Consider the following 72,089-nt stretch of genomic DNA (forward strand, 5'->3'; position numbering starts at 1 on the left):
AACACATGAAGGCCAGCTCTACAGCAGGTTCTTAGGGCACAGACACTCATCCCTCCTTCCGTTTAGTTATCCCATAGAGCGCACCCTAATGGCCTCACCATTGATTCCTTCCAGACTTCAGCCATCATTTAAAAAAAGAATCTGGGTTGGCCTCAGACAAGGGTTCATATAAGAAGTTGAAAAGGATGTTAAAAGTCCCAGTGGGGGAAGAAACAGGTACAGAGAGACTGGTTAAAGGATCTGAGGCTTTTCATCCATGAAGAGATAGAAAGAAAAAAAAAGAAAGAAGGAGCAAGATGGGAAAGGTGGAAACATGGAAGGGATATAGCCCTGTCCGTGCGGCCTCTGAGCTCATCTTGGGCCAGTGTTGAAGAGAATTAATAGAAGCCTTGGGCTCAGAGAGACCCCAACTAATTATTAAAGCTGCTCAACTTGAAGGACTCAGCAAATGAACACACTCCTAAAATTCTCTTTCTGCAAGACTTTCACACACAGCCAAGTGAGTCTGATTGTAACAGCTAAGCACAGGCAGCCCTCTCTAGAGCTTGTTATCATTTTCTCTGGGTACTTATAACATCTTTATTACATCTCTAGTATATTCCAGAGGTCTGGAGGAATGATCATCCTCATGGCAGGAGGAAAAGTCAATGGGAGAAACTAGACGGAGCATTAATTAGGTTCCAATCTTTATTCCTGAGTCCTAAAAAAGTCAGTGCAGAAAGCAGCTTGTGAATCTGGGCCAGAAAGGAGAGTTAGTTTTCCCTTTATTGTATATGTCTATTAGGCTCACCTCTGAACAGTTGAGTTACAATTGAAGATAATGTACTCCACTGAGGTCCACCACCACTCCATGTGCCTTACTGCCCCACCCAGGTGGCCATAGTTAAGCACTAATGAGTATACTGGATATCATTTTCCTTTCTTCATCAAAAGAACACTAGTCCCAGGGTCCCCTTGGTGTCTTTCCCAAGCACTGCTGTTGATAGTGCCACAGCAACAGACAAGGCTTTGGGGGCAGGGAGGTATGTTTAAGCTCAAAGACTAGCTACCAAGTATTTCTAGCCAAGAATAAATTCCTCGAGGCACTAGGCTGGGTGTGGTAGTACATGCCATTACTTCCAGCACTCAGAAGGCACAAGTAGGCAAATCTCTGCTTGAGGCCAGCCTGGTCTATATAATAAGTTCTAGGCCAGTCAGAGCTACATAGTCAAACAGACAGTGAGATGCTCTCTAAAAATAATAAAGCAGCAAATGAAATAACACAGAGCTTAGATTGTTGTATAGCCAAAAGTTTTCAAAAATATGTTGCTGTTTTTACATGTATGTATGATACGTGTACAGTATGCATATGCATGTGAGGGCTTGGGGAAAGGGCATCCATGTGTCATGGAAAGCATGCAGAGGTCAGGAAACAACTTTGAGTGTCGGACCGCATCTTCCACCTTGTCTGAGGACGTTCATTTGCTCACAGCTGTATATGTCAGGCTAGCTGGCTCACAAGGTTCTGGGGCTCTCCTTATTGCCCATCTTGCTGTTGACTCTTGAAGATCACAGACCTGCACAATGGCGTGTGGAATGACTTGGGTGCTGGGGATCTGGAGTTCTGCCCTCACACTGGAGCTGCTGTGGTGATCCACTGAGCTATCTCGCCCAGCCCCAAATATTCATGTTATAGAAATCTGAAGAAGGTACTTTGTGCAATTTTTTTTTTTTTGGTTTTTCGAGACAGGGTTTCTCTGTGTAGCCCTGGCTGTCCTGGAACTCACTTTGTAGACCAGGCTGGCCTCGAACTCAGAAATCCGCCTGCCTCTGCCTCCCAAGTGCTGGGATTAAAGGCATGCGCCACCATGCCCGGCTGTGCAATTTTTAATTGGATGGTTAAGTTTATATATTTTCAAGTGCTGTAATTTAAAGAACATTGTAATTGCTTCTGTTTTTAAATGGCTGCTATAATTCCTTGCACAAATGTATACAATGGAATGAAAACATCATGGTATTGGGTAAGACACCATCATTCTGCTTTCAGAAACAAATACCTCTCTATCTTTCAGAATTGAACATTTTCTTTCCTTGTGAACCATTTTTTTTTTACCCAAGACCTTTATCTTAATGTTGTACTATTTTGACCAAAACCACTTTTTAACACCCTATTTCACTCACCTGCAATTAAAATGCACCTAAACTTTCAGTTTTATTTCCTTTGACCAGAAATATCTAAGTATTAAAAGTAATCTTTGCAAAGAGAATACTTTTTAGAAGCAGTACACTACAAATGAAAACAGTAACACCTTCCACTTAGTAAGAACAAATGCAAAATCACACCCCAGTGCAAGGATTAATGAGATGGCGAACTTTACTCATTAATTCACGTATCTGCCAATGAGGAATTATTTATTGCTCGCATAAAACAGATCAAGATAAATTCTATTTCTTTTGTATGTGTATATAAACACACACACACATTATTCTACAGCATCAAAATTCAGTTCTTTGAATTTCTGATGCCATGTGGCAAAATTCATGTAATAATCTGTAATCAAAAATACTTTTGCTTTTCTGTTGCCTGACAAGTTGGTAGTGCTCTTCTGCATTTTTAAAGTAATGCACTGGAAAGTCTGAGTAGCAGAGCCTTATTCTCCAGTTATTTTGAATAATTTACTTTCCGGGTTTCTGGGAAGCACACCAAGACACATTCACTCTGACTTCTCAAATGATTCTTAATTATGCTGTAACACACACATTTAGGGGCACCTTTAAAAAAAAACTATCTCTTTAGAAATGGCAGGAATAAAAACACATGTTTTTTCTAAAACTGATTAAACATTTGATAAAACAATGGTTTCTGATGAAATACTTCCATCTTAATTTTTGCTTTAAGTGTATTTTTTCTACTTTAGAGCTGTAGATTTTACTTGATTATGGAAAATGTCTTTCAAAAATGCTCATCAATGGAGGCAACATTCACTATCAAATGGCTAAGGTGCAAGTTCTGTCAGAGAAAAGTTGGCTTTATTTTTCTACTCAAAAAAAAAACTATTTTTATTCTACAAAACATTGTCAAATTGATCACTAAAAATACAAATCAAGGTGATGCAGATAGAGCTGTTGCATATTTAAATGTGTTACAGAGCAAGATGATCAACATGCTCTGACATAAAGCAAAATTGTGCCCGGCAAGTTTATGTCAACTTGACACACACTAGCCTCATTCAGGAAGAGGAAACCTCACAGATTGGGAAGAGGTTCAGGAAGAGGAAACCTCACAGATTGGCCTGTAGGCAAGCCTGTGGGACATTTTCTTGATTGATGATTGATGGGAGGGAGGAGTTCACTGAAGGAGGTGCCACCCTGGGCTGGCTGAGTAAGCCATGGAGAGCAGACCAGTAAGCAGCATTGCTCCACGGCCTCTGAATTGGTTCCTCCCTCCAGCTTCCGCTGTCACTTCCTGCCCTGACTTCCCTCAGTGATAAGCTGATACCAGAAAATGTTACATGAAATAAACCCTTCACTTCCCGATTTACATCTTGGTGTTTTATCAGAGCAAAACCCTAACAAAGACAAACGTGTTATGATTTAAATATGCAATGTCCTTTAAGGGCTTGATTTCAAAGGTCATTAAGCCTGTTGGACAAGGGGCCTGACTAGCAGAGGTTGTGCCCTGGGTTTACAGGTTATAGCTGGACCCTGGCTTTTTGCTCCTGGCCATGTGCACCTGTCACCATGGGCTCCAACATGCTGTCTTCACTATGATAGACTGCAACTTCTCAAACCATGAGCCAGAATATCTCATCCCTCTTCTAAGTCTTTGCTTGTCAGGTTTAGGTCTTAATGGCATGAAGGTAACTAGCACTCAAGGCAGATAACATCTCCAGCACACTGGATGAAGTTCTTGAATGCTGTTGGCTGGTTTTGAAGAGTAATCATGGAAGAACTCATGTCAAAATCAAGAATACCACTAAGAATGAAAATGTTCTCTCAGGCTGCTAATCGGCATCACAGCACAGAAGATTTTTTCCAATTATAAAGCAATATTAAATACTTTATATGATAATATATGAGAAGAAATGATTATACTTGAATAAACATTTCATGTCATAATTTGGGCAATGGTTTTGACAACTTTATCAAACATTATGCATCAAGTCTGAAAGAGTCCTCATGAAAGTGTCTTTATCTTTGGATTTATCCACTTGATATCTCCAGAAAGCATTGTAATTCCATTTAAAATAGTCAGCAAAAGAGACCTGGTGACATCCTACTGCAGTTCCAACCACTTGGGAAGCTGAGACAGGGTTATTGTTTGAGCCCAGGAGTTCAAGGTCAGCCTAGGCAACAAAGCAAGGTCTGGTCTCAGAATGCATGCATGAGTGAGTTTATAAACTAATGAACAAAACCCAGCAGAGCCAGTCTGTGATATCCTACCTATTTCTTGTTAATTTTCTTCCTAGTCAAATATTCAAAATCTATCCTATGTATTACTGTCTATCCATGAGCAATAGAAAATGACTGTATTCAACCCTTTGCAGAAGTCATTTTCCCCCTACTTGATGTCTCCTGCCTTTTTTCTTTTTTCTTTTCTTTTTCTCTTTCTTTTTCTTTTTCTTTCTGTTTTTCTTTTTCCTTTTCTTTTTCTTTCCCTTTCCCTTTCCCTTTCCCTTTCCCTTTCCCTTTTCCTTTTCCTTTTCCTTTTCCTTTTCCTTTTCCTTTTCCTTTTCCTTTTCCTTTTCTTTTTATTTTTCTTTTTTTGTCATCCCGGCTGCTGCTACAGTCTCCCCACAACCTCCCCAGAAAGCAAGACAATCAGAATCACTTGGGGTCTGCGGGGGAGGTGGGGAAGAAGAAGTCTGAAGTAAATATTGTTCCTATTCACTTCATTCCACTTTCCATACTTCTAAAATCTGAAAATCCCTAAGAGCCCAAAGACCCAATTTCTTGCTCATTAACACTGTAATCATCTTTAACAGGAACAGGAGAAGGAAAGGCCGGAGCCTCTGTTCACGACTAATGAGAAGAAACCTTCTGTTCACTTCATCTGTGATTCGGTGTCATGTTAAGGGCCATGTGTCGTATTAAGATCTGAGATAGATGAAACCTCTCTCTTTAAAAAGAAATAGTGGTTTTGTTTTGTTTTGTTTTTAAGTTTATTATGAGCCCAGAGTCATTTTCTGTAGATCAATTTTAGGAAAAGAATAGAGAAGAGTTTAAAACAAATTACCTTAAAGCCAGCCATAAGTCTCCACGAGAAGCTGCCACGTACCCCAGTCCGAACTTCAAGAATCTCTTCTGCTCATACATAGCCTCACCCAAACCAATCCACCACCCTTTTTCTCCTTAAGTCACAGGATTTCAGTGCTTGGAGGGGGATTACTGAACGTTTCCAAAGAGGGCTGGGGAGACACAGATGGTCCAGCAGGCAGGCTGTGGGATTAGCATAGAGGAGCTTGTTTCCAGCCTGAAGTTAGTGCTACTGCAAGTAGTTCCACTGTCAAATGCAAAGCTTTGGTAAGTGGCCTGGTCCTTTGTTAGTAAAACAGGTTCGTGGCTACTCTCTATACCCACAGGATTAGCAGTGCAAACCACCTTTCCTGAATGAAGCAGGGAGCAAGAACAGAGGTGGTAAGGGTCATAGGAGGAAGGAGGCACCCGTCATCTGAAGATAGAGTCTGCCATTTAACTCCACTCTCCTAGTGTACAGCAGTTTCCATTTTCCCACGCAGACATCCGTGTGCAGTGCTTCCATCTTTGTAAGCACTGATAACTAATCAACCACACTGGGAACAAACTAAAGAGGTCAATAGGGTCTATCTGGTCCTTAGTTGTTGGTTGCCCATCTGCACCCCAGTACAATATGGTAATACTTTTTTGTTTCTGGTGAGAGAACAAAGTCTTTAATCAAAAAACTGGGGCTCCTGTTTGACTCCAAGTGGCCTTCAGATTCATCCGGCCTTCAAATGCTCAACTTCGCCACCGCAGGTATTAACCATTAACAGGCCCATGGCTGCTCCTGGCATGATTCCCGTAAGTTTATAGTGGAGTGCAGGGTCAATCACCCATCATTTTCACCCTTATGGAAACTGAATGAGCTGTCCTCAGTAACCCCTGTGGAACACCACTGATTTTTCTCAGAACTGTAAATATCATGTATTCCAACCTCTGTTTTTACAACTGCCAGTAACTGTTGCTTGCAGGGCTAAGAGCACTTTAGTTAGTAAATGAAAGCCCTGATGCTCCGGGTTTGTTCTAGAACCTTCTTCAGAGCCATGTTCTGTGGGGCTCCGGGAACTGTCACTTAAAAGAAGCATCTGCTATCCCAGGTTTCAGTTTTTCTTATAATTTATCCCTTAGCCTACAACAAACCTTGTGTTCTTTTACTAAATAGAGACTGATACATTATTTCAAAATCATGTCTCCAAATTCTTTAGTTTTCCCCACTTCAAGAAATAAAACTTGCTTTTCTACCTTGTAGAGTATGTCATAAGGCTATATTTAGTAGCTGGTTTACCTGAACAGAATATAATAGTAGTTGGTTTGGGGATTTTTGTTTGTTGGCTAGCTTGCTTTCTTTTCTAGTTCCCTTCTTGTTCTTTTCTGGTCTCACACTATAAAGGAAGGATGGCCTAGAACTCACTATGCAAAATGTGCTGGCCTCAAACTGATGGCAACCCTCTAGCCTTAGACTCCTTCGTTTCTGTGATTATAGGTGTAAGCCACCATTCCAGCACAACACAGCGGTGAGGTTTGAGACTAGATCATATGTACCTGGGCTTGTTCCTAGATATGTACACACACACACACACATACACACACACACATTGTAGATAAAAGCCAAGGTTTGGTGGATTTGAGGCAAGCTACTCTACCAACTGAATTATATTCCCAAGCCTCTCTTGATATATTCTTTATGAAGGCAGAAGTTATGGGGACATCTCAGTTCTGAAGAGAGACCAATGAACAGAGGGGCTGAGGTGCCCAGCCAACAGCCAAGGATGTGGGCACGGCTTTCTAACCCCAGCAAGAATATCAAATGGCTCTAGGCCTGTTTGACATCCTGACTGCAAAGGTGTATAATAACCACCAGCCGCACTACTCCAGAATTCCTGACCCATAGAACCTGTGGGATAAGAAAAAATATGGTTTCAATATGCAAAACGTGGTTTCAATCTCTTTAGGAGCAATTGGTAATTAAGATGGATAGAAATAAAATAACAGAAAAATGCTACCGATTGTCCCATCTCATGATCTTTTCATAATTTAGTAAGTCTTAATTTAGTAAGGCAATAAAACAGAGTGTATCCCCCATACCCATTATGCCCCTCCAAGCAGAGTGTATCTCCCATACCCGTGATGCTCCTCCAAGCAGTGTGTATCTCCCATATCTGTGATGCCCCTCCAAGTAGAGTGTATCCCCCATAGCTGCAATGCCCCTCCAAGCAAAGGGAGGTTGTTGAGTGAGGAAAATTAGGATTCCTCATAAGTAAAAAGATAATCAAATAATAGGAGACCTTCCCATGTATTCAGAGGCATTAATCTCTGGGTATGTATACAGGTGCCAGTATCTCACCTGGAATGTGCATTAATTTCAAATTAAACTCAACACCCTCCCACTTGATGAGATACCTCTTGACATGCACAATTAGGAATGAGGATCTTCCAGAAAGCAAGAAAGCATCTTCTGTCCCCCATATTGAGGAGGACACGCTCCCAGAGTGTGGATGGTAAGATTCTCTGTTCTACCCAACCCCTAACTCTCTCTCTCTCTCTCTCTCTCTCTCTCTCTCTCTCTCTCTCTCTCTCTCTCTTTCTCTCTGTGGCTTTTATTTCAGAATTATGTTCTTTACCCTCTGGTGAGGTGTCTCAGTATTTATACCCCACCAGCTGATTTTGAAACTCTTGCATAAATCAAGGTGACTTTTCAGTCCCACGATGGCTGAATGAGGAATGCAGCAGGAGTTTCTCAACAGCCAAGACTTCAGTCAAACATTCAATGCCGAGGCTGCAGCTGGAGAGCCAATGCCCACGCCCTTGGCTATTGGTTGAGAACCTCAGATCCTCTAGTCATAGGTCTCTGTTCAGAACTGAGATGTCCCCATACACCTGCCCTTCCTAAAGAATATATCAAAGAGGGTTTGACCATAAAATTCAGTTATAGAGTAGCTCGCGTTGCATGTGCCAACCATAGATTCTATCTACAGCAGCGCATGGAGCATGGGTCCCTAATTTCCAGTTTTCAGAATCACTTGAGACTTCCAAAAGGCTTTGATGATGGCAACTCATCACCCACAGGGGGCTGGGTGACTGCATGCCTGCACACTAATGGCTTAAACGCCTATCTCAGAATTGGATCCTCTTACAAACGTGAGTCTTTTGTCTGTGTGGAGGTGCCAACCCTTCCCAGAGTGGGTCTTGCTGGTAAGGGAGTGTGAGAACATGCATCTTGAGGTGAGAATGTGCGTCTCCAGGTGTGTGGGAACGCCCTAAGGAGAAATGGAGGATTTGCATTTACTTCTCCGTTGTGACCAGGGCAATGCTGCTAACACCATCTTAATGAGCCCCTACCTCTTCCTTAATCTCTTAAAGCCCTCAAGAGAGAAAATTTTCGAAAGGCAAATCTGCTTCTCCCTTCTGACTCTTGGCCTGCCTGACCTGAGGGATCGTGGGAACACAAAACGTAGTATGAATCGACAGAGGTGTTAAAAAAGACCAACTGACCCTACAATGATGAGCCAAAGCACAGTTACCTTATAGCTTGCATATTTATTGAACAAATCCTACTAAAATAGCTAAAATACATTGGGTACTTATGAGAGGACCACGTTACAAAAGCCTGCATTTTCGGCAGCGCACACTGCAATTCTACATAATGCCACAAATGCACAATACTGTTTCCTTGCTTTATTTACATAGCTGATATACCTACCCTAACAGAGGTGGGGGTAGCGAGAATGCACAAGAAACTCAAGCCAGAGGGGAAGCGAGAGAAAGAGCGAAGAGGGACAGTGCATGCGTCATTGGTGTTTAACAGTCAGAAGCGCAAACAGTTCAGAACAAGGCCTGCCCTGTCAAAGGAAGAGCCAAAGACATTATATAAAAATTAAGGTGGGCTTTCAGTCTGGCTAACACAACAACATTCTGTGAGGAGATGGCATTGTCAGATTTTATTTTTGTTTATCCATTTCATTGGGAGCAAGGACAAAAATGTAAAATCTACACCTTGCTTATCAAAACCACCCCAAAAAGGTGTTTTGCCTTTCATCATCATCATCACCACCACCACCACCACCACCACCAACAGCATCGTCATCACTATTGTAATCATCATCTTCATCATCACTATTTTGTAAAGACATTTTTCCAATTTCAACTTTGGGAAAGGGATAATTTTCAAATTCCTACTCAAATGCCAGCACTTTGGATTTTTTTCCCACATGGCACTTATTAAAAGAGTGGACTTTTATCCCCCCTCCCCCAATATCTAGTCAAACAAAAAGAATCCAAAGAGATAACCTCAGAACGCCTGGAAAAAAATTATTGCTTTTCTTTTTCTAAGTCAGGCAGGTGAGGCTGCAGAAAGGAAGAGATCTGGTAGGTCAATTACAGTTTTGTGATTGCTCCCGCTACCGTGACTGCACATCCACCAGGGCCAGTCACGAGAGGACAGCCTCTCACACTCTTGGTAGCATCCACTCAACCTACAACACTGAAGAAGAAAGCCACACTCAAGACACAAGGAAAACAAGTCAGTCCAGTCTAGAGAAGAACATTCCAGGAAACAAAGTACCAACACCTTCTTAGAACATGGAAATAAAAAACAACTCCACCAGAGCTACCTCGCCAAGGAGCATGTTGAAAGTCCAAAATAGCACCATTCATCAGTGTCTCAGGCCCTGTGGCAGCGTCTCAGTCACTTACCACAAGGAAACAATGAGTTTCAAACTACTTCTATACATCAAAAGAGTACATGGGTAAAATATAGATATACAGACAATTGATGAACATAAACTACTAGGCTTGTTACATCTAAATGAAGAAAAAAAAACTGTGGGGGGGACTCTCAGCCTCTGCAAGAAGCAGTCGGGAGCTGTGTGATGAAAGGCAGGAGTGGACCAGTCATTTGAGCGCAGTAGGAGTTTTGAGTTGTGGAAGACATTGTTGTAGCGAACCAGGCCTGAAGGCCCACCTGTAGGGGGTTGTAAACGTGGATTCACAGTGTGAAATTCTGAGCGTTTTCACTTGAGTCAGAATGATTAAAAACTGGTTTGATGAAACCTATTTGTCCACTGTAAATTCTCTAAAGCCAGGCTTAGAGTCCCATAGTTTCTTCTTATAGTTGATGATTTACACAGAAAAAAAAAACCCATATATGATACCAAGACCTCATCAAAACCCCATACACCATATGCAATACAAATGGAGGTGGGACGATTAAAAAGGGTGGAGGTAACTGGTAGCTGGAGAGGTGAATTCACGGCTGCCTGGTGGAGTCAGCGAGGCAGCACCAGTCTCCTCCATCTTCTTGCGGTTCACTTCCTTAGGCACAGGAAGTCTTCCCTGCAGGAGAAGACAAACAGAAAGACAGACAGAGAAAACAGACACACACACAAACATATACTTAGTCACACTTTTAAAACCATCTTTAACAGTTTTTGCTTCTCTACTGTTTTCTTGTCCTGGAACTTTTTCTATTGCGCAAACAGTTTATATATTAACAGTATTCTCCTGAACGTAAAGTCTTATTTTATGTGTATGAGTGTCTGCCTGCATGCCCATGTGTGTACAACATGTGGGCCTCGTGTCCATGGAGCACAGAAGAGGGCATTGGATCCCTGGAACTGTAATTCCAGATGGTTGTGAACCACCATGTGAGTGCTAGGAGCTGAACCCAGGTCCTCTGCAAGAACAGAAAGTGTTCTTAACCTTCTTAACCACTGAGCCATCTCTCTAAACCCATATAAGTGTGTGTGTGTGTGTGTGTGTGTGTGTGTGTGTATTTTTAATTTTCAATGGGTGATGAGATGGAGGGTTGACAGTATATTTTATATTACACAATAAGAATACCTTAATATATAGCACAATACTTAAATCTTTTCAATGTAAGCCTTACTCTAAAAGCAATTGGCACACTTCATCCAAGTGCTGACGGTCAGGACTGAAACGGTGCCCAAGATGGAAGTGTTTGAGAGATACACGGTATAAAAGGATCCCAGATAGCAGCTACAGGAAAGAGGAGGAGAGTGAGAAACCACATCCAGAGGCTCCCAAGACTTTGTAAGTCCCTCCTTACTCAGCGGATGGCTGACTATAACGAGGAGCCCGACAGGAGAGAAGCATACTGTGCTGCTCCTGCTGGCACACACGAGGCTGGCAGCGAGGTGCAGCCTCCCTCAGAACCCAGCAGCAAGAGGGCAGGCAGGTCAGTGGGGCCCTCTGACCAACTGACATACACGTCTTAATTCATTAGAAGCGGAAGAAAGATTGCATGTCCCATTCACACACACACAGTGAAGACAAAGCTCTCTCTAAATCAAACCATTAATTTTTGGCATTTTCTTTGTTGTTTTGAGTATTTACGTTCCGGCCAGTGGCGTTGACCATATGGAAGTACTTGGTGACTTGATGAAAGTACTGTGCAGTTGTGAAAACCATGTCGGTCTTGAAATTTTAGTATCCAGTACACAAAGTAAAAATTACATTTAAAAAAATCCACTGATATTTTTCAAGTTATGTTCCCCCAACCCCTCCCCAGTCTGACCAGTTAGTGTGGCATACTGATGTGTGTTGGTTTTTGAGACTCAGTCCCACTAACTCTTGGCATCCAGGAAAAAAAACACACTACAAAACAAAATAAAACAAAACAAAACCAAAAATAAACCCTGGAGTATTTCCGTTATGAACTTAGCTCTTCTATTTTTATTTAATTCATTGTCTTCCTCCTGTGGTCCCAAACACTCACACACTTCAGCACTCCTTATTGTTCAGTACTCCTCTATGCCTGCACATGCTGCTGGCATTTAAGTCTACAAAGAGAAGCCGAAACAAAAATAGTCCCTACCCAATCTGCCTTTAACTATCATCTATGGGAAGTAGCAAAGTAACGGACAACAGATCATACCAGCAGGTCATGCAGAGATATGCTATTGAAAGACCCTGAGGGCCAAAAAACTGAACCCCCTTCAATGAGACAAACTCCCAGAGAGATATGGCTCTCTGCACCTCCTTATTGGAGCCTGAATTTACTAGATCACAATCTTCGTCCCTGACACTTACTGTTTGGTTTTAAAGAACTGTTTGTCTCTAATACACTTCCTGTCCTCAGAAGTGTGGCTTTACAGTCATTGAGGAGACGCAGTTACCATTCTCCACCACCGACAGGTAATGATCCTTGTGCGACAGAGACCTGAGTAATCTAGAAGTCTGAGGATGGATGGCAAGCCGAGGTGCTCGTGGCCCCAGCAAGCCTGCTCTGCCAGAAGCCACATCCAGATGGATACTGCTGATGACTGCTAGTCCAGCCCGATGCTAAGTAATGTGCTTTGTACTAAGTAATCTGAGATTATCTTTCATGCAAGTATGCAAAGTTATGCTTTTCCAGAAGTGTCCTTCTGGAAAAAGGACAATTATATTATGTTTAAAAGACTACTTCATGTTTAGAGAAGATATAACAAGATGGCTGACAGCCTGCCCCTCTTACTGTGTCCACCATGGCGCATGCTATAGTGTAGGCAAGAAATGCAGGGAAGGACTGCTGTCTTCACACCTCACTGAGGATCCTCATCTGGGCTCGCCCACCTGCTTGATATTGCCAGTATGGAGGAGGGCTGTGGGGAGGCCTGACTGAGGTATGAATTAACTACACTGTTTCTTCTCGCCCTCAGCTACCTCAGGAGAATTATGCCCTAGCTTTGCTCAGAAAAGAATATCTAGGGACAAAAATACACATGTATGTGTATAAATAATTGTAAGGGGTGAGGCATGTCGCCCAAGGCAGAATATGTACCTAGCATGCATTCTATCTCCGGAACCATCAAAGTAATAATGTAACAATAAATAATAGTAGTAATAGTAATAATGAGAAGGAGGAAGAGGAAAAGGAGGAGGAGGGGTGAGTTGGTGATAAAGGGTTACACCGTTTCTCAGCTGTGTGCTGGTGCTGCAATTGTGGGCTGTGGTTGAGTGTCTACCCCAGTTCTTTTTCACCCCAGCTCTATACAACTAGCACAGACTATGTTCCATCAGGTCCCACAGAATTTTCGTCCATCTGCATCTCTGCCAAAAGTTTCAACTTGACCTTCAGAAATTCTCTGCAAAACTTAAAAAAAAAAAAAAAGTACTCAGGCTTGTTTTCTTTCCATGCGAGCTGGCAGAGGACAGGACTACAATTTCTGAAAATTCTGTCAATAACGGGAATTCTGTCATTTAGTGTTAATAAGGTCTTCTCCTACAGGAAATTGGCAGCAATGCTATACCTGGGTAGTACCACTGTCCAATGACATAAGACTTTAAAATATTATTATTTTTCTGTGCACGGATGTTTTGCTTACATGTGTGTATTGGAACCACAAGCATGCAGTGCCAGGAGGCCAGAAGAGGGTGTTGGATACCCGGGAACTGTAGTAACAGACATTCGTGAGCCATTGTGTGGGTGCTGGGAATCAAACCCTCATCCTCTGGAGGAGAATCAGAGGCCTAAAGCACAGAGCTACCTCCCTAGCTCCATAAAATTGCTAAATGGGAACTGCTAAATCTCAATGGATTCTGTCTTTATTGAGAAGCCAGCAGGTCATTGCTAAGAGGCACAATCAGCCTACTTAAGGTCAAGTTGACACCTTGTTGTTCAAAGTGGCTCCAGGAAAACGGGTGATTTAGCTTGTTTGTTTGTTTCAAGAACAGTACTAATTTTTAAAAAATTCCTCAAGACAGAGAAGTTTGGCCCAACAAAATGTCACACCAAAACCATTTTGATATAGACTGTTTCTGGTTAATAACCAGAAGAAAGACAATCTAACAGTCTGTGATGATTTCCCATTTTGCTTTGTGGGTTGTCTCTGATGAGCAGGTACTATCAGCAGCCATCACTTCAAGACCTCATCACCCACTCTTAACCTTGCTTCCTGGTTGTGGTTTTGGATTTATCACTGATATCTACATTGAAATTTGCCTGACCAGGATTGAGATAAATTTAAGATCCGTAAAACATACATTTGACTGATTCAATGATGCCTAAATGAACATTTGCATCTGAATCCAGGTCACAAAAAGAAGGTAACGGGAAGGTTAACTGATTTCTGGCTATGCAAGTGGTTTGTTTGGTGTTTTGAGATAGGATCTCACTATGTAGTCCAGGCTAGCCTCAAATTTTCAATAGTCTTCCTGCCTCGGCTTTTTGGGGTGCTGGGATTATAGGTATACATGATTTCCAATATCATCATAGTTTCATATTAGTGGATTATTATGGGATATACAATGAATATTGAGATGAAACTGAAATAAGCCCAATTTTCTTCCTTGTGTGTGCTTATGCTTCAAACTTGAAAACAGTGTTTACAAACGGCAGCTCAGGCTCGCTCTCACCTTAATAAGACCTCCCTCCATTTCCTTGTATGGAAACGGTTCTTGGCTGACCCAGACCAAGAGTTCCGGGTAGTAAACCTGTGGAGACACAAAAGCACACACATTTAAATCCCACACAAGATCCCACCCTGAAAACATAGAGCCTCCTCTCTCATAGCTCAGTTCTCTAATTATTAACTCTCAGTTCTCTGAGCTCTCTTCCTCACGCCCCGCCCCCCAGCCCCCACCTCCTGCTTAGAGTCCCAGGAAACTCATTAGACCTTTTCTAAACATGCACTGCACCCAGGAGAACTTCAGCTTCAACTTCGCTCTTCCAAGATGGGGTCCAGCAGGGCAGAGATATCAATCAATGTTATCTTTAGCCAGCAAATTGGCAGCTTAATGGCATGTCTGGCAGGGTGCACTAAGTCACCTTGGAGAGCTTTGAAAGCATCGTGCATTCCATGAGTACCCTTGCAAACCTCATTGCTGATGACATCAGTGTTTAGGTAGTCATCAACACTGTTAGGAATTAGCCTTCTATTATCAGAAGGTTAAGGAACCACCAACACAGAACAAAGAAGGAGGGCGGAGATGTCTTATATCCTCCCCAGCTCCACACAGCCCCTCCCTCACACCACACTGCAGCTAGCTCCCCAAAGCAGCCGGGATCTGAGAGAGGGGCAGGGTGCTGAGCAGCTGGGCAATGAATGATTCAGATAATAAGAGCTGATGGATTCTGAGGGTGGGAGGAGGTAGAAGGAGGGAGGCAAGCTGAGTAAGTCTTCTTTAAATATACAAAGGATTATTAGCATAAGGTGGTTGACCAGCTGTTCTCTATTTCCAGAAAGCAAGACGGGGAGGGGAGGCCTGAAACTAGAAACCACAGATTTAGGTCAGCTATAAGAAAGATCTTGGCACAGGGATTGTAAAATTACTAAAAGAATTTAGAGTGGAAAACTGTGAAATCTTCTTTTTAAAAATTTAGAAACAGAATCCAACAGCCATCTGTCAGAGCTAATTCACATTTGATCCAGGGAGGGAAGATGAGACTCCTTCCAGATCTGAGTTTTGAAAGAAGCCTCCTATACAGGAATCATTAAGAAGCACCTCTCATTAACAGGTTAACAAAGAGACTCTCGCGTCACTTTCAGCCTTGGAAGCACTAACTGTTGAATTCATGGCTGATATTTTGTATGACTGCACCAATCTAGTCGGTTAGTGGGTCCGAATCAGGAAGCGTGTATGGCTCTCGTGTTCATTACTTTGGATAACCTAGTGTTTTGGCTGGCCCATCAGTTATGCTCAGAGCACACCACAGCTCACCGAGTAACTGCATACACTATTTAATCTATTTTGACAGGTGGCCTATGAATAGGAATATTTTAATTACACAGAAGAGAGAAGTAAAACGCAGAAAGGTCAGGATGATTTGCCCAAAGCGACACATTTGCGGTCAGGACTGCAACTCAAATTACATTCCTTGATCTAAACTCTTCTTCCCACTGTGACTCTGGTTGTAGATTATTCCCTAAAGCAAACTATCTATTCTCTACCATCCCTCTCTCAGAACAGGCCTGGTCCAGAGCTACCACCCACTTTGGGCTCTTAAAAGAAGTGGAAGCATTTCCTCCCCTTGGAGTGTGGCTGCTTTCTGAGCCTGAGCATCCATCACATCACCCCTCCTTCCTTTCACAGATTTTTGATTTTCACGGTGATTGATCACATTTCAACACTATCACCACAATTTTTAAAAAAACAAATAGTGAAAAATGGTTTCCCAAGGAACCAAAGACAAAGTCAAGAAGTGACATTTGTGGTTGTGTGCTTCTCTGGGGACATTCCATTTTAATAAAGTCACATCACTTCAGCATTTAGCATATCAGAGCACGTATCAACTACGAACCAACAAAACCAACATTTAGTACAATATTCAGAAGTGCGGGCAGCATAGGACTGTTATCAGTAAGTTCTGGGAAGGAAGACAGCTACTATTAGATGCAAAGCCAGGAACAGAGAGTGATGGGCAAATTCAAGGGTGATGTGCTCCAAGGGGCTGCCCTGTGCCCACTGTGGCTCCCAGAGTCTCAACAGCACAGTGTCACAGGCTACTGTACTCTTGGCTTACTAACTAGCAAGGGGTACTGAGAGCTAGCCATGACTCGTGATTGTGACTAAGACCTGCAGATGCTGCTGAGAGCCAGACAATAGGACGGTACTATGAATCCACCTGGAGTCCCCAGCACATGCTGACTGCAAAGTTTCTCTCTCTCCTTGGTACCAAATGGTTTGTGCTGCAAAACTCAACACATGGCTCTCACCACACTCATCACCCTGGATTACAGTTCATGTTTTTTTCATGAAAAGTAAAGTCATTCTCTTTTTCACACTTTATTGAGTTCTTACTTTGGGTGACAGTGGTGGTTTATATTTCACAAACCCAAACATTCTGGGTAACTTGCACGAAAACACCCTAAAATAGTTTTATTCTTTCAAAATCGTCGTCCATATAGAATAATAAAAACTAATCTCAGTCAAATCCTCCTAGAATACTACTCTCTTAGACTCCAAGTAGGGACAGCGGGGACACATGTAAAGGAAGAATTTAGCATTTTTGATTTGATTTTGCCTGACATTGTGTTCATTTCTCATTAATGTACTTTTCCCACAAAGCTACGGCTACGTCACTGATGAGTAATTGGGAACAGGAACATATGAAGAACTCAACCAAACACATGTACATCTAGGACATACATTCAATTATGGCTTATGATGAAAATCAACTATTTCTTATTCTCTAAAGTATTTGATATCCCAGCACAATGTACATCTTAAAGACTAAAGGCTCTCTTTCTTTCCTTTCTTCCTTTTCTTCCTCTTCTTCTCTTTGAAGACATATTTTACTTTGTCAAGGCCACAGTAAAAATAACTTTAATTTTTAAGCTTATACAGTAATCAGCTTGATAGCAATTTGGTATTTGATATAAACTGTAACTAAAACTAGTATTCCAAATTAGAAAACTAAAGTGTGTGTGTGTGTGTGTGTGTGTGTGTGTGTGTGTTTTGAAGGGAAGGAATCAAAAAAGAGTCTTTCATGTTTCAAAAGAAAAGGAAAAAAAAAAAAAAAAAGAAAAAAAGCAACCTAAAGCCTTGCCTAAATTGTTTCAAGCTTTTCATTTCAAGTGTGCTGGGTGTTTGTTGTGTTGATTTGTTTTTACATTTGTTTTGTTACATTTGTCTTTCAGTAGTCTTGTGATCCACGTTTAGGAGCAATGGAGAAGTCCTTTGTTCTATTTCCTACCCATTCCCTTTATTCCACAACAGAATTGGATTTGTATGTATCACCAGCTGGAAATTTAGAAGCTTCTAAATGTTCCCTGTTTGTTAACTGCTTTTCTCAACATTTCGTTCAGAGAACTGTTCAGAGATAATGGCCAACAAAGGCTCCAATTATATCTTTACTCTGAGCAAATATATTTCACATAGATAAATGCCTCTTACTTAGTTGTTTGGCAAACCTTCGCAACAATCTGAAGTAAAGACTGCCACATGGCTTAGCTGTGAGTGACTATAATTGTAAAAAATTCTTTTCCCTTGGAGGAGTCTATTGTGTTTCAAGAATGTATATACATGTCCTGTCCTATGTGTGACTTAAAAAAGATAGATACTCACCTCTGCCATTAAGAAAGCAGACTAACAGGGCAGCAGGTGTCCATAATTAATTCTTTCTATAGCAAAGGGGTATATTTCATAATCTCCCTGCCAATTAAACAGTGTGTGCCTGTATATGCACATGTTCTACTATGCCTAATTAGCCAGAAATTGTGAAACCCAGTCCTGTAACTCAAAGAGAATGCATGTGCATATGCATACACTTAATTTTGGTAAATATCCCCTGAAGTATCACAATTATGATTCTTCCTCAGAAGCCACTGAGTCCCAAGTGCTGCTGGTCACCGGAGCGAAGAACGTAAGCTGAAACTAAAACCAGGAGCAAAGACCACTTTCTCTAAGCAGCACTGTACCAAAGGCTAGATGGTGCAAAAGATGAGGTACAGTGCTGGCTCTCAGAGGCCTGCAGAACCCAGACAAAGCTCCATCAAGGGAAAGCACATGGGGAGAAATGCATCGCCATTGGAAGATGCAAAGGAAAACATGAAGAACACTGGCCACCAGAATGACGGATATACTCCTTGCAAATTTCAGAAAGCATAATAAAGGTGTTAGTGCCTAAGTTGGCAAACACTCTAGGTTGAGAAGTAAATGAAACACACACACACACACGCTATTAGAACAATGAGTAATTAGAGGGAATGCATTATGAGTCTGCCTGTCAAGAAGCAATGGCTGGCCTCTTTATCTCTGCTGACGCCCCCGGGCTCCCCATAGGCTTGACAAGTAAGCCCCTAACATGAAGAAAGTAAGGTGGGGAAGATGCTTGCACCTTACAAGAAAGAAGACAGGGATAGCTCCCACCTTGGTCAGACCCAATGGTATCAGCTTGACTTTAGGTGTTCCTGTGATGGGCCCAGATAATGTTCACAGCCGACTCATATTCTGTAGCAGATTATGTGACCATCTGACATGTGCTGGACCATCCAAAGACTGGTAATTCTCTGCTGGATCAGTCGGACTGCTGAAACAAGCTGTGTGGCCTTTCATAGTGAAATCCTCTGAACTCTTTCTGCTCATTGTAAAGCCGCCATGAGAGGCCGCTGATGACAACGTGGGAACGTGACAGCTGTAGAAGTTTAATTCTAGACTTCCACTAGGCAGAGAAAGGAAATGAAAATCTCCTTGCTGGCAACAAAATGAAAGTGTTTACATGTGAAATTAGTCATCAGCACAAAGCTTCCACCGCCACTCTGTGCCACAATGTAACAGTCTGTTTGTTTCTACCGACTTGTGTTTTTTTGTTTTTTTTTTTTTTTTTTAGATTCAGTTTTCTAAGAATAACAGCAAAGACTTTCAAAGGTAGCAACAAACCAAGGCAGGAACAAGACCCAGAAGGCTAACAACCGTGTCTGCTTTCTTTCTCACCACTGTTAAACCCACTCATCCCGTGAGTTTCCTAGGTTTTGATGGTATATGCTTCAAGTCTATGTGCAGCAGCTGCCTGCTGGCTTAACAGAGCAGAGCAGTCCTGACGCCCTGATGTCACTAGCAAACATTTCTTATGTTGCACAAACTCCTCTTCCCATCCCCACCTCATCTTTCCCAATAGGAAGAAGCTTAGCACAATCCAACACACTTAAAAGACTACAGAAACCCAAAACAGAGGGCAGGCATCGAGGGATTACCACATTTCTGCCAAGACACCTCCCCGTGACCGGAGGTTAGTCTGGAATCGGAGCCAAGTGCGGTCTAAACTCAAGGAAGTAAGCTCAGTGCTTCAGATCTGGACTTTAATGGGTGACTTTTCAGTAATGAAGACAAAACAGAGTCTAAACAGCTGATAACAGCTCAAAGCAAACCACGAGGAAAAGCACAAGACTAAAGCTTTGGAACAGCTCAGAGTGTCTGAGAAGAGCCTTTCCAAATGAAGAGCCAAAAGCTTTTTAAATTCTGAGATTATGTAGTTATGGCTGAACAATGAGAATTGTGTGGTGAGATGCCCCAGCAAGCAAGGCTCGCTGCTGAGTCTGATGACTCCCATCTTCCAACCTGCACAACTAACCTACGACACACGTGCACACATCCAGGCATGTGTGCACATATGCACACGCTAATTAATTAATTAAACAAAAGTAATTAAAATCGTTTCAAAGCAGAGGCCACAGTGCATTTGCCTTTTCAGTAAAAAAAAAAAAAAAAAGAGCGAACGAGAAAGAGAGAATAAAAAGAAGAAAATGGAGCCTTTGCTAAGCTATAGCCAAAAAGCTTTTGAGGCTCGACAGCAGAGCATAAGTGTCTCTTTACCCCCACGACTCCAACAAAAATGTTAATAAAATCTTTTACCTCCTTGGATTAGAAACAATAAATACTTATTTAACACATCTGAGTCCTAAGTCTGGACTACCTCGTCCCACTAGATGAATTTATTTTCATTTGTCAGCAAGAAAGGAGAACCATTACATCTTGTGATCCGACTTTGAAGGTCCATCAAAAGGAAAAGGGAGAACACTGGGGTATTAGTCTGTCTTACACCCAGCGGATCAAACTGCAACTGAACCTTAGGGCGGCACTGTCTACCACAGAAAAGGCAACACTGCCGCTGCCCCCTTCCCCATCCCGCACACCCAGTGGCTAGTCCCAAGACTAGCAGGAAACACCAGACGTAACTTTTCTTATTACTTTAAATTTTATAAGCTATTACTTTAAAACAAATCCAACAAATAAAGGAACCAGCCCCAAAGTTTCTATAGCCTTGATGATAATTGTGTCAATAACTCCGGGTACGGCAACCATCAGGTTTCAATCCTCAACTATTAGAAGTCTGACTTCTCATCAGCAGGGACGCTATTTCCACCATCTTTGTACCAAAACATTACTATGCTACCCATTAATAACTTAAAAAAACTTTACCAAATGGAAAAATAATAGCTTATAACTATATTTCTTTTGCTAAGGTCTTTAATCAAATGTTACTAAGGTACTTAATAATCTAGACGGGGAATCTGAATTTCCCTGGTCTGGGTGGATAAAAGGACAGACTGCTGCTCTGAAGGTCTGGAAACATTCTGGAGCATTTATCTAGGTGACGTGTGTAAAAGACCTAAGAACAGGCTTTCCAGAAAACCTGCATGGCCTCCACAGCGTTCATTCCAAAAGCAAGGATTCGCTCTTCTCCTCGGTGGACTCTCTTCTGCTGGCAGCCTGGGCTACCTTGGCATTGGGCAAAAGCCATTTCACTGGTCAGTGCTGCAGAGCTCTGTCCTGTCGGGTAGACTGAGGTGTCTTCACAGCATCCTAACAGACCTCCAGGTTTGGAGAGAAAGAGCTTTCTCCACAAGAAGACACAGCACAATAAAATCTGCTCTTTGCACATAAAGGAACAGTATCTACAGATCCGTGTGTACATCCTATAGGGGCCCAGGTCGAAAGAGGCCACTAAGCAGATTCTCATAGCCTGTCCTCTAGACAAACTAGCACACGCCTAAAAGGACGCAAGAAACAGAATAAGCTCAGAACGGATGGGCTACAGCTCTCAACACTGCCTGGATTTCAATGACACTCAGTGAAGCAAGGTCTGAAGGCTGAAGGCATCTTTCTGTTGAGGAGTCCTGGGAGGCAGAGGTCCAGAGGAAGACCTCCACTCCAAGTGGAAAGAGTGTAACACTTCCAAGAAAGAAACACTGCTTCCAGGGGTGTGAAGGCGCCTGTGAAAGGAACCCCGAGTTGGAAGGTAAAGCGCCCGACAAGGGTCCCACTTGCATTCTAACCAGCAGGAAAATCCCATTTTAAAATCACACCATCTTTCTAAACCCTGACTTTACCCACCAGCTCTCTATTTTACTCCCCATCCCAAGTCTTTATTCCACTATAAACCAAACATCAAAACTACTCTTCCACGAGAAGAGCATGAAAAACATGTGAGGGTTGTGGGAACCCAGAGACAGATTATATAAATCCAGGGGCCCACACTTCCATGTAGAAAGGCATCATAGAATTCTTCATAACATTCTGGTGTTTCTATTTGCCTCCCTTTTCCCTTGCTGAAGATGAGTCCGGGGCCTTGTGGGTGCTAAACATTCATTCTACCATTATGCTACACAACCCCGTCTATATGTGTGTTTTTTAAAAAGCTGAAGGCATGTGCACTTATTTATGGAGTTAGTGGTACTGGGGAGGGAGCCCAGTACCTTATGCATGCCTGGCCAGCATTTCACCACAGTTTCACCCCAGCACCAGGCACTAATCAATAATTTATTCCTCACCATTTTATTGTAAGGATGTGAGGAACTGACACACAGTAAATATTTGTGCCAGGGCCAAGCACATAAGTGGGTGCTCCTGGGACCACCCTCCTCCCACATACCATATGTAGATGCAAACACTGAGGGAAAGTTGGTATCTGTTCCAGGGTCACACAGCCAATGGAGAAGGCAGATGTCCCATGTTCACAGACCCGCCTGTCAGTACTGACACTGTGTGCCTCTCTCAGGAACCACCTGGAGTGACTTCTTGAAGCCCTTTTGAGAGTTGGGGCTCGCTCTCAACCCCAAGGGTGCTGGCACCCACTCTGAGTGCCCTGAAGTTGAATTTTAGATTTCGGAAACCCACTGTCAAAAGTAATTTTCTCAATTTATTTGTTGTTTCTAAAACCCATTTCCAGTATAAACAGTGGCTCCTTCAAATAGAACTTACCTTAAAGGGGGAGGGGAAGCAGTCTCAGAGGACATAGGACTTGTTTCACGGTGCTCAAGTGCTAACACTGATGCTGTGGAAGTCTATTCTGTGAGCAGAGACTTTAACATGGCTAACTTAAAATTTTGGATATTCCTGAACCTAACCTAAGAAACACTGGCAGACTCAATTTTCTTCTCTCTCTATCTCTGTCTCTCTCTTTTCCCCTCTCCCTCTCTCTCCCCTCCCCCAACCACTCCCCTTCTCCTTCTCTCTGTCTCCCTCTCCCCTACTCCTCTGCCATGTGTCTCAAATTTTCCCTGGAAGGAAACATTCAACACAATATGAATGTAACTGCAATTGCTGCAGCAAACGGTGCAGACATTTGCTGAGAAATCGCAGTTTCACTATGACCCCCAAATGAACTCTCCAGCAGCTCCTCCCCCGATGGCCTATGAAGGCTGTTCTCCTTCTGCACATCGCTCTCTCTCATCAAAGGCATCTGGAATCTCCTTCGCTATAGCTTTGCTTTTCAAATTTCTAGTCAACTTTAAAACAAACTGCTAAGTTAAGAGAATTTAGCAATGATCTGTGCAGACGAACCATGCATTGCATAAAATATAATGTGATCTTGACTAAAAAGAAAGAAAATAACGCCAGTCAGAGCAGAGAGGTAGTGAGCGAGCTACGAGAATCAGAAATTCAGAAGGAAAATAGATTTAACATGGATTAATTTGGAAACTTTCATTGAATGTAGTAGAAATCCAGACAGTTCTAAAGACAGGCTAATGGAAAGATGGAGAAATTTAGCAAGCCAATTACTAGGTCTTCATGGAAGAAAGACACCAAACAGCATGAAATAAAGTGTGTCCTATTTCATCTTCAGACCACACCGAAGTCTCTATTCAACTATAATCAAAGTTATAGGATAAGAACAGCCAGTAAATTTAGCACAAATTTATACTGCAAGTAAGTTGCTTCTATGAGGTCAAGGAATAAACTTAATTGAACCTTTGATTGAATTGATTGTGACAGTATAGACAACCAAGCCTCATATAATACAACTAAAGTTAAAAAGAAAAAACAAAAACAGTCCTCAGGAAAAGGGGTTTAGGAAGAGACTTAGTAATGATTAAATGAAAAGATGTGGAGATCTGGCTCCCAGACCATGGTAACAAGATGTGAATAATTTAAGATTCTGTTATCAAGAACTGAGCAAGCTGTCAGGCCAAGGCACTGGGTAATGTGTAGTTAGAGCCAACTCATCAAGAGATCACAAGTCAGAGACTTGGTCTGGTTCTAACCATTTGGGCTTTGGAAAAATCAAATCTAGACAATCAAAAACTGAAAGTATAAGAACAAGAGGGATTAGAGGAGCTATAAACGGACAATCTGAGTCTGTGTTTACTAACTGGTTAAATTCAATTGTCCAATCAATTCGTGAAAAAAAAATGTACAAAGTTCTTACTTTCTGTGAAGTAGTAGGTATTTGGTGGGCACTTGGTAATCTTTTTAAAACTAGAAAGCACATTTTTATCAAGAAGTAATGTCCCATTGATTTGAACTAAGATCACCAAAGAAGCAAACACAATTTTCCAAAATGCTTTAAGGGGTGCGGATGCTAAGGAAATGTTTCCGTGGGAAAAAGGACTTGACACAAGAATGAAGGCCATAGTGTGTATCCCCAGTACCATATAAAATCTGGGTGTGGTAGTGTGTGTCTGTCACCTCAGTGCTGGGTGGAGACAGGTGGATCCAAGGACTGGCTGCTCAGGCTCTCAGAAATCACAAGTCCCAGCTTTAACAAGGAATCTTGACATAAAATACAAGATGGGTGAACAATGGAAGAAGAAAGTGGATGTCAACCTGAAGCCTCTATGTTTGCATGCAAGGATGTACACACACACACACACACACACACCTATAAATCACAAGCTACAAAATCAAAGAAAGTCTCTTCAGGAAAGCAGTGAGCTGGTTAGTATAATTCATTTCTCACTGTCTTAATCATAGAACACCTGAAACCCTCTGATACTGCAGGACTGTGAGTCTGAAACCCTCTGATGCTGCAAGCATGGCTGGATACCTTGTACAGTGTCCACTGTTTTGGCTGGTTTAACTGGGTGCCTACAATGCACTGGGGTGAATGTCCCACTATATGCTGCCAGCTGCACACATGCTAATATGCTACACTTAGCAAGTGCCTGACAAACTCTCAGACTTTGGTCCCAATGAGCCTTAGGTTAACTTTACTAGGATAACTTAGTAAAGGATATGAAACTCTCCTGTGGAGCAAGTACTGAGTACTTAGTATCAAATACTTATCAGGGCCATGTTTGCAACCCCCTTAGTCAGTATGTTCTATGCATCTAACTACTAAATGTGGTCTTTCCTTTGTGGGCCAGAATGTCCAAGAAGCAGTGTCTTCACATCCTAGCTCTTTCCTGTCCAAAGACGGTTTCCTGTATTCGACACCAACTTTATCCAATAAAAGTGTCCTCAAAATGCCTGGGCCTGTATTGAACAAAACAACTTTTGTAAAATTCTCCCTGTTTGGCCTGTAGTATTTTTCCCTGCTGGAACTGTATCAACTCTAGTTCCACCAGGAAGGCTGTTACCTGCCCCAGTAATCAAAGGACAGCTGTGTGTGATGGCGATCTGAGTGCAGGAGCTGAAGGCTGGAGCTGGTCAGGCACAGCAGTGCCTCTGTGCACACTCTGAAACTCCTCTGTCTTTACTCCCTATCAGTGTGGCTTGGAGTCACTATTTTCACTGGCAGCAGCTATTTGGCAATTCTACCCCCCCACCCCCCTTTTTTTCCAATCAGTGTCTCTAACTACCAATTTCAGCCAAAAAGGATCAAACAGGCCTTCCTTTCTTCAGCCACCCTCCCTTATATTGTTTCCATCATCTCGAATTCAAGTGATTCTTGTATTGTCCTCCACGAAAATAAGGACGGACACTGGGCCACCGAGCATCAGGGCTTTTAAATGCTTCTGTCTCTCTGCTTACAACACCCCGAGGGCAAACAGGCAGCAATGATTGTGTTCTTAGAGATTTCATCACCTTGTGAAGCCAATGAAGCCTCTTCTCCACCACCATGAGCACATCCATTAGAGTACCAAGAGGCGATCCCTGCTGGCTGCTGGAGACACACCACTACGAACTGAGAGCATGATGGTACTCCACAGCCAGAACCCCAGATGAGGTCTAGGGCTCTCTCTGGAAATGGCAAACTGAGCTAATGTGTGAGCACTTCTGCTTAAAGAGGTGTCAGAGAAGAGAGCACAGAATTTAAGAGTTGTGCTTCTAGGATGGTTAGATCTGACTTAGTTGTTCCCCTCACCTCAATAACACTGTGGAATGTTCATGATAGAGGCTTTGCTTCAACGAAAGCATCATCTGGCTAGACCCATCTCACTTTCTGGACCACAGGATTAACGATCTGAGATACTATGATTCTGCACAGGGCCAGGCTGTTCAAGGTTATAAATTCTGAAATAGGCCACCTGGTTCTGGACAGAAATGACAGGCTGTCACGTATCCACGACCACCGACTCATTTATTTATTCAGAAAGCATCAGAACATTTATTGATCGCTGGGGATGTGCCAGATCCTAGTTAGACATGAGTGGGGAGAGCAACCTGGCTTATAGATGGATGCAGGCTCTATTCCAAGGTCCCATTAGAACATGTTAATGAAGGTTGGGGTTTGTTTCTGTGCTGTGTAATGGCAATGCCAAATTGGTTTGCTAGCTATTCGGAAGTTCTGAGTGATGAAACTTTCCCATCTTTGAATTCACCACCCTCCTCACAGAGGAAAGAGAGGGGGGCAAGACATCACAGCCTTACTGCTACCAAGAAACACGGGCTTATATGGTCAGTCAGTACCAAGGTTAGGACCCTAGTGGGTCAGGAAAACATGTATGTATGGTAATGGTACTGGTCTGATACATTGACAAGGTCCACGGGGTTATTCCCACCAGGGGTCGTCATTCTCAGACTGAAAACACCTTTATTTTGTCAGGACTGCATTCCTTACAGACCAAGAAAGCAAAGGCACAGAAGAAAGGGACCCTGGCACACACATCAAGAATAACAAGTGACCTAGACTAACTCCTTTCATTGCTACAAATAATGGATTACAGTTCCTGGCAAGCTGGTTTCACCTCAGAAATTAAATTTAGGAAGATCTAAAACCATGAGCTGAAAACATGAAACATATTTGGGGAAAAAAAAAGATGGAGGACAGATAAACAGTTTCAGGCCAACGCTTACCTATGTTGCCCTCACTGAAAGGCTCAGGGATGAGCCAGACTCACCTAGAGAGGCTATGCCAATCCTGACACTGCACGTGGACCTCCCAGAGTGAGACTGAAAAAGTCCCTCTTGGGCAGACTTGGCTTTCCCCAACTTTTGTGAATCGTGTGAGGAGATTTCTCTCTGCTACTCACGACTATGGACAACATGAACAAGTCAGGGCGCAAACAGTCTTATCAGTTTGAAGTATGTCTAGTTAGTCAGGAAGACCTGAGAGAGACAGGTAGCTGCATCCCTATGGCATGTGGTCAGCATGAACCTGCACCTTGTCTGCTTGAGGAGAGGGAGCACGGTGTCTCCTTTCAGGCATCTGGCAGAGCAGGAAGCACTTCTGTCTCTGTGGACAATCCTGGGGGATTTGCCACAGAAAACAGCTGCTGCTGCCTTGAGAAATGTGACAGGCAGGCTCCCTCTCCCTTTCCAAGTCCCTGGCCTGGGTCTCCCTCTCCCCACCATGTAACCCTCCATCCAAGGATAGGAGGGGAGCTGTGAAGACAGCTGTACTTCTAACCAGAGACTATGGGCTAGGGAACCAACCCACTCTGCTCAGTCAGAAGGCGAAGAACCTGAGCTAGTCTGGTAACCTGAGCTAGAACACTCGGCCATCTGGAAGACACCCACACCATGGCTTCTTGTTGCTTAGCAAATCAAGCTCTTGACTTCCAGGTCTGACTCTTGAGACTCACCCTTGATAGCACAGAGCCTCTTAACGGGAATCAAATGCTTTTTGAAAGTATACATGTCTGATATATCCTTTTCACCTGGAATTCCCTTCTGCTGCCCCTAAATATCCTTAATTCTTCGTGCACCCAATGCTCAGTGAAGACAAGTTTCAAGACCTAGGAATAGAAAATGTAGTAAGGCATATTACTCCCTATCAAGGAGAAACGCTTCACTTATAGGGTTTAGGCTTTGTGCTAACACCAGTCAGCTGAGCATATCTTCCTGAAATGCTGTGTTGGGGCTTCTTACACTATACTCAGGCTGACTGATGCAGTCAGCCGTGGGTAGTTAAGAGGTGGCACGCATGCTCTAAACCTGCCAGTTCTAGCTCTAGATCAATTTCTATTTCATTAACGAGAAAGCCTTCCAACAGTACCACCCATCTCCAACCTCAGTATCCCCTTGTGAATCTTACATATAGTTCTGGATTGTGGAGGTTTGCAGTGTTACATTTGCTGTGCGTGTTAGTCTTCCATCGACAACTAAAATACGCATGTGCTGAGGTCAGGGTCCAGGTGTGTGCCTTCTGCAATGTAAGTAAGCATGATTACTTGAAAATGATGTGCAGTTGGGAGGTGAAGGACATCTATTCCCACAGCTAACTCTTCTTATTCTTGTGTGTTCAGCATGCTGCCTTTCTGTCCTTGGGGCCAAAGGCTCAGATTATACTCAAAAGAAGTGAGTGTTAAAGTTGCGAGGCTGGCAGTGAAGCGCCTCTTGGATTCAGGAGGGGATTTTTTTTACAGCTGTAGGATAAGCTGCTGAGAGCTTAGAGGGCCACAGATGGATCAGACCCAGAGTGCAGGCGCCTCATTGCCCACTCGGGGCGTGGCTCTGAGCCCTGGGGACCCCAGCAGTCCAGGCTACTCTCTTTTGGAAATTGCCACACTTTATGGTTTGACCACAGAATTTCTTGCCCCTTTAACAAATAAATGGCCAGCAATTTCATTGTGTAAATTGAAGTTACAGCCACATCAGGTTCAGGGCACTTGACCAGGAGAGGTTAATGATACAAATTATGTCTACTTCACCAAAACTAATCACTACTCATTAGTGCTAAATTTTAAAAACATCCGACTTAATAGACATAAGTGTGTACACACAAAATACCTACTAAGCTCCTGCCTCCTAGTTACTATTCTCTAAGCATGATCTATGAAGTAGACAAATCCTTTGTAGGTCTATAATCAGTTGAGTGACAGGAAAAAGGTTATGAACTGCTAACAAATGATGTCATCAGGTTGGTTCCTATCATATCGTTGCAACTAACGAGCAAATTGATACTGAGAACTTAGTGGAAAGAAATTTAAATGTGTAAGTCCCAAACTAGCAGGGCTGACAATATTTACCATGTACCGGTCACAAGCATTGTAGTCTTTTTAAGCTAATGAGAGAAAATATTATTAAAGCTTTCTCAAAGATAAAAATGTCCCTAAATAACTATTTTGGATAAATTTAACCCCAATGCTAACGTATTTTCTAATTCAAGCCAGAAGAGCAGTTTAAAGTTGGAATCTTGCAGCGGATCATCTGACAAGATAACACAGTCCAAGCACACTTGAAATCGTGTCCCCTTTGTATATCTGGATTGAAATTGCTGATAAGATTGCTTTATCCCTCGCCTTTTCTTGCACAGCACAAGAATTATACAGATAAGGCAAGCAAATCCACTTCTATGTCACCGCAGCAACATTTGAATTACCAAGATGAATCAGATGAAATCAAAGGGTTTTTTTTTTAAAGCATAATTATTCGGATAAGTGTTTCACTCTTCCATTTCACTGAGGCTGTGAGGATCTAGTCTTAGATGACTTTGCACCCATCAAGCACGAATGAGACAGCATGGGGTCTAGGACCTAGCAGCCCCTGCACCAACTCTAGCGCCACCTTCAGTTCGCCCAAGGCATCGGCATGCACTTGAGTGTTTTAAGTGACCAGGTACATAAATATTTAACTGTTCAAAATTCTTAACTGGGCATTATTCATTCAAATACTTTGCAAAGTATTTGTATTTTACAAGTGCATTTTCTGATTTTAGAAGAATTTCTTCTTCAGATTTAAAACGAGGTGAATTCCTTTCGTATATTTATGATAATCTGACCTATATCTAACTTTTTAAGAAGTGCATAGTGGTAAAATAGAACACACTTTGAATAGCTATTTATTCCAAGATTATTTTACTCAGGTATCATCTCCAACCTATCTATATAGCTCAAGAGGAAGCTGGACTGGAGCTAAATCCCGATAGACTGATTATCTCTCCTGTCCTCATTCCCCAAACAATCCCCACTTCTCCCCTTCAAAGGCACAGGAAGGCTTGGTGAAACACAAGATGGTACCATATAAAATTACCCTCCAAGGCAGCACCAAAAGTCACCTCAGCAACTAGTCAATTGGCATTCCAAACCCATTGACAAGGGCTGCCAGCAAGAGCAACCCTTTCCGTCCTGACATTTTCCCTTAAACCAGGGATGATTATGTGTAGGGGGTATTGAGGGAGCTTGCCCATTCACAGCACGTACAGAAAGCACAGTGCCATGAAAGGTACCACAGAGCCAACTGGTCTTTTGTAAAGTATCAGCCATAGAGAACTAAAATGGCCCCAGTTCCTAGATCCCTGTAAAAACATTCCAAGCCTGTGCTTCTATTGCTGGGAGTGCATGGCAGACACACACTGGGAGGTAGGCCTCCTACCTGGACAGTAACTATGGCAGTGGAGTAAAAATCTGGCTTTTCAAACTAACTGCAATAGGATCATCTATATAGTCTGACCCCTTCTCCTCGTCATATACAGGTCATATGTACTTATAAAGTAAAATGACAAGTTGGCAACACATTATAGAGACTTAGAGATTGAAACCCAAGAGCTAAAGGAAATGAAAAACGAATCAAAGATCCCTATAGACCCGGGGTAATTACAAAGCTATGCAGACTCTGCAGACTGCACACAGTAAAGGGAATGGCATGTTTACTACGAAAACTGAGAAAGCTGGAGAACAAGTCATTGATAAAAACGGCAAGGTCAATAAAGGTGCAAAAAACGATACTTAGAATTAACAACTTCACAGTGTTCTTGGGTGGCACCGCCTCAGGAATCACCTCCAACAGCAAAATCATGTGACTGGCACCCCGCACAGCTATGCGCGAAGGCCAGAGAACTGAAGGCACTCACATTTACCATGCTACTTCCTCACCTGTTTATGTTAGTAATGCAAATGGCACTCTATGAATCTTGCATGTCTCCAAATTACTACTGTGAAACTCTATGTTCTAGTTTGGTTTTGGTTGCCCTAAGTAAGATGGTACCAACCATGGGCATAAAAGGGTTCATGTGGCCTTGAAGTTCCGGTCCATCCAGAGGGGAGCCAGGGCAGAAGCCAAGATTGGCAGCCGAAGGCAGGCAGGAAATAAAGCAGAGACTGCTACTGAGTGCTCCTCACCACTTGCCCACCTAGCTGGTTTATACAAGCCAGGATCACCTACTTGGGGTGGCTCCACCCACAGTGCACTGGGCCCTCCAGCATCAATCATGAATCAAGAAAATGACCCACAGACACGCCCACAGGCCAATACAATTGAGGCACTTCCTCAGTTGGGGGTCCCTTCTTCCCAGATTACTCTAATTTGTGTTGACAAAAGCTAACCAGTACACCCTACCAACTCAGACTATGTAAAAAAAAAAAAAAATCAAGAGATTTAATCATAATCTGTAGGATTCTAGAGTTTACTGACTAATTTCTTACACTGGACTGAATAGATTATAAATTTGTATTTGAAATGAACCTTTTTAGAATATAGAGATCAGATTCCCTGCAGTATTTTACATTATGTAGATGAACATGTGTGTTTAAAGAAAAAGCAATTGCTCATGTGTATTCCAGAGCTGGTCAGTATTTAAACACCCTGCTCCCCATTGAGAATATGATCCAAATCTTCAAGAAAACTAGATAAAGAGTTTTACAAAGTAGTTCCAGTTTTAATCAAAGAAAGGAGATTAACTTCATTTTGCTAAAAAGAAAGAGGTTTAAGACATCTTTAGTATCAGGCTTTAAAAATACATATTTGAACCTTTTTCTCTCTTACATTACTAGACACAAGGAATTTTTAAGAACTGGGACTTTCCAGATACGAGAATTGCTAGAAAGTGACTTGGAATCACCCTCAGACAATAACTGCTGGTGGTTTTATTTCAGGCAATGGGCTTGTGCCAGGAAGGACTCACGCCTTGATGAAAGGCGCACCGAAAACTTGTGAGAATTTTTTGGTTTCGCGGGTAAAAATCCTCCCAAGAGAAACAAAGTGTGACCATGCTCTCTGCCACCACACACCACGGACTACAGGAAGAAATCAGCATTTAATAGTAATTTGTCTGCCTTTGAGCCTTTGAGCGATCCCGATCCCGATCCCGGCTTCCACCCTCAGCTTGGTGTGTCTCTCCTCCACAAAGCACACTCCGCCCCCTACGACAGAAACCTGGTATTTTACCTTGACCTTGATCTATATGACCAGGTTTGGCAGGGTTCACAGGCCTATTTATGTTTAACTAAAACTGTCACTTGATACATTGCAATATACAGCCTTTGTGGTCTGGCTACAGTGATACAAAGTGAGTAGGGCTCTAGGAGAGAGACAAAGTGGGGTGCCCACTCCAGTAAAAGAACTAAACAAAGCACACTCCACCACCACCTTAGTACTCCACACAAACGTTTAACTGCTGAGGTAATATGAAGGCAACTGTTTGCAAAGAACCCACTGGTTAGTTTGATTTTATGTTTGCCTCTTTTGTCTTTCTGCACCCCCTCCCCACCCCCGCACACACACACCCCTCCGCCCTGACTCCCCAAGATTCTTTAATTCATTAGCAAGCTGGCCCAAGCAAAACCTACTTTGCTTGGTGCTTGGACGCCCACTTGTTGCAATGGCAGGCAAGGCATATGTTAAAAAATTACAAAGCTCACTCTTAATGAAAGCCAATCTGAACTCATTTAACTGCCTCTGACTCATCCTTCTTCTTGGAAGCTAAGTCTCAGTTGTTCTCAAAGAAAACATCAAGTATATCATCAGATCCAATTTTAATTCACTAAATTCCACCCTCATTTCGAAGACAAATGAAAAGGAAAAAAAAATGGGAAGTGAACTAAGGCTTCATACACATAAACCAGGACCTGGGTGCTCTGAGGACCCTCAGCATCTTCAGGAGGGCGCGCTGCACTGCAAGGAAGCTTCAAAACACTTCTGTCATTGCTTTCCCTCCCACAGAAGTACAGCGCATGTATTTAGCTGCTTTCGATGTATATTTTCTATGTGGCTTCATTTAATCGGAAATTCAACTGTCCTCTCTGTATACTCCTTGTAAGAAATGGCTACATCTTAATTTAGAGGTTAATATGCCTGCCCTCTAAAACTGAATTTTCTCTTAAAAAAAAAAAGTTATAAGTCAGCAAAAAAAAATGCACATATATTTGAATAACAGTACATAATGTCTTCATTAAAAAATAATCTCTACCACTGTTAAGGACAGCCTATACTAGAGCTTGTGACTTGGGCACAGACTCGCAGATTTTTGGTAAGTTTTAGCTGCCTGTAATGTAAGAGCCACTGCTTTGTTTGAGCCTTCCTGCCGGTCTCCCTTCATGCATGTCACAACATGTCAATCTTCTTAAAGAACAGAATAGGTCCTGTTGTTTGAGTTAAATACATCCTTTCTCTGAGACAAGAATTTTAGCTTTGTATTCAAAATGACTGCAAGTGAATAGCTCTAAGTCACCACATCCAACCCTATAGACTGCTATACTGCAAAGCTCTACATGCTGGAGACAAAAAGAACCAAGGTCAGATGGGGCGGGAACAATAAAGAGTTAGGCTGGGTGAAGGAGAGCCTGATACTTCTATGTGATAACTGATAAGCTGAGAATTCCCTCTGTTGACCATTTCTTACCATTTTGAGAATCTTAATAGTCTTGGGCTTCTATTCTCCCTTTCTTCAGTCCAGGGAGACCAACCTGCAAAATATGTTTAAATACAGTAGACACACTGCTTCACCACAGGTCAGCAAATGCAAAATGTCTCCTTAGAGGTCACAGACAAAGAACCACTTTGTGTGCTAAAGACACGTCCCACGCAAATTATTCTAAACGTTTCCCTGAAGGGGCTTTCCAAGTGGTCTACAGGTTTACATAGGGGACAAAGGAATGCCTGGCACCTGGCTCTGCACTCCCCGGCTATTCTTAGTGTCTGGTTCATCTTTAAATTGCAGTTCAAAAGATTTAGCAACTTAAAAGTAGACCCAAGTGATAAAAATAGATTGTTTTCTGGCTGCTCTTTGTTCCCAAACATACTACTGGCAGTATATTTGCAATCAAGACAGCAGAGCAAGAATCAGCCTTCCACCGTAGTGTAATGCCTCAGAGTGGATATTTTTGGAAATGGCACTGCATTACATAACCTTCCGTGTTTAAAAAAAAAAAAAACCTACACAAGGGAGAAAGTCAGGAATATACACCATTATGCCCTCTCCCCAAAGCAAATAAACATTAATGTACATGCTGCAGTGGTTTCCCGCTCCACCTTTATCCCATTAGAACACAACTCTTTTGTTAATGCAAGTTACGGAAAAATTCAGATGAATGGAAAAACTAGAAGTTCTCCAAACCAGTATCAGAGGCACTAAGAGTTTTCCCATAATGTTGTTATAGAAACACAAATGCAAATCAGGTTATTAGCAGCATCGAGAAAAAAAAGTAGTCATTTATCTTTAATGCTCCCGCACTCCAAGTTCAACTGCTTTATAAGAAAATGCAAGGAGGAAAAAAAGTGTTACAAGAGCTAAAACCCGTAAAGCCCCCCTCCCCCGGCCGCCCGCCGCTGCAGCAGCAACCCTGAAAGAGTAATCAAGTGTAAGGGTTTATTAAGGGAGGGGAAGCTTGCATGCACCAAAGTGCATTTAATGCAAAGGAACAAAACAGCTCTCAACAACTAGCAAGAACATTAACCACACCAGCAAGCAAAACCCCACCCCTTCACAAAAGAATTCATTTCTCTCAACTTGTGCATTAAACAAAGGCGGGGGGCAAGTTAAATCCCAGCGTTAATGCAGCAGGAGCGAAATGACACAATTTTTCCAAGGTGTCAGCTTTAGCTCTAAAATTTAGAGGGAGAAAGCATGTACTCTGCAAGGTTGAAGGGTCCAGCTAAGAGCAAAGGCAAGGAACCGACACAAAAGAGAAAGCAGCGCTCCCAGCTGGGGATGAGAATGGCATATACTTACAGACAAAAGCCCCGCTCCCTGTTCACTCTCTGCTTTCTACACCTGAAACACAAATGTGGATGAAAAAGGGCATCATGCTAGAAAGACAGCTGAGGGGGAGGGGGTGGGGAAAGGGGTGGAGGAAGAGGAGGGCGGAGGGGGGAAGGGAAACAAAACCCCAACCCGCTTCACTTCCAAGAAGTGCAGCCTCGGAAAAGGAGGGGAAGGGTTCCCTGCCTTTGCGCGCTCTCTCCAAGACTGTGTGTGTGTCTCGTGTCTCTCTCTTTAAATCAGTCTCTCAATCTCAACTCCTCTCTCTCTCTCTCTCTCTCTCTCTCTCTCTCTCTCTCTCTCTCTCTCTCTCTCTCTCTCTCTCTCTCTCTCTCTCTCTCCCCCCAATCTCCTCCCACCTCCTCCCCTCTCTTCTGCTAGTGTACTAGTGAACAATGAGCTAATTCTGATGGAGCTGGCGCGCGGCCAGCGCCCCAGCCTTGCTGCCACCGCGGAGCCAGACTGCTTACTCGGCAGGAATCGGCGGCTCGCGGCCCCGTGGGCGCGCGGCCAACACGCGCGCGCTCCCCGGCCCCCGCACCCGCGCTGTCGCCGCCGTAGGGCACAGGGCCCCGGGAGGGTGGGGGGGGAGGGGACCGCGCCGAGCAGCCCCGGGAGCGCAGCGCGCACTCTGGCGGGCTCGCAGCCTCGCCGCGCGGCGGCTTTGCAGACAAATAAGGAGGCGGAGGCGGCGGTTTGGGGGCGTGCCAGGCGCGGAGGCGGCCCGCCAAGGAGAGGCGGCGCAGCCCTACTGTAATAATAAACCTGCGGCCGGGGCATCTGAGGGAACCGGGACAGCCACGGCCCTGCCGCCTTCCCTTTTATGTGCCTGTCCTGAGCATAGCAGAAAATGGTGCCCACGGCAGCATCGGGACGCGCACGGAGGCTCCCATCCTAGCTGGTCCGGGCTCCCCACGGCGATCGCCCCCGCGCGGGAAAAGCCCGAGCCTGGAGCCCGCGAGGCTGGCGCAGCGGGGTCAGGGGCTGCGGGCAGGAGGACGCACATGCGCACGGTCGCGTGCACAATCACACGCGCGCACTCGGACACTTTCAGCCCCGCGCGCGCACAGACTGTAAGAAAAGGGCTGCCTGGTGGGTGCAACCGGAGACGCTCGACCCTAGAGCTTTTCTTCCCCCCCACCCCCCGGCTTTCGAAGTTCTCATGCTCAGCCCCTGTAGAGCAACTTTCCTTGAGTTGTGGGTTTCTTGGGGGGGGAGGATCTGTTTTGTCTTTTAAGTTCATGTAAAAAATTGATCTTTTCCTAGTAAAGTAATAGCTAGAAATGTTGCAACAAACTGGTCGCGTTGCCAGGACAGCAGGGTATCATACTATGGTAACTGTCAGAGGTTTCTTAGTGAAGATTAGTTCCTAATTAAATTGCCTTGCCAAGTATGGGAGGGGGAAGCGACAGGAGAAGGGAAGAGACGCGGGGGCGGGGTGGGGGGCGGTAGGTGTCACTGGATAAAGGTTCCCAATGTCTTCTAAATTTGCTATGTACATTTTACCCCTAGTCATTAAAAGCAATGTTTTCCATTTTAACAAAGAAAAGACACATTTACAAAACTCAATTTTAAGCCGTATATTTATAGAATGTTGTTTTTTTTTTTTTTTTGAGTCAAGCACTGGATACAGAAATAACAAACCTTGAAAAGTAATCGTTTACAAGCATAATTCTAAAATAACGACAAGCTTATTGGAAGACTGGAGTGCTTTTCAAACTACAACAGCAGCTTGAGCAACAAGTACCTTTCAGAATGACACGTGTAGGGTGCTTTGGAAGCCCGAAAGATCTCAGACTCCATTAAAAATGTGACTGTCATTGTATCCCCCAGGAGTGTTTGCGGGCAGAGAGCATGGAAATATGCAGAAAGGGGGGTGTGTGTGGCTAAGAACAAAGAGAAGAAAAGCAAGTCAGCAAATTTCCCTGACATTGGTCAATGTTTTCCTGTCAGAAAATACTGGAAAGAAAATGTGGAGAGTAATAGTCTGACTGTGGGAGAGGAGGCCCTGAGGAAATCGGTTCTCTAGTTTGAACCCCTGAAAGGCTGGTCAAAGGGACTTCACAGGAGATCTTTGCCATCTTTCCCCCACTCACTACCAAACCAAAGATTACCAGAAATCCATCCCAGCAACTTGTCAGATGTTAAATCTTGAATAGGAGAGATGGCTCAGTGGATCTGCCACCAAGCCAGAGGACCTGAGTTGATCCTCAAGACAAGAGATGGGGGGGGTGGGGGGGTGGGGGGGGTCGGAGAGATTTAAGAAAAAAGACAGAAAATGTACGAACACATTTGTCCTCTGACCTCTGTGGTGATTCCAGTCTGCAAAGTCCTTGCTGCACCCAAAGGAGGACCTGAGTTCAGATCCTTAAAACCCCTAAAAGGTCAGGTGAGGGGGGTGAACGGAACCCCAAATCTGGGGGAACAAAGACAAGCAAATTTTCCCAGAGCTCTCTCTCTCTCCAGGCACCCTAGCTAAATAAGAGATCATCAGGCTCAGTAAGAGTTTTCTCTCAAAATTAAACAGTGGAAGACCCCCAGCACCTGCCTCAAAGATCTCGCTGTATGGGGTGGCTTGCACCACAATGATGAACAGATATGCAATGGAGAGGTGGGACAGATAGAAAAACAGAGCCCTGTGCACACGCTATCCAGAGAGGCCCAGCTGGAGGCGTGATGGTACCAGATGGTGAGAGAGAGGCCTGAGGTCAACATGATCTCTTTGCCCAGTAGGGTCTGTGGGATGGATGGGGTTCAAAGGTCTGGAACTTAGCAGACACAGGCTCAAGCCTGGAACATGATACGTGACTGTGGGATTTGCCCCTGGCTCTGGGCAACGAGAAGCCAGAGATGAGGAAAGGTTCACTTTCTGGATTGGACCCCCTCGAAGAATGACCGCCCATGGTTCGTGATGCAACCAAAAGCTGTGTTGGTATCTCTGGTCCACGCGCTGCACCAGGCAGTGTGAAGCCTGAGATCCAAGTGGACATATATGGTCTGTGCTGTTGACTGACACCTTGGTGATGTCCTTGGGCTTCGCTGCCTCATGCTGATGTCAGTGGCCTGTGTAGCCACCTGAGGCTATGTTGAGGCCTCAGGTCCATTCAGCTGCTGAGGGCCATGAGTGGGTTGTTGGTGCTAATAAGGCCAGAGGCTGTTGATATCTGAGGCCAGTGTTACTAATGAAGTGCATGCAAACATAGATGTCTGGGCTACTGCCTGAAGCCATGTTGATATCCATGGGCAAAGGATAGTTGTTCTCCTCCCCCACCCCTACCCCCACAGCCCTCACACCCCGCTTATAGCTGAGGCAGGGGCCCAGTGGTGCTATGGGCAACAGAGAGCTGGCCCCAACCCTCCTCCATGCTGGCTGACTGTGGTGCAGGCACTAAAGGGCTGGCCCTGCTCCTCTCTGGCCACAGCAGAGCTCTCCTCAGTTGATGACTTCTGGTGAGGATGCAGAGAACGACTCATGCTCCTTTGTGAAGCTGCCCACTAGGAATGTGGCCATGCTCCAGTGAGTATATGGACAACACAAAATGTACTAAGTTTTTCTTCCCCAGTCCTGCCCTTTTTTGGTAGGGGTTGGGTAGGTTCCAGAGGAGGGGCACCACCAGGGCTGGGAGGTAAGCATGGTCAGGTATAGGTGAGACTCTCAAGTAATAGATAAATAAAAATATTTCTTCAGTCACATAAATAAATAAATGGATTGATAGATGATTGATAGATAGATAGATAGATAGATAGATAGATAGATAGATAGATAGATAGATAGATAGAAAGAAAGAAAGAAAGAAAAACAGACAGACAAGATATAATGTTTGTCATATAGCAGCTCCCTCTGAATTGAAACATTTACATCGTGGTAGAGGTTGAAGTTCCTAAAACTCAAGAGGTAAATGAATTTTACACCTCCTTCTATGGAAAGGGAAGCTTTGAATTCCCCATCCCCTCCCCAGCTTGATAGCACCATTAAACAAAGGCTGGGGGAGGGGAGAGACTGTCCCACCAAGCCGTGGGGAAGAAAGTTCTTGGATACATCAAGCTGCTTACAGTGTGTGCAGAGACTTCCATGGATGTAGCCTTCCTGAGTTGTGAGATATGTTGGTGTGGGTTTTCTGTGATGTCGCTGCTTTTGAGTATCCCTGCTCCTGTTAGTAACCCCACTAAGAACTCATTAGTCCACCAAACTGGACATTGATGCAGTCATTACTTCACTCTGTCCTGGGTTGCCTTTCAGAGCTAAGTGAATATGTGCATGTTGTGTCTTCACAGGAAAAGTTGTTCATGACTCCTGGCCTACACATAGACCACACACACACACACACACACACACCACACGAGAGCCCATAAACATCTAAACACACACACAAGCACAAATACACATACACATACTGCTTCTACATGGACACAATTACCCCAAGGTATCTTTTGAAAACCAGGACGATTTTGGATTAATTAAATATTAGTTTTTTTTATCATTGCAGCCATAAATATCAGGTGACAGATATTTAGGAACACTGGCTCAAAACCACAGCCCAGTCATCTGTTATGTTCCAGAAAACATTTATAACATAGCCATTCAAGAAGCACCTTTGAGTCCCTTCTTGGTTCCAAGGGATGGCACTAACCACTCAAGGATAGAAGGGACTTCACACCAGGCCACCTCACATAAGAGCTTTAGCAATAACTGTTTCATGGCTGCCTGACTGTTATCTCCTGCTCACTACTGCCTGGCCTGCAGAGTGTGCAGTTGGCTTGCTCTCCTTTTGAATCATGACACCACTTGTTCTTTCACAAGAGAAAGGCCACTTATAGCCTCAAAGACCACAGTCCAACATTCCAACTTCAACATTTGCTTCTCTCCTAATCATGGAGTGTAACCGATCCATCCTGGTCCATTACAAATCAGGAAGCAAAGTCTCTCAACAATTGCCTTGTCCAGGAAAGTCTCAAACCTCAAATGTGGGACCCACTGAATCTTTACTGGAACAGTGAACGATGGGATACTGAGGAAACATTTGTCCATTGTTAAATGCCTGTAGAAAACACATAGTGACAACCTACTATGTGCCCAGATGTTGCCAAATCCTCCTGTGAGGCAAGCTCCCCCTAGTTGAGAAAAACTGACTTACACGATCAGAATCGGGTCTTTTCCTTGAGGTGGAAAGGGCCTCTCTTGAGTGATGCGGACCGTATGGAGTGGGTACAGGCCCCTGGATAGAATCGAGGTTTCTTTAAAGAAAGAGAAAAACAAAACAAAACAAAGTAGACAAATGTCTTTATCTTCATGGCGTTTGTGAGCTTAGAGGACGGAGAAAGAATCAAAGCCAAAGACTTGGTGCAGTACGACAAGGACAGATATATCATTCTCCTCTGCACGCATTGTGTACAGCAAGCGCGGAACCAAACTATGCTTCACCGTCAGTTCCATGAAGAGCTGATGCCTAAGCTGAATTCATGAAAAAAGACGGCTCAAGTAAACCAAGGAAGGGGGAGGGGCATATCAAGCCAGGGCGGCAGGACCGGAAGAGCCATAAGCTTAGAAATGCTGCAGCTCGTGATACCCAAGAAGAACCCTGGGTTAGAACTCGACTCACGCACTCTGTCCCTGGCTGTGAGCATACCAGGGACTATTCCATCACAGAGTAGATCAGAAAGGCTGCAGGACTGTCCCTCCTGGAAAATTCATTCTCATGTACACCCTCATCTCATCCAGCTCAATGCTTCTCAGATGTGCATTCCTGTGACTGTGTTTCAGTGAATGTTTTGCTTGGAATCACAAATCCCAGGCAGAAGGCTATACGGAGAATGGTTAAAGACATATCTATGAAACTTTGGGTGATTGTACAGTCTTTTTGTCTGCATTTCAGCAGGTTTCAGTTGAGGTTTATCCCACAGGGTTACATATGTGACATTGTGGCCTGTGTTTCACATATAGTTAGCACTGTGCACATGGTTAAGAGTAAGCCTTATAGAGAAGTTTCTAGAATAAATCTTAGATGACATATCATGTCTACTCTAGCCTTGGCTACATCTAGTCTTCTGATGAGAATGAATGATGTGTTCCTCCCCAGTGACTCTCACTACTGCACATGCGTTGCCCCTTCCCCTTAGCCCCTTCTTCAATTTGCTGCCTCCTGCCTTTTCAAAACTTTAGCTGAGATGCTCAGTGCAGAGAGTCACACCTGCAACCTTAACACTATGGAGGCTGAAGTAGATTTTACCTTAGTGTTGAGGAATATAGCTTAGTGGTAAGTGTTTAGCATGCATTCGTCTGGATTCAATCCTTGTTACTTCTACACATATACACACACCAGTCTGTATCTTTTGGGAATCTACCATTGAGATCCTGGTACAATTTAGAAAGTTTCTGTATTCCTCCATGCAGAATTCTAAGCTTGTCTTTGTCACGGGAAGCAGAAGATGCCATTGTTAATGGCTTCCCTGATACCCCTCTTTTCTTTCCTCATTGTTGATGACACACTGGCTTTTTACCTGCTGTTTTTTTTTTAACTCCTCATACAACCCACAAATCCAGGCAAGACAGTTTTGAGAAATAGATCCTAATTATTTAGTCAATGGGAATTGACATCCTCGAATTTGATTGTAGACTAGAGAGGGTGGGAATGTTATGGGGACTCAACCAACCCAACTGATGGTGAAGAATCATGCTGCATACTCAAGTTACAAAATTCAAATGCAATCCTTATCACAATACAAACCCAGCAAAAATTTAACCAGAAAGTGACATGAACTGATTTCTTCCCCCAAGAAACATTATTTTTGAGAATGAATATGAATATGGAAGATGGTTAGAATTGAAAGAGTGAACTCAATTAAAACGTTATCTGGCTAATCCCAGTGAGTTACTGTGAATGGCTCAAATTAAGCTAGAGAGCCAGGGAAAGAAGGGATTATTCAAGTTAATTATGCAGGTGGGCTTGCAGACCTCCTTAGGGTCTTCACACCACACAAGAGCCAAGCTGGAAGAGAGGCTAAGATGGCTCCAGGAATTAGGCTTTGCTCCTGCTGGAATGGTGAAGGTCTTTCCTGAAACTCATAACATAGGAAGAAAATGAATTTTGGCAGAGGAATTGGTAGTGATGGGGTTCATTGTGTGGCTGTTTCATGTATAGCCTACAATGCAATGCTCTAACCTCTAGCCTGGAGTAAGGTTCTTAACACTATCGTCTTTATCCTCATGTTTCCTTTTTGTTGAGGGGTGAATGGCATCTTCTACAACTTTATATGCTGAAGTCCAGACCCTAGTAACTCAGACTATGACTTCTCAGACAGAAGGTCTTTAAAGTGGTAATTAAGGTCAAATGAGGTCATATGGTTGGACCCTTGGCTCAGGGCTAAGTGGTTTATCCTTTCAAAAAGAACATCTAAGGCGCAGACATAGACACAGGCAGAGGGAATAACTCATGAAGACAGAGGATGGAAAGAGCTATGTACAAGACAAAGAGATGTCCAGAAAAGCCAAAGTAAGTACTCTGTTGATTTTGTATTAGCACAATTATAAGAATATATGTCTATTGTCTAAACTATCTAGTATGGGGTATTTTGTTAAGTCATGTCCATTCTAAGAAACTAATATACTTCCCTTGCACCAAATATACACAAGAGCAAAGGGTTTGTAACACATGGTTGTTAGGAGAATTGGTAGAAGTCACTGTCATTTTAACACCTGCATTGTTCAACCTTCAAAGCCTTAAATGTGTGTGTGAAAGGTGCCTTGTGGAGGCGCCAATGAAATTCATGGTTCCTGGTTCTCAGGACAGCATTCCAAAACACAGAAGGGAAAGGAAAATAACTCCCAACTGCCCCCCTCCTGTCTACTTGGAGCTTCCCCTCTGTATTTACACAGCTGCTGAAAGCAGCTCAAAGGAGAATCTCAGCCTCACCACTGAGAGACACAGAAAACGCACTCAGAAAGTGCACTCCTGGCGAGGGGCTCAGTTTGTCTTGAACAATGACACAAAATACCACGAACAGAGTCACTGAGGTCGATGGTGAAAGGAAGAGACATGAGAAATTGACAAAATGTGAATATGGATGCAAAATTGTGTTAAAGAATGATTCATAGTGCCACTGTTCCATGAGATACAATGAAAAAAAAAACTTAAAATTAAAAAGTAAGTGTAAGAGTTAAGAACTTTGAAGATCCTAGTATCATAATCTTTTATGTTGCCCAACATCTGGAAGTGATTGAAATTCCCTGGAAGAGTCAAGCTAGTCCTGGAAGGGGGAAGTTGGGGGCGGGGGGGGGGGGGCGGGCTGTGAAGCAAAGAGAAGAGAGGAAGTAAGGAAAAGCAGCCTCAGAGGAAAACTGTGCAGCTACCCCACGGTACAAAATCAAGCATTGTGAACGTGAAATCGTATCCCCTTCTTGCCTTAAAACTGATTTAAATTATGGTGTGAAAATTTAAAAATAATACCAGTGCTTAATGCTATCCTAAAATAAGGAAAGGGAAATTATTCTAAACCCCCAGCATCTGATATGTGTGTCTCTGTTTGTGAGTGTGTATGGATGAGTGTGTGTGTGTGTGAGTAAGTGAGTATGTGTGTGTGTGTGGAGGGGGTGGTTGGGAGGATGTTTGTGTGTGTGCATGTGAACTAATTTGCCTTAACAAAGAATTTTCTACCTTGCTTTTCCTTATCTAAGAGTCCCCAGGACATCACCACCTACAGTTTCCATAGCATCACAAGGTCGCTTTATCTAAAATTGAAGTTGTCATTTCCCTTGGAAAGTTGGGAACATCTTCTACTCTGTTTATGTCCATGCGCACATTTACATATATTTTCTCAGTCGAGGTGGAAAAGCCCCTCAAAACCTTTCTTCCACTTAATCTTGAGTTTTCATCAACTCATCTATTAGTCAGGATTCTTCAAGTGTCAGCTTAAGCATCACAGCACCTCTCTTACACTCCTGGACCATTTATCACTTCAGCGAGTGCTGAGCATTTGTTTACTATGAATAGACAAGGTGTGAGTCAGCGCAGAATGATGGACATGTTCCACCCAACTGCACTGTCCTGTTGGAACGCGGTGCTGCGAATGATCATGAACACACACACAATAAGTAAGTAAGGCATTGGTAGATAAAATTAACAACAGATGACTGGTAAAGAACTCTGGGAAGGAGATTGATGGGAGAGACGCTCAGAAAAGGTCTTTCTCAGTTGACATTGCACTGAGACTTGACTCATGAAACGGACCCAGCAATTGAAAGAGCTGAGGATATTTTGACTTCCTCTTTTCCAATTTGTATCCCTTTGATCTCCTTTTGTTGTCGAATTGCTCTGGCTAGGACTTCAAGTACAATGTTGAATAGGTATGGAGAAAGTGGACAGCCTTGTCTAGTCCCTGATTTTAGAGGGATTGCTTCAAGCTTCTCACCATTTACTTTGATGTTGGCTACTGGTTTGCTGTAGATTGCTTTTATCATGTTTAGGTATGGGCCTTGAATTCCTGATCTTTCCAAGACTTTTATCATGAATGGGTGTTGGATCTTGTCAAATGCTTTTTCCGCATCTAAGGAGATGACCATGTGGTTTTTATCTTTGAGTTTGTTTATATACTGGATTACGTTGATGGATTTCCGTATATTGAACCATCCCTGCATCCCTGGGATGAAACCTACTTGGTCAGGATGGATGATTGTTTTGATGTGTTCTTGGATTCGGTTAGCAAGAACTTTATTGAGGATTTTTGCATCAATATTCATAAGGGATATTGGTCTGAAGTTTTCTATCTTTGTTGGGTCTTTTTGTGGTTTAGGTATCAGAGTAATTGTGGCTTCATAGAATGAGTTGGGTAGAGTACCTTCTGTTTCTATTTTGTGGAATAGTTTGTGAAGAACTGGGATTAGATCTTCTTTGAAGGTCTGATAGAACTCTGCACTAAACCCATCTGGTCCTGGGCTTTTTTTAGTTGGGAGACTATTAATGACTGCTTCTATTTCTTTGGGGGATATAGGGCTGTTTAGATCATTAACCTGATCTTGATTCAACTTTGGTACCTGGTATCTGTCTAGGAACTTGTCCATTTCATCCAGGTTCTCCAGTTTTGTTGAGTATAGCCTTTGGTAGAAGGATCTGATGGTGTTTTGGATGTCTTCAGGATCTGTTGTTATGTCTCCTTTTTCATTTCTGATTTTGTTAATTAGGATGCTTTCCCTGTGCCCTCTAGTGAGTCTGGCTAAGGGTTTATCTATCTTGTTGATTTTCTCAAAGAACCAGCTCCTTGATTGGTTGATTCTTTGAATAGTTTTTCTTGTTTCCACTTGGTTGATTTCACCCCTGAGTTTGATTATTTCCTGCCGTCTACTCCTCTTGGGTGAATTTGCTTCAAAATATCACTTTTTGCAGATGATATGATAGTATATATAAGTGACCCTAAAAATTCCACCAGAGAACTCCTAAGCCTGATAAACAGCTTCGGTGAAGTAGCTGGATATAAAATTAACTCAAACAAATCAATGGCCTTTCTCTACACAAAGAATAAACAGGCTGAGAAAGAAATTAGGGAAACAACACCTTTCTCAATAGTCACAAATAATATAAAATATCTTGGCGTGACTCTAACTAAGGAAGTGAAAGATCTGTATAATAAAAACTTCAAGTCTCTGAAGAAAGAAATTATAGAAGATCTCAGAAGATGGAAAGATCTCCCATGCTCATGGATTGGCAGGATCAACATTGTAAAAATGGCTATCTTGCCAAAAGCAATCTACAGATTCAATGCAATCCCCATCAAAATTCCAAATCAATTCTTCAACGAATTAGAAAGTGCAATCTGCAAATTCATCTGGAATAACAAAAAACCTAGGATAGCAAAAACTCTTCTCAAGGATAAAAGAACCTCTGGTGGAATCACCATGCCGGACCTAAAGCTCTACTACAGAGCAATTGTGATAAAAACTGCATGGTACTGGTATAGTGACAGACAAATAGACCAATGGAATAGAATTGAAGACCCAGAAATGAACCCACACACCTATGGTCACTTGATCTTCGACAAGGGAGCTAAAAACATCCAGTGGAAGAAAGACAGCATTTTCAACAAATGGTGCTGGCACAACTGGTTGTTAACATGTAGAAGAATGCGAATAGATCCATTCCTATCTCCTTGTACTAAGGTCAAGTCTAAGTGGATCAAGGAACTTCACATAAAACCAGAGACACTGAAACTTATAGAGGAGAAAGTGGGGAAAAGCCTTGAAGATATGGGCACAGGGGAAAAATTCCTGAATAGAACAGTAATGGCTTGTGCTGTAAGATCGAGAATTGACAAGTGGGACCTCATGAAACTACAAAGCTTCTGCAAGGCTAAAGACACCATCAATAAGACAAAAAAACCACCAACAGATTGGGAAAGGATCTTCACCTATCCTAAATCAGATAAGGGACTAATATCCAATATATATAAAGAACTCAAGAAGGTGGACTCCAGAAAGTCAAATAACCCCATTAAAAAATGGGGCTCAGAACTGAACAAAGAATTCTCACCTGAGGAATACCGAATGGCAGAGAAGCACCTGAAAAAATGTTCAACATCCTTAATCATCAGGGAAATGCAAATCAAAACAACCCTGAGATTCCACCTCACACCAGTCAGAATGGCTAAGATCAAAAATTCAGGTGACAGCAGATGCTGGCGAGGATGTGGAGAAAGAGGAACACTCCTCCATTGTTGGTGGGATTGCAAGCTTGTACAACCACTCTGGAAATCAGTCTGGCGGTTCCTCAGAAAATTGGACATAGTACTACCGGAGGATCCAGCAATACCTCTCCTGGGCATATATCCAGAAGATGTCCCAACCGGTAAAAAGGACACATGCTCCACTATGTTCATAGCAGCCCTATTTATAATAGCCAGAAGCTGGAAAGAACCCAGATGTCCCTCAACAGAGGAATGGATACAGAAATTATGGTACATTTACACAATGGAGTACTACTCAGCTATTAAAAAGAATGAATTTATGAAATTCCTAGCCAGATGGATGGACCTGGAGGGCATCATCCTGAGTGAAGTAACACAATCACAAAAGAACTCACACAATATGTATTCATTGATAAGTGGATATTAGCCCAAAACTTAGGATACCCAAGATATAAGATACAATTTGCTAAACGCATGAAACTCAAGAAGAATGAAGACCAAAGTGTGGACACTGTGCACCTTCTTAGAATTGGGAACAAAACACCCAGGGAAGGAGCTACAGAGACAAAGTTCGTAGCTGTGATGAAAGGATGGACCATTTAGAGACTGCTGTATCCAGGGATCCGTCCCATAATCAGCTTCTAAACGCTGACACCATTGCATACACTAGCAAGATCTTGCTGAAAGGACCCAAATATAGCTGTCTCTTGTGAGACGATGCCGGGGCCTAGCAAACACAGGAGTGGATGTTCACAGTCAGCTATTGGATGTATCACAGGGCTCCCAATGGAGAAGCTAGAGAAAGTACCCAAGGAGCTAAAGGGATCTGCAACCCTATTGTTGGAACAACATGATGTACTAACCGGAACCCTGGAGCTCTTGTCTCTAGCTGCATATGTATCGAAAGATGGCCTAGTCGGCCATCAATGGAAAGAGAGGCCCATTGGACTTGCAAACTTTATATGCCCCAATATAGGGGAATGCCAGGGCCAAAAGAATGGGAATGGGTGGGTAGGGAAGTGGGGGGCGCTATGGGGGACTTTTGGGATAGTATTGGAAATGTAATTGAGGAAATTATGTAATAAAAATATTAAAAAAAAAAAAAAAAAAAAAAGAAAGAGCTGAGGAATGAACGTTCTTATTAGAGCAAAAAGGATGATTCAAAAGTCGTCGGGCATAAGCCAGTGGGAATTTCCAAGACATAGGTAAGCTTGAGTGACATCATTGGCTAGAGTACGGTGAGCACAGAAGCAGGAACTGTAGGGAAAACACCCCCACTGGGGCTGACTTCATCTAATCTGACCGTGGATTACCATGTAAATAATGTGGCTGAAATCACAGACAACACTCACGGCTAACAAGGAACAAGGATTTAAAAACGAATATTTTCTGATCAGAAGCCTCATAATATGCTATATTTTGAATATATGTATTACATAAATAGATATGTACTAATGGCATATTTAAAAGCTGAATCTTATTATGTCACGAAAAGTCGGCATTTCCCTATTTCAGTGGAAACCAAAATGATGACAAAATCTACAAGAATACTCTCTATGACATCAGTTATAGACACTGAGCAAAAATTCATGGTTGTAGAATGATTTTTAAATTTCCCCTTAAAATAGCTTATAGATGGGGCTGGAGAGATGGCTCAGTGGTTAAGAGCCCTTCCAGAGGTCCCAAGTTCAATTCCTAGCAGCCACATGGTGGTTCACAACCATCTGTAATGGAATCCAATGTCCTCTTTTGGTGTGTCTGAAGATTTTATGCATATACATAAAATAAATAAATAAATCTTTAAAAATACTTTATAGATTGTTAAATATAACATTATGAGACACAGTAATAGGGGAACGTTTTAGAGGAATTGTCAATATTACAAGTTCACTGAAGTTTAAAACTGGAAAGTGCTTCAGCCTCCTTCAGTCTAACACAAAACTCACAGATCTTTAATATGCCATAGAATTGCTGTGTGAAAACTTACAAGTAATATCTTATACCTGAATGCAATTCTTCGGTTGTACTCAAGTTACGGTTTTTAAATTATTGCTTCAAATTCTGTCAAGAGTTTATTTTTACAGTACTCAAAAAAAAAAAATCAGAATTGAAGAGGTTGCGTTTTATTTTAAATTTAGAGTTCTTAGATAGTTTTGAAATATTATTTAAGTATCTATTTGACATTTTATCTATCCTCTATCACTAAATGTATATAAATGATTTTAGGATTTTTTTTTTTTTGGTCATTAATGAAAAGCTATCCTCAAAACAAAACAAAACAAAACAAAACAAATTGAACTAATATTCTAGTTTTCTGAAGTCCAGAAGGCCAATTATAATATATAAATTTCAATACATTCATGGCACTGAGGGAACATCTGTATGCATTTGATGAGGCCATGCCATTCCCCCACCAAGGAGCAGGTGTATGGCCTCAGAAATGTAATAGCTTCTTCCAGATAGTCATTAGCACACAGATAGGGATCTATTGTTCCAGGATAGTAGTACAGTTCTCTTGAAGAACACAAGTGAAATCACCTTAACACAGCACCATAGATAAGTTATTTCAGTGACCATAATATGAATTAGTCTATCTCACAGACCAACAGCGTTGGATTGAGTAGCGTTACCTTGTTATTAATGGTTACTGCTGCTCTGTATCTCTTAAACAGCAAGTTGAAGATATCCACATGATCTACTTGAAGTTTTTTGTTTATTTGTATTCAACTAAAGCCAACACAGTCTTGAGACTTCTCCAAGTTTGTGATACTGCTTTCTAATTTTTGACACAATAAAATATAGTAAGATGAAGCAAAAACTGCCATGTCAAAATTGGACATGGAAACCCAACGGAAGGAAAAGAGTCCCAAGAGCAAGCAAAAGAGTCACAGACCTACTTGCTCTCACAGTCAGGAGTCCCATAAAGGTTTTAAGCTAATAACTATGATAATAACTACATACACAAAGGACATGGTGGAGACTCATGTAGGCCCTGCTTCAGTCTCTGTGAGCTCATATGATGTGCCTTGCTTGGTTCACGCAGAGGGCCTTGTTCTCCTAGTGTCCTCCACCCACTATAATTCTTATTATCTTTCTGCCTCCTCCTCTGCAGAATTCCCTAAGCTCTGAGGGGAGAGATTTGATGGAGATCTCCAATTTAGACTCTCTCCCTGCATAATGTCTGCCTGTGGACTCTACCTCTGTTCCCATTTGCTACCAGAGGCAACCTCTATGACAATGACTGGATAAGGCATTTATCTATTAATATAGTGGAAGATCATTAAGAATCCTTTTATTGGTTTTTTTAAAACCAGGAGTGTTTGGGTGTACCTTAGGTCTCTGGACAATCTGTTAAGTCTCTGGTTCTAGACTACTTAAGCAATGTAGGACATGGGTTTCTTCTCATGGAGAGGGTCTTAAGTCAAATCAAACATTGATTGGTTGCTACCACAAGTTCTGGGTCACCATGGTCTTAGCATGTTTTGCATGCATGACAGAGTGCAGGTCAAACGTTTTGTGGCTGGGTTGGTTTTCTTGTTTCTCTCTTGGTCACCTGCAGAGTAGCTTCTCTCACCAAAGAGACAAGAATGTAGAAACTGGAAGATTTTTCTAGGCACCAGCTTGACTTCTCCATGTTCAATGCATTATGTGGATATTGTCCTTGGTGATGGGACCCCACCGTCAGTTTGTGGAGAGCAACCCTTAGTATTAGTATTAGCCTGGGTAGTTTGCAGATTTCCATGGAACCTCTTTGGCCAATACTCCAATCAAATGCAACTCAGTTCTGCCTTTCATAGCCTTACCTGGTGACAAGTGATGGCCAGTTGAGACTCCATAGTCTCATTACAAGGAGACCTCTTTAGGACAACTTATATATGTTCTAGGATGTTTCCACTGCACTAGGTTTCCATACCACCTCCAAACATCCTTCAATTCCAGATGTCTCTCCCTGTGCATTCTCCCTCCATTCTACCCCCCAACCTGATCTCTCCTGCTTCTGTTCCCACCTGCCCACATTACACCCATAAAACCAGTTCTAGTTCCTATCTCCATACATTTCTTCTATACCCCTCCATTTTACACAACCTCTCTGGGTCTACAGATTACAGTTTGGTTATTATTTACTTAATGGCTAGTATCTACTTATAAATAAATACATACTATATTTGTTTTCCTGGGCTACTTTACTCAGGATAATTTTGTTTTTCTAGTTCCATCAATTTACCTACAAATTTCATGGTGTCGTTTCTTTCAACAGCACAGGAATAGTCCATTGTGCAAATGTACCCCATTTTCTGTATCCATTCTTCTGTTGAGGGACATCGATAGGATGTTTCCAGTTTCTGGCTACTATGAATAAAGTCACAATGAACATTATTGAGCAAGTGACCTTGTGATAGGATGTAGCATCCTTTGAGTATATGCCCAAGAGTGGTATATTTGGGTCTTCATGTAATTAACTCCCAACTTTCTGAGGAACTGCAATATTGATTTTCACGGTGGCTGCACAAGTTTTCACTCTCAGCAGCAGCAGAGGAGTTTCCCTTGCTCCGTATCCTCACATGAACTGTCACTTGTGTTTTTGATCTTAGACATTCTGACAGTTGTAAGATGAAATCTAAACAGTTTTGATTTGTTTTTCCCTGGTGGCTAAGGATGTTGGACATTCCTTTAAGTGTTTCTGAGCCATTTGAGAGTCCTCTAGATAATTCTTCCTTAGTTAAAACATGTTAAAACTTTATTATAAAGAACTTGCAAAAAAATCATGTAGGGAAATTAACCAGTAAGCTGAGACTTGTATGTGTTAGCATACATGTGTGTGTGTTATCATACATGTGTGCTCGACTTAATTCTCCAAGATTTCACCTTTTCTTTATTTTTTTAAAAGAAGTTTCTGTATGCCCTCTAAATACTATATTCTTGGGTAAAAATGAGTTCTGTAGTCAAGGGCAGAGTAGCCCTATGAACCTCTCCTTGTTAGAGGAGCAGAATTACTCCCATTCATTAAAATATTAGGTTAACATCATATTCTATAGCAAATGGAGTAATCATTACTTAGTTCCTTCTTGGTCTTGATGACACAAGGGAAACGGTGGTAACTGGGTGCTTTGTTTTACTCAAACCACAGGGTAGAAACTAAGTCATCAAAATCATTCGCTCAAGAAATCTGGAAGAGAGGCTTGGTGGTGGTGGTGTGTGACTTTGATCCTAGCACTCAGGAGGCAGAGGCAGGCAGCAGGCAGCAGACCAGCCTGGTCTACAGAGTGAGCTTCAAGACAGCCAGGAATTCCACACAGAGTAATTCTGTCTTGAAAAATCAAAATATAATAATAATAATAATAATAATAATAATAATAATAATAATAAGAAGAAGAAGAAGAAGAAGAAGAAGAAGAAGAAGAAGAAATAATCTGGAGGTAATTTTTTTTACTAAGAATAATTAATAAAGAGGAATTGTCTTAATCTAATGGAAGAGTTAAGAGTCCAACAAAGATGAGTAAAAATATTCTGTAGGTTAGATTCAAAAATCACCGTGCATAAATTGTTTTACTCTCTACAGAGAAGACCCTAGGGCCAGTGATGAAGTTTGAAGTCATCGGATATTCTTCATCTCGACAGTGATGAATCTTTTTTTCTCTTTCTTTTAGTTTGACCAGTGTGGCTCTCTGTAATGGTCACTGTCTCTTGCAAAAAAACACTTCTTTTGTTGAGGGTGAGAGCTACTCTGTGGGTATTAGAATGAGTATGAAGAATACAATTAGGAATTACACAGTCTAGGAAAATGGCAGTAGTAGGTTCTCTTCTCATTCTTGTCCTCACTAGCTATGGGGAATTGGCTAGGCTTAGGTTACCAGGCATGAGTTCCCAGCATTAAGTGGGTCTTATGTCCAATTAGACAGCTTTGTTATTCTAAGATAGAAGTGCCACTAAGATACCTTTCGGGGTTATCTTCCTCCTGATGGTCATTGCATTTTGTAAGTATTACAGATGCTAAGACTTCTTTTTTCCTCAGCAGATTACATAGCATCTTCCAACATGATGAATGCTAGTCCTAGGGTGGCAGCATCCAGGTCAGCTCAATTTCTCCAATGGCCTGTGTCTGAAATATGATGTCTTCAAATTCTGGGAAGCAACCAAGGGCAATAGCAACAGCCTATATTGTTTTGGCAGCTCTTGAGTTTCCCTGACCAATAACTCACAAAGAGGCTTCTCATGCCTGGAACTGTGGATTTTGTTGGAAAGACTATGGTTCTTTGTGGGAAGCACTATTCTCCTAAATAGTATAACATTGTGAAGTGATAGATAGATAGATAGATAGATAGATAGATAGATAGATAGATAGATAGATAGAGATAGAGATACAGATACAGATATAGATATAATCATGGTGTATATATGCATGTATGTATATATATGTGTGTGTGTGTGCATGTGTATGGGATATATAGAGAGACATGTATAGATATATGTGTACACATATACTTTATGATATGTATTATATAGTATAGCATACTCATACCCATACATGTATATTTATTGCATTACATATATGTATATATGTATGTACTGTGTTCCTATGAGATTTTCAAGCATTGTTATTCATCCTTCTTCCCTCCTCCCTTCATCTCTCCCTTTCCTTCTCCAGTTAATACCTCCCATTTTTCTAATTTATCCTTTCAAAACATATATGTCCAGCTATTCCCTTCTCTGGAACTTCTTCCCTCTCCTCACCTAACCACTGGTCTCTTTTCACTTTGCTGGCTGCTATGTTTGCTCACAACTGTACATTTACATTGGAAGATCTGGAGTAGGAACCAGAATTAAAAGAGAACATGTGCTAATGGTCTCCCTGGGTCTTCGTTAACTTCCTCAGTATAGTGTTGTCTAGTTCTATTTGTTTGCCTGAAAAGTTCATGATTTCCTATTTCTTTATAGCTGAATAGAATCCACATTTCCATTATCCATTCATCAGCTGAAGGATATTTAGGCTGTTTCTATTCCCTATTTGTTGATACAGCAGCAACGAACGTGGCTAAGCAAACATCTGTGGAATAGGATGTTGAATCCTCTGTGCATACTAGGAGTATTATGTGTTATAGCTGATATATCTACAACACAATCTCTTATCTAAGGCTCAGGAAATATCTTGGAAGAGGGACTGGAAGACTCCAAGAGCCAGAGAACCAGGATGACTTCTAAGAGACTGTCTTCTAAATAGAACATGAGGGGTTGTATCTGTGAAAATATCAACAATATGGTAGCCTAAACAAGACCTACATAATGGCCACACCAGTAGACATGTCAGGGCAGATGGAGGAAATTTCACAAGGCCCCACCCCTAAATGAAGAACAATAGGCATTTAATGATAAGAGGAGAAGAAACCAGTTCTTTCCAAGGAAAAGTTCCTTCACCTGGTTGCCCAGCGACAGATTGTCAGCCCAAGCAAGCAACAGCTAAATGGACTCAGCAGGTGTATTTATATATTTACATGTAAGTATAAGTGACAATAATATGTAAAGAAAAATAGAGATAATACATGGTCACAGAAGAAGGACTTGGGAGAAAAGGGATGGGGGACAGAGGAAGGGGAGGCAGGAGATGATGACAAGGCACTGAAGATGATTGACGTATATTATAATGCACTTATGAAATGTTATAACGAAGCCCATTACTTTGTACAAATGTTAATAAAATATGATGCCTTCAATATTTCTTCCTGTATTATTTTCTAAAGATGCCATTGGATCAAATTTGTCTTGTGTCATCCCAGAGTATGACCTCTTTTGTCCCTGTCTATATTATACAACAATTTAAGATACTTAAAGCAGCCAGACAGGTTAAGCTTAGATTCAGACACACGAAATTGCATTTCTGGGCCAGAAAATAATGCATGCATTTATGGCCAAGTGACATTACAAATCTTCTCACAGCAGCCTTATTCAAATTACCCCTAAACTGGAAATGTTCCATATACTCATCACAGAGACTCAGCATATAAACAATGGTCTGTTTATACAATGGAGTGATGATACTCAGCCACAGAAACAGTAAACCAATGGAAACACCAGTCCATAGAAAATATGGAAAATCACCATAGCCTACGCAGGGGACAAGAAAGAGCCAAATATGGCATCAGTAGTGTGAAGTCTCCATTTTAACTTTTATCACAACAAATAGCACTGAGTTTTTTTGCCTTTGAGCCTCAGAACACACAAAATTATTTATGATTCTTTCCCATGGGACATGTAATCAAAACCATTCCTGGTGCTCAGCAAAAGAATTAAATATATTACATACAATGAATGCTGTAGGCTATGAAAGCTTAATTTTCTCAAGAAACCCTAGATGAGAATGTGCATTATACTACAGTTCATGTGGGTATGATTTTACAGATACAGTCACATCAAACCAACAGTGGTTATCTCAAGAGGGAATTAGATAACACACTTTACTCTGTAGGACTTACTGCACAGTGCAAAGGATATACTATGGGAGTATAAGCATATAAATTTCCCTTCAACTGTGGTAGTGAGGAATAGAACAGAAGAGGCTGGAGACAATAAATCAATATGTTAGTGTAGTCGTACATTAGCCATGATGAGAGTGCTTGCGATTTAACAGAAAATGGTTATGCTCAGAGGCCATCTCCCAGGGGAAGCAAGGTCTCTTTAAACGGTCTACTAAGGGAAACCACCACACTCTTCAAGGGTTGAAACATGCAAACATCTCCAGAGAAGCTACTAGAGCATATGAGTTCTTAAGAAAGTTCCCTGAGCTGGGCAGCATGACCACCATATTTCCAGGAGACTGAATCAGGAGGATCATCTGAACCCAAGAGTTTGGAGGCTAGCTAGCTAGGTCAACATAGTAGGATCTTGTCTCAAATTAAAACCATTCTTTGGTCACTTCAGAAAAGAAGCTCACCGTGGCATTTCACTCACTACTAAAGTGGTTTTGATTTCTTCATGTGCCCAGTAGAGCTGTGGTTATCACACACAGGCCTATCAATATTGCATCACAGATGGGACTCACAGGGCCCATCCTCTTCCTGAGAGTTTGTTGCTGGTCCTAGTTGCTAGGGAAGAGATGTCCTATGTTTCAGTGGTGTAGCCACTGGTAAGATGCTATACTACAGTAAGCAATCTCCCACCAAAGCCCCTGCCAATTACTCTAACTAAACTCAGTGGGTCACACATAAGAAGTCAGTAAGAGAGAAACAATTTGGGAAGAAGACAGGTTTAAGCAAGAGAGAGGGGTAAAGATGGAGAAGACGGGGAAGAGAAAGTAACAAAACCCCATTATATACATATATGAAACTGTCAAAACATTTAAAAGTGGAAAAATCTCTCTGGTTTTAGGAAAGGATACATACAATAAAACTCCTAGAAGAATAACAATCATGCTTGGTTGAAACTCAATGTTTCTCACTGTTTACAGTATACATTCTCAGAAAACAGTAACTTGATTATTTAACAACAACAACAAAATTAATTAAGTTTTCTCATTAGCCTTCTCATCTTGAATGGTTTGCAAACTAGCTGGAGCAGTAGGTGTTGGAGAATGTGACCTTTGGTAAGAGTGGCACTGAGCCTTCCTGAGGCCAGGTGGCTTTGGCAAGTGCATTTCTTTCTGCACCCCTGCCATGTCACACCTGCTGGCTCTGTGCTTTCTGTGGCCATAAGTGGCTTTGTTCTGCTTTCCTCGGGCATTTTTTTAAAAGCTACTGATTTCATTTTATGTCATTGTCCTAGGAAAACAACGTGTTGGATTATTTTGAGTCAGGCATTCAGTATACACATTCACCTGGACACAGGTATGGGGGCTTTCTATCAGAACTTCCGTTAGCCCGTCTGTGGGGACTGAGATGGGCTGGGGCACACCCACTGAGAAGGCAGGAAAGGATGGAAAGATGGCAACAATTGGGGGGAAATAACTGTAATTTCCATTATAGCTGTCACATGGGAAGCATTGCCCTTCCAGAATCTGGCTGTTTAGGGACTAATTCGGAGGGTGTGTCTTTTATTTTTAGTTATCTCCATAAAAGCCTCTCCTGTATTATCTATTTCGAAAATGTTTGTAGCATAAATTGAAGGATTTGCTCAGAAAAGGCAGTCTAGTCAGATCAACTCTGTGTGTGTGTGTGTGTGTGTGTGTGTGTGTGTGAGAGAGAGAGAGAGAGAGAGAGACAGACAGACAGACAGACAGACAGAGAGAGAGAGAGAGAGAGAGAGAGAATATGACTCTTGAGTAAGAGAAAAATTTGTACTTGAAAGCTCTGTTTCTATGGTGTGGTGATTTTTTTTTGTCCCAGAATCTCTGCTCCTAAGCAATGCTCATAATGTCTGAACTGAGGCTTTCCCAGAGTGTTTTGAAAATCAGAGATGGAAATTTTAAGTGGACAGAACTGGCTACAAGCCAACATATGCTAGTTGGAAGCCGGGGGAGGGGAGTTATTTAAAACCACAACTGAATGCAGCAACTTCTGCCCTTTCCACGGAGAAGACAGGAGCAGGAAGGGGCGTGATTAGTTTATGGGGGAGTAAATCTCATCAGTGCCCCCTCTCCTATACAAGATGAAATGGAAAGGAAGTGAGGGTAAGGTTCAGGCTCAGGTGGCCTGTGGCTTGACAGGATGCATTAGTGGGTTTTTGAATGCACAGAGAGAATCTTTGTACTGGGTGCGGGTGTGCAGGGGCAGCAGAGTTAACAGATTTGCTTGTTTTCATAGGAATTAGGAGACAACCAATAGGAAGAAACAAGGAAAGAGGAAAACTTTGGAACACAGAAAAGAGTTCACAGAGCATTTCCAAGTGGGAGTTTCCACTGTTGTGTTTTAAGGGTTTTATTTTCTATAATATAAATCCAATCTTGGCTATAAGCAGTGCTGTCTGCCTCTCTCTCTCTCTCTCTCTCTCTCTCTCTCTCTCTCTCTCTCTCTCTCTCTCTCACACACACACACACACACACACACACCACATACATAATCCATAAGGAAGGTTTTAAGTTTAGATAAATAGATAGATAGATAGATAGATAGATAGATAGATAGATAGATAGAGATATTGATAGAGTGTGGTAATTTACTTCATGTTACCAATATGTACAATATGTAATAACCTGTAGCAGTGAATTAGTTAAACCACTTTGACTCCTGGTGGGTTGCGTGCTTCTCGGAAGCTCCCCTCCCATAGGGCTTTCCTTTTCACCTACAATGCTGGATGAATTTTCCTCTGCAACTCTTAAATCTCATCCCTTTCCTTCTCATCCCTTTCCCTCTCATCCCTTTCCCTCTTAGGCATAGAGATTCCCCTCTTCTTCCCTTCTATCTCAGGCGGTCCCTTGCCTGTGTAATGTAAAAGTCCCACCTGTCTCCTTGCCCAGCCATTGGTTGTATGGCATTGTTTATAATCAATCAAAGACAGCTGGCGGCAGGGACACTCATGTCTGGAAGCATGACTTTTAGGGGCCAAAAAAGCATTGGAACCAATCCCCAACAATGACCAGATCAGAATAGTTTTGTTTTCATTTTTGACACTGGAATACTTTTTACCAGCAAGTAACAGTAACATACTTACTTTATGAAGTTTCAATACATCTTTACAATGTGTGCTGATTAAACGAGTGTTACTAAGGTTTTCATCTTATGGCTACTTTATTTAGGCTCCTCTCAGCATTATCTATAAAAAAGATAATAGGTTATTGTGAAGCACAGTCGCCTAGTGTGCTGGAGAGCTTGCCACTTCCATCAGTGTTTTGGTACTTGCTCTCCAACCTTCCTCTATCCCTCTCCTCAAACCTTCCTTCCCAGTAACAACTGTTCTACAGTATGATGAATGGTTTTTAGCATCTACCTGTGGAGAGAAGATGCAGTATTCATCTTCTGTGTCTGGCTTGTGTCACTTAATGTCCTGTAGTTCCATCCATCTTACAAGTGTTAAGTTAGCATTTCTTTTCTTCTCAAATTTTATTTACTGATGGGATTGAACCCAGAGTCTTGTAAGCATGCAGTCCTCCATTGAGTGACAGCCTCGGCTTCTGGGTGTGTACCATTCTTTTGATGGCTGAATAATATCCCATTGTGAATATTTATGTCACACTTTTTTCATGTGACCCTCCATCGATTGTCTGTTTATCTTAGATCTTAGCTACTGTAAATAGTACAGCTATACACAGGGTTATGCAAAGTATCATTTTATGCTAATATCGTTTGCCTTAAAATCCATGCAGAAGTAGGAGAACTGGATAATGTGATAAGTCTAGTAGTATATGCAAGAACTTAGTGGCTATAGGAATATAGTATAGTAGTGGCTATACTGATGAATACTGCATCAACAGTCTATGACGGCTCCTTCCCTGTGCATAACATTAGCACTTATTAGCTCTGTGTGCTTCATGCCAGCCATTCCAGCTGAAGTGACTCAAGAGATAGCTGTGGGCTTGACATGTTTCTCTGATGCCCAATGATGTTGAATATGTTTTGGTAGAGAATCTTGTTACTTGAGTTGTGAGACCACATTCTTTTGAGAAGTATCTACCTACACATTTGCCAATATACCTTTTCTTAAAGTTTCCTTTTTCTTTTTAATTATAAGCATAAGGGTATGTCTGTGTGCTTGTACATGTAAGCTCTGTGCCTTTAGAGCCCAGAAGAGGGTGACAGATCCTCTGAAGCTGGAGTTTCAGGCAGCCGTGAGCCATTCAACAGGGGTGCTGAGAACTGAACCCCAGACCTCTGCAAGAGCAGTTTGTGCTTATAACCACTGAGCCATCTCTCCAGCCTCACCTGTGTTTTAACTCCTTGTCTGTTTTGGATGTTAATCCTTAGTCAGTGATTAATTTGCCAAGAAAACTCCCATTTCATAAGTCTGTTCTCCATGCTGCTTCTTTGCTTTGATAGACAGATGCATCTAGTCCCACCTACTTTGCTACAAATGACAGGAAACAAACTTTATTAAATTTAAATAAGAATTTACTTATTTTTGGTAGTAGATGCTGGACTGCGGCGCTTGCCCATGCTAACACTCTCCTAACAAGCAATAAAATGTCAGCTCTTCCTGTGCCTGCTCTATTTTTCCTAAGTAATTAGTTTTGCCAGCATCTTAAAGTATTTCCTATGTTTCTTCATGTCTTACATTAATATCTTCGTTTGCTCTGAGTTGAGTTGGGAGGGGTTGTGCTGTCTAAGATTTGCATGTGAATATTCAGTTCTCACAAAACATCCATTACAAGGCTGTCCTTGCTCCAATGCATATCTTTGGTACCTTTTTAAGAGCTAAGTCACCAGTGACTTGGACATTTTAAACTCTCTCATTGTTTCTCCTTGGTAACAACCTTTACATTGTAAGGTAGGCAGCACCAACTGCACCCCAGTGCTCTTTCTACAACAGAACACTGTCACATTCCCCTCTCAGTTTAAATGAAAGAGCTGGGGTCTGGGGAGGAAAACTGAGAAATGCCATCTCATAGCCTAGTGTGGCCATTACACCATGAACTCACAGCAGCTGTGGTTCCCTGCACAAGGTGGAGCCCAGCAACATTCCTGTACGGATGAGAAGGGAGCACTCCTGAGTCCCCCCAACACCCAGCTGACATGTTATTGGCACTGAAGGCTGCTAGAGGAGAAGAACCATCTTCAGTGGTGTAGCAACTGGTCAGTTGCCCGTGTTCCAGTAAATAACATCCTCATGTATGCAAGCAATCCTAATTAAACTCAGTGTCCACTTTGAAAAACAAAAAACAAGCAAGCAAAAAAAAAAAAAAAAAAAAAAAACAGACACACACCCCATGCAAGTAAAAAAGAACAAAGAGATCCAGAAGAGGTATCTAGGTGATGGGAGGAGGCAATGGGGTAGGAATATCATCAAAATAGCTTATTGAACTTTTTATATTAAATAGTTTTATTGATATGTAGGCTGAAAAATAGTTTACATGTTTGAAATTGTCAAAGAGTAAATTTAAAACTTTGAACCAGCCAGGTGACTCCGCAGGCAAAGGCATTGGCTGCTAAAGCTGGTTACCTGAATTCAGTCCCTGGGACCCACACAGTGGAAGGAAAGAATCGACTCCAAATTATCCCGACTCCCACAGGCTTGCAATGACACATATGTGAACATATACATAAATGAATAGAATCCATAGTCTTCTTCAAATGGCATTTTTAACATATAATATATTTGTGCATATTCACCATATTGAGCAACAGTGTGCCTAAAGCTTTTTGTCCTATCTACTGTATAAATTGAATTCGTAAAAATGATTATATTTTTATATATGTGTATGAATCAGTGAGTGAGTGTGTGTGCGTGTGTGTGTGTGTGTGTGTGTGTGTGTGTGTGTGTGTGTTACCACAGAAGCCAGAAGACAGTGTCAGATCCCTTGACGTGGATGATGGGATCAGGACCTTGAGCTGGAGTTACAGGCAGCAGTGAATTGTCTGACATGGATGCTGAGATCTGGACTCTGGTCCTATGGAAGATCAGTAAGTGCTTTAGATGCTGACCTGTCACTCTGGTCCCACCTCATGCTTTTCAATCACATATCTGGCAACAGTATGGATTTGAGTTATATAAATTGAGTGAATGAAAGAGATGTAGTAAACACTTAATTTTTTTTTTAAAGATTTATTTATTTATTATATGTAAGTACACTGTAGCTGTCTTCAGATATTCCAGAAGAGGGCGCCAGATCTTGTTACGGATGGTTGTGAGCCACCATGTGGTTGCTGGGATTTGAACTCTGGACCTTCAGAAGAGCAGTCGGGTGCTCTTACCCACTGAGCCATCTCACCAGCCCGTAAACACTTAATTTTTAAATTCTATTCTTTCAATCTTGTGAGTCATTTTGGCACTTCTTAAAAAAAAATATGTTCCTAAATTGAGCTTATGAATTCATACAAAACTTCCCAGACCAGTGTGTCTTAACCCCCATTCCCTTACCCCTCTCCATCCTGGCTAATCTGGAAGTACTGCAGGCAGTCAGATCTCAGTTTGCTTCTGTGGACAACATGCAAGCAGACACAACCAGTCCTGGGAATTGTGCTTCAGATATATTTTTTTTTCTAAGTTATCTCTGCCTTTGTTCAGATACTTGTTCTGGATTCCTTTTTTTTTCTTTTTTGTCAGTTTTTAAAATCTATTTGGAACATTAAACTTCATAGGAGTAGAAAGAAATCTCTTATGAAGTCCTCTATGAAAGGAAATTGTGACAAGTTCCGGATTAGAAACTGTTCTGTCTCCAAGGGAGAATACACAGTGTAACTGTGGCTTCATAGAATCACTTGGGTAGTGTTTCCTCTGTTTCTATTTTGTGGAATAGTTTGAAGAGTATTGGGATTAGGTCTTTGTTGAAGGTCTGATAGAACTCTGTACTAAACCAATCTGGTCTTGGGCTTTTGTTGGTTGGGAGACTTTTAATAACTGCTTTTATTTCTTTAGAGGTTAGGGGATTGTTTAGATAGTTTATCTAATCCTGATTTAATTTTGGTACTTGGTATCTGTCTAGAAAATTGTCCATTTTATCCAGATTTTCCAGTTTTGTTGAATATAGGCTTTTGTAGTAGGATCTGATGATCTTTTTGACTTTCCTCAGTTTCTGTTGTTACGTCTCCCTTTTCATTTCTGATTTTGTTAATTTAGATACTGTCCCTGTGCCCTCTAGTTAGTCTGGCTAAGGGTTTATCTATCGTGTTGATTTTCTCAAAGAACCAGCTCCTGGTTTGGTTGATTCTTTGAATAGTTCTTTTTGTTTCCACTTGGTTGATTTCAGCCCTGAGTTTGATTATTTCCTGCCATCTACTCCTCTTGGGTGTATTCGCTTCTTTTTGTTCTTTCAGGTGAGCTGTTAAGCTGGAAGTGTATGCTCTCTCCAGTTTCTTTTTGGAGGCACTCAGAGCCATGAGTTTTCCTTGTAGCACTGCTTTCATTGTGCCCTATAAGATATGGGTACAGGGGAAAAATTCCTGAATAGAATAGCAATGGCTTGTGCTGTAAGATCGAGAATAGACAAATGGGACCTCATAAAATTGCAAAGCTTTTTGCAAGGCCAAAGACACCGTCAATAAGACAAAAAGACCACCAACAGATTGGGAAAGGATCTTTAACTATCCTAAATCAGATAGGGGACTAATATCCAATATATATAAAGAATTCAAGAAGGTGGACTCCAGAAAATCAAATAACCCCAGTAAAAAATGGGGCTCAGAACTAAACAAAGAATTCTCACCTGAGGAATACCAAATGGCTGAGAAGCACCTGAAAAAATGTTCAACATCCTTAATCATCAGGGAAATGCAAATCAAAACAACCCTGAGATTTCACCTCACACCAGTCAGAATGGCTAAGATCAAAAATTCAGGTGACAGCAGATGCTGGCGAGGATGTGGAGAAAGAGGAACACTCCTCCATTGTTGGTGGGATTGCAAGCTTGTACAACCACTCTGGAAATCAGTCTGGCAGTTCTTCAGAAAATTGGACATAGTACTACCGGAGGATCCTGCAATATCTCTTCTGGGCATATATCCAGAAGATGTTCCAACCGGTAAGAAGGACACATGCTCCACTAAGTTCATAGAAGCCTTATTTATAATAGCCAGAAGCTGGAAAGAACCCAGATGCCCCTCAACAGAGGAATGGATACAAAAAATGTGGTACATTTACACAATGGAGTACTACTCAGCTATTAAAAACAATGAATTTATGAAATTCATAGCCAAATGGATGGACCTGGAGGGCATCATCCTAAGGAGGTAACCCAATCACAAAGGAACTCACACAATATGTACTCACTGATAAGTGGATATTAGCCCAGAAACTTAGAATACCCAAGATATAAGATACATTTTGCTAAACGAATAAAACTCAAGAAGAACGAAGACCAAAGTGTGGACACTTAGCCCCTTCTTAGAATTGGGAATAAAACACCCATGGAAGGATTACAGAGACAAAGTTTGAAGCTGAGACAAAAGGATGGACCATCTAGAGACTGCCATACCCGGGGATCCATCTCATAATTAGCCTCCAAACGCTGACACCATTGCATACACCAGCAAGATTTTGCTGAAAGGACCCAGATATAGCTGTCTCTTGTGAGACTATGCTGGGGCCTAGCAAACACAGAAGTGGATGCTCACAGTCAGCTATTGGAGAGAACAGAGGGCCCCCAATGGAGGAGCTAGAGAAAGTACCCAAGGAGCTAAAGGGGTCTGCAGTCCTATAGGTGGAACAACATTATGAACTAACCAGTACCCCGGAGCTCTTGACTCTAGCTGCATATGAATCAGAAGATGGCCTAGTCGGCCATCAGTCGAAAGAGAGGCCCATTGGTCGTGCAAACTTTATATGCCTCAGTACAGGGGAATGCCAGGGCCAAGAAGTGGGAGTGGGTAGGTGGGAAGTGCATGGGGGAGCGTGTGGGGGACTTTTGGGATAGCATTGGAAATGTAAATGAAATAAATACCCCCAAAAGAAATGGAAATGAAGAAAATATCTAATAAAAAAAAAGAAGTGATCTCTAATTGCTAACCACTCACACACACATACACACACACACACACACACAAAAGTTTGGGTATGTTTTGCCTTCATTTTCATTAAATTCTAAAATGTCTTTAGTTTCTTTCTTTGTTTCTTCCTTGACCAAGATTTGAGTGAGTAGGGTATTGTTCAGCTTCCATTTGTATGTGGGCTTTCTGTAGATTTGTTGCTGTTGAAGACCAGCCTTAGTCTGTGGTGATCTGATAGGATGCATGGGATTATTTCAATCATCTTGTATCTGTCGAGGCCTGTTTTGTGACCAATTATATGGTCAGTTTTGGAGAAGGTACCATAAGGTGCTGAGAAGAAGATATATTCTTTTATTTTAGGATAAAATATTCTATAGTTATCTGTTAAATCCATTTGGTCCATAAGTTCTGTCAGTTTCACTGTCTCTGTTTAGTTTGTGTTTCCATGATCTGTCCATTTATAAGAGTTGGGAGGTGAAGTCTCCCACTATTATTGTGTGAGGTGCAATGAGTGCTTTGAGCTTTAGTAAAGTTTCTTTTATGAATGTGGGTGCCCTTGCCTTTGGAGCATAGATGTTCAGAATTGAGAGTTCTTCTTAGTAGATTTTTCCTTTGATGATTATGAAGAGTCTTTTCTTATCCTGTTTGATAACTTTTGGTTGAAAGTTGATTTTACTCGATATTAGAATGGCTACTCCAGCTTGTTTCTTGGGACCATTTGTTGAAAAGAAATTTTCCAGCCCTTTACTCTGAGGTAGTGTTTGTCTTTGACACTGAGATGCATTTCCTGTATGCATGAAATGCTGAGTCCTGTTTACATATCCAGTCTGTTAGTCTATGTCTTTTTATTGAGAAATTGAGTCCATTGATATTAAGAGATAATAAGAATGTGATTGTTGCTTCCTGTTATTTTTGTTGTTATTTTTATGTCTGTGTGGATATCTTCTTTTGCGTCTGTTGAAAGAAGATTACTTTCTTGCTTTTTCTAGGGTGTAGTTTCCCTCCTTGTGTTGGAGTTTTCCATCTATAATTCTTTGTGACTGGATTTGTGGAAAGATATTGTATAAATTTATTTTTGTCATGGAATATCTTGGTTTCTCCATCTATGGTAATTGAGAGTTTTGCTGGGTATAGTAGCCTGGGCTGGCATTTGTGTTCCCTTAGTGGCTGTATAAGATCTGCCCCAGTCTTCTAGCTTTCATAGTTTCTGGTGAGAAGTCTGGTGTAATTCTGATAGGTTTGCCTTTATGTGTTACTTGACATTTTTCCCTTACTGCTTTTAATATTCTTTCTTTGTTTTGTGCATTTGGTGTTTTGATTATTATGTGATGGGAGGAATTTCTTTTTTGGTCCAATCTATTTGGAATTCTGTATGCCTCTTATATGTTTATGGGCATCTCTTTCTTTAGGTAAGGAAAATTTTCTTTTATAATTTTGATGAAGATATTTACTGGCGGTTTAAGTTGGAAATTTTCACTTTCTTTTATACCTATTATCCTTAGGTTTGGTCTTCTCATTATGTCCTGGATTTCCTGGATGTTTTGGGTTAGGAGCTTTTTGCATTTTGCATTTTCTTTGACTATTGTGTCACTGTTTTGTATGGTATCTTCTGCACCTGAGATTCTCTCTTCTATCTCTTGTATTCTGTTGGTGATGCTTGTGTCCATGACTCCTGATCTCTTTCCTAGGTTTTCTATCTCCAATGTTGTCTCCCTTTGTAATTTCTTTATTGTTTCTATTTCCATTTTTAGATCCTGGACGGTTTTGTTCAGTTCCTTCATGTATTTGGTTGTTTTTCATGTAATTCTTTGAGAGATTTTTGTATTTCCTCTTTAAGGGTTTCTACCTGTTTAACTGTGTTCTCTTGTATTTCTTTAAGGGAGTTATCTATGTCCTTCTTAAATTCCTCCATAAGCATTATGAGATGTGATTTTTAAATCAGAGTCTTGCTTTTCTAGTATGTTGTGGTATCCAGGGCTCTCTGTGGTGGGAAAACTGGGTTCTGATGATGTCAAGTAGCCTTGCTTTCTGTTGCTTATGTTCTTGCTTTTCCCTCTTGCCATCTGGTTATCTCTGGTATTAGCTGGTCTTGCTGTCTTGACTGTGGCTTGTCCCTCCTGCAAGCCTGCGTGTCAGTACTTCTGGGAGACTAGTTCTCTCCAGGAGGAATTTGGGTATGGAGAGCTATGGCACAGGGTCAGCTCCAGGGTGCAGATGGAAACCAGAAGGATTCTGTCCTGGACTGTTCCTTAGTTCTTGTGTCCTGATGGCTCTGGGCAGGTCCATCTTGGCCAGGCATTTGAGAAGAAGTGGTGGTCTTACCTTTGCTCACAGGTATATAGGCATTCCTGGGAGACCAGCTCTTCCTCTCTCTCTCAATGGTATTTGGGTATGGTGCACTGAGACAGGGGATCAGCTCTGGGCACAGGTGGAAACCAGAAGCCATAGTTTTCTCTTCAGATATTTATAAAATTGTATTTATTTACTTTACATTCTGATCATACTTCTCTCTCTTCTCCTCCCAGCCCTCCTGCCAATAGAAATGGTGGATTTTTTTAAGTGATGCACCCATCAGAATAACATCGTACCAAGGTTGCATGGCAGAACCATTCTACGAATGGGGGAGGGGCGCAGTGTGTTTTCCCTTTGGCTCATGTTTCCTCTTAAGATGCCTGCCCTTGAAACAGCACCAAATGGTGTAAGGAGGGGAAGCCAAATAATGTGGAAAGGCTGTGTGCATGTGATGGGTAACTTCTAGCCATGAGGCCCAGCTAAGCCACTAATCAGCATTAACTGTTAAGAATACAGGCAACCATTCATGCTGTGGTTCTGGTATCTTCCAGATGAGAACCTGTACACTGCACAGCACAGACAGGCTGACCCCCACCCCCTGTGTACACCTGAATTCTCAACTCAAAAGAAAGAGCCAATGGGAAATGGGAAATAATTACCCTTGGTTTAAGTGGCTTCATTTTTTGGATAATGTAATTATGCAGCAATAGATAAATATAATGTTCTATTCTCAGGATTCTCAGAGAGAGAGAGAGATGTGGGGGGGGAGGGAAGGACGGAGGGAGGGAGAGAGAGAGAGAGAGAGAGAGAGAGAGAGAGAGAGAGAGAGAGAGAAAGAGAGAGAGAGAGAGAGAGAGAAAGAGAGAGAGAGAGAGAATGATTTAGTACTAAATTTTTAGGCAGCTCTATTCAAGCTTTTACAAATCAGACCATACCAGTGGTCATAATGTGTGTGTTAGATCTCCAGCTCAATTCTTTGTATTTCAAGAAAGAAATAGACTATTATCAGGCCAAGGGGAAGGTGGGCTGCAGTTAGATCATCTCTCAGAAGAGAAAAGAGGGGAAGTATAGTAGAATGAAACTAGATACATATTTTTTTACCCTGCACAGAAACCAGCCAAAATGGATCAAAGACTTAATGCAAGGCCAGAAACTCTGAAACATTAAGTGCAGACTTCAAAACACAGACACAGACAAAGATGTTCTGTAAAGGTCTCTTCTGGTAGCTCAGGAAACAAACCAAGAACTGACAAATGGTACTGCTTGAAATTAAAAGCTTCTGCATAGGAAAAGGAAACAATCAATATGGTGGGTCTTCAAAGTCCTGCAAGAAGAATTGCCGATCCTGACTCAGCTGTACACCTATGTATATACTTAAACGACTCCAAGTCAACATATAATAGAGGCAGTGCACATCTGGTTACCATTATGGACAATAAACTCAGCCTAGCTGTCTGTCAACAGATGATGGTATAAAGGAAGGGTAGGACAGATGCAACAATGGGGCTTTGTTCAGCCATAAAGAACAAGATTATGTCATTGTAGGAAGTTGATTGACCTGGAGATCAGACTGAATAAAATGAGTCAGACTCAGAAAGGTAAATATCACATTTGCTTTCAGTTGTGAACCCTAGATTCCATAAAAATACACAAAATCTATCTATCTGTCTGTCTGTCTATCTACACACATGCACATGTGCACACACACACACACACACACACACACACACACACAGAGAGAGAGAGAGAGAGAGAGAGAGAAAGAGAGAGAGAGAAAGAGAGAGAGAGGTTCATATGACATAAATGTAGACATGAGACTCTCTGGGGCATGAAGTAGAATAGGAGAGAGGAGGAGGAAGAAGTTGGGGAAGGAGTGGATATAGTCAAAATACATAATGAACTTTATGAAAATGCATGGCATTTACCATTATGCGGCATGAGTAGATGTCAATAGAAATTATTATTAAAAACACAAATTAGGTGAGAAAATAGAAACTGAAGGGGATCTCCTTTAGGTATCTAAGCACTTTAGGGAAATGATTCTTGTAGACCCCACTCTTTACTGACTGCATCTCCTCTCTGGTGGTTTTGTTGATTTGTTTTGTTGCCTGCATTTCTTCCTTTGTAAAATAAAGCTAATTATTACAAGCATTGGCAGAAAATACACGTAAAGAGTTGAACACCATGTCTGGCAAAAACGAGCATCATTCTGTCACTGTCACCTGTGGCTCACAATGTGAGCATCCCATCCTGAATAGCTGATGGCCTGGAGGTGGAGCCTTAGCTACGGTCACACGTGGCACTAGTGTGAGCTTGGCCACCGAAACCCACATTCTTAAGTCAGTAGCTAAGGGTTCCTGAACTTCCTCGTGGGGAAAGAAAAGTGTCTCTGGACCTGTCAGTTTATCAGTGTGTCTGTCTGGTAAGCTGTACACGCGTTTGAGCATGTCCTCACCTGAAAGGAACTTCTTAGGTAGCAGCCTGAAAGGTCCTGATTCATTCCAGCGTAGGCAGGAACATAAGTGGCAACCCTCAGTGATGCGATCACAGCCTCTGCCAACCTCCAAACAGTCATAGCTGGGGAATCTGTGTTTCAAATGACATGCTTACATTCTTAGTCTTTAAAATGTATTTATTCTTAACTACATGAAATGTTTGACTCCTCTGTAAAATGGAGCTGAAAATAGATTTTTCTGGGCATCTGATTGTTCCAAATTAACTCTAAAACTAACGTTTTGCTGAATAAAATAGAAAAGCCCAAGATTCTCCAGAAAAAAAAATAATGGATGGGAAATTCAAGTCGCTGAGTGTGACGCAACAAAGAAATACATTGTGGGTTTAACAGCCACGCTCCACAGCCTCTTGATGAACTCACAGTAAGGAGGCCCCATTGTTCCCCGACAACCTCCATGCTATAGGGGACATGCTCGGTGGGCTACAAAGCTGTCCAAAGGCTATCACTTAGAACATCTATGCCCCAGGAGAACAGGGGACAGAGGTAAAGGCCTGCTCTGCTATTTTACAGTTTGAGACTAGAATTTACTCTAAAAGTCTCCCACTATTACCTCCTATCTACCATCTATATGCACTGGGGAAATGTCTGTCTCAAGAGCAGTTGGAGTTGGCATTTTTGGTCTTAGCTTTATTTCCAGGTAATGCAATGAAATAATAGTTTCTAAGGTTACCTGCTGCGAGTAGAACTATCTGTTCCCAAGAGATGCCTCACTGTGTGCAGACTCCAACAGATTTCACAGAGCCTAACACGTTGATATTAAAATTCATGATGCAAAATAAAGGTGGAAACTGGTCCCAAGTCAATTTTTTATATTTGATTTTTTTTTCAACTCCATTATGGCAAAATACAACAAACTGCATATTTTTAAACTATGCTGTCTGAATAGCTTCAACATATATAATAAAATAGACATATATTTTATGTGTAAGTATATAAAAATCATATATATGTATATATGTGTGTGTGTGTATACACATAAATATACACATATACATACACATATACATATACATAAAACAATCACCAGAATCAAGACCACAAATATCTCATGGACTCTCGATGCTTTCTGTAGCCCATTTGAAGCCGCCATACCTGCATGTCCATCTGTTCTCCACCACAGACCTCCTTTCTGTTGTGCTACATTATTTTGCATGTTTTGTATTTTCATTTTGGTGTAATAATTTATAAGAACGTTTTCTACCTACCTTCTTTTTTCCCTTTGTTTTGTCTCATACCCCAGTGGTTCTTTTCATGTGGTAGTAAATAATTTCCATTATGTGAACAAAGCTATGGATGGTTTATTAATTCATTTACTACTAGGTTAGTTTTCTTTCATTGCTGTGCTAATACACTGTGACAAAAATCAACTAGCAGAAAAGTTGACTTGGCTTATGGGTGAATGGGAGGGTCCATAATGGGTGAATGGGAGGGTAATGTAACGGGTGAAGGGGCTGGGTCTATAATGGGTGAAGGGGAGGGTCTAAAATGGGTGAAGGGGAGGGAAAGTGATTTAATGCCACCCACTTCAAAAGAACTATCGATGTCCATTCAGCTCCCGACCTTCTGTGAAAGGAGACTTAAGGTTGTTCTCAGGTTCTCTATTTTCAAACTTTGATTTCTGGAGGATTGGTTCTGTCTCGTGTGCAAATTAGGGGACGAAGCTGAGTTGAGCCTTTGTTGACACAGTGTGAAGAAAGGACAATTAACTGTTCTTTAGAAAGGTAATTCAAGACAGAACTTAAGAGTTTTCAGACTGGAAGAACATACATTAGTCTCAGGCACTCAGAATTCCTGGAAAGACTGAAGAGAAAGCCAGGCCTCTCCTCACGTAGGACAGAATTTGGATGGATTTTTGTTTGCTTCTTGAAGGATGGGATAGCTACATAGATGTTTTGTTCAAAGTAAAACACGCTGTGATGGTTAAATTTATGTGTCAACTCTACTGGGTCAAAGGTTATCCAAATGTTTGCTCAACAACATTCTGAACGTTTCTGTTTGCGAATGTTTGGATGATGTTCCCAGTTAAAAGAGGAGACCAATAAAAGCATAGCACCCTTCCTAGAACGGCTTCTTCGAGTTTGCTGAAAGCTTGACTACACCAAACACTGGCCTTCCCATGAGTAACAGAAGAGTTCTATGCCCAGTGCCATTTTAACTGAAGCATCAGCTTTTCCTGGCTGTCAATCCTGACCATGGGACTTTCCTGATCCAACAGAGGTCTCCAGCCTTCAGATGCAAATGGAACGCTGGCTCCCCAGACTTTGAGCACTCTAGCCTCTCAAGCTACCGGCTCCTTATCTCCCATCTCCTCTACTCTGTCCCCCTCTGTCCTCTCCTCCTGTCACAGGTTTTACTTACATGGGGAAGTCTGATGGGTTTTATTTTGCTTTCTCTAAACAAGTGTCAGGGTGGAAAGGATGCCATCAAACAAGTTATGGAAAATAATTGCCGACCATCAAATGATCACATCATATTAAATAAAGTGAATTTTCCACTTTCACATCTTATTTTAAGTAAATTTAAATTGAGGAATGGAGATCCTATAAACATGAACGTTTTAAAATATCAAAATAAGAGTCATCTATAAATTTACATTTACTTGAATATCTTATAAATAAGTTTTGCTTTGAAAAGTTCCTGGTAAGCCTGTGTTTTAAAGAGAACGTTGGGGGCCATGGGTTGGGACACACCATTACGAACAGCTAATTCCCTGACTGTAAGATGAGTCAAGCTGTAAGAAGACTACAGTTTCCCAGCTTGCTTGCAGTGTATCTCATGCTTCCCCCCTCACCCAGGGAAGACTCTTAACAATGTGAAATTATCGGCAACCTGTATTATCAGTTATGAAAGAGACTGATAGCAACAACATAAAACTCTAAACACACAAAGGGCAGGAGCCGTGGGTTTAGCACCTACCACGAAGATAAAATTCAATCAA

General features: G+C 41.9%; 1 protein-coding gene across 4 annotated transcripts; it reads right to left on the reverse strand.

The window, feature by feature from the left end:
* Nucleotides 1-8,745: 8,745 nt before the first annotated feature.
* Nucleotides 8,746-36,067, reverse strand: Nrep (neuronal regeneration related protein). Of its 4 annotated transcripts, none has more exons than XM_029472148.2 (5): nucleotides 36,035-36,067; nucleotides 35,144-35,185; nucleotides 33,815-33,878; nucleotides 14,569-14,646; nucleotides 8,746-10,548 (listed from the first exon to the last, which is right to left on the reverse strand). In XM_029472148.2, the coding sequence occupies exons 3-5, from the start codon at nucleotides 33,815-33,817 to the stop codon at nucleotides 10,423-10,425; spliced, it is 207 nt and encodes a 68-aa protein (XP_029328008.1). In that variant the 5' UTR covers nucleotides 33,818-33,878; nucleotides 35,144-35,185; nucleotides 36,035-36,067; the 3' UTR covers nucleotides 8,746-10,422. The 4 variants fall into 4 exon arrangements, with proteins under 4 accessions (XP_029328008.1, XP_021006412.1, XP_029328009.1 ...); XM_021150753.3 differs by lacking the exon at nucleotides 36,035-36,067 and adding an exon at nucleotides 35,644-35,713; XM_029472149.2 differs by lacking the exon at nucleotides 36,035-36,067 and adding an exon at nucleotides 35,533-35,593.
* Nucleotides 36,068-72,089: the final 36,022 nt, after the last annotated feature.

The sequence above is a fragment of the Mus caroli genome, unplaced genomic scaffold (assembly GCF_978045245.1).
Source record: "Mus caroli unplaced genomic scaffold, Mus_caroli_1 scaffold_19, whole genome shotgun sequence".
Classification (NCBI taxonomy): domain Eukaryota; kingdom Metazoa; phylum Chordata; class Mammalia; order Rodentia; family Muridae; genus Mus; species Mus caroli.

Coding starts and splice junctions, on each gene's coding strand:
- Nrep (XM_029472148.2), bottom strand. Junction 10,549..14,568: donor TGGAGGGAGGTCTTATTAAG/GTGAGAGCGAGC, acceptor CTTCTCCTGCAG/GGAAGACTTCCTGTGCCTAA.